At 33.7% G+C, this 70,440-nt stretch overlaps 3 protein-coding genes and 2 long non-coding RNA genes across 5 annotated transcripts; 2 read left to right on the forward strand and 3 right to left on the reverse strand.

Moving 5' to 3' along the window:
• Positions 1 to 5,413: 5,413 nt before the first annotated feature.
• LOC132306983 (uncharacterized) lies at positions 5,414 to 10,100 on the reverse strand. Its single transcript, XM_059804613.1, has 6 exons — positions 9,524 to 10,100; positions 9,410 to 9,437; positions 7,012 to 7,242; positions 6,323 to 6,386; positions 6,181 to 6,240; positions 5,414 to 5,701 (listed from the first exon to the last, which is right to left on the reverse strand). The coding sequence occupies exons 1-6, from the start codon at positions 9,646 to 9,648 to the stop codon at positions 5,646 to 5,648; spliced, it is 564 nt and encodes a 187-aa protein (XP_059660596.1). The 5' UTR covers positions 9,649 to 10,100; the 3' UTR covers positions 5,414 to 5,645.
• Positions 10,101 to 13,305: 3,205 nt separating this feature from the next.
• Positions 13,306 to 14,063, reverse strand: LOC132306984 (protein transport protein Sec61 subunit beta-like). The gene has a single exon (XM_059804614.1). The coding sequence runs from the start codon at positions 13,895 to 13,897 to the stop codon at positions 13,571 to 13,573; it is 327 nt and encodes a 108-aa protein (XP_059660597.1). The 5' UTR covers positions 13,898 to 14,063; the 3' UTR covers positions 13,306 to 13,570.
• A 19,352-nt stretch (positions 14,064 to 33,415) lies between these two features.
• On the forward strand, positions 33,416 to 33,833 carry LOC132310239 (uncharacterized). The gene is made up of 2 exons (XR_009482580.1): positions 33,416 to 33,648; positions 33,752 to 33,833. It is a non-coding gene; the product is annotated as an uncharacterized LOC132310239 (long non-coding RNA).
• A 788-nt stretch (positions 33,834 to 34,621) lies between these two features.
• Positions 34,622 to 36,224, forward strand: LOC132310240 (uncharacterized). The gene is made up of 3 exons (XR_009482581.1): positions 34,622 to 35,183; positions 35,506 to 35,573; positions 36,023 to 36,224. It is a non-coding gene; the product is annotated as an uncharacterized LOC132310240 (long non-coding RNA).
• Positions 36,225 to 47,007: 10,783 nt separating this feature from the next.
• Positions 47,008 to 53,266, reverse strand: LOC132306985 (MLO-like protein 6). The gene is made up of 15 exons (XM_059804615.1): positions 52,806 to 53,266; positions 52,641 to 52,698; positions 52,233 to 52,492; positions 51,725 to 51,841; positions 51,530 to 51,590; positions 51,195 to 51,283; positions 49,807 to 49,881; positions 49,443 to 49,537; positions 49,289 to 49,338; positions 49,084 to 49,124; positions 48,808 to 48,981; positions 48,636 to 48,671; positions 48,390 to 48,457; positions 48,188 to 48,248; positions 47,008 to 47,658 (listed from the first exon to the last, which is right to left on the reverse strand). The coding sequence occupies exons 1-15, from the start codon at positions 52,926 to 52,928 to the stop codon at positions 47,125 to 47,127; spliced, it is 1,842 nt and encodes a 613-aa protein (XP_059660598.1). The 5' UTR covers positions 52,929 to 53,266; the 3' UTR covers positions 47,008 to 47,124.
• Between the last annotated feature and the right edge of the window lie 17,174 nt (positions 53,267 to 70,440).

Raw genomic sequence — 70,440 nt, forward strand, 5'->3', positions numbered from 1 at the left:
AGTTGCAAAATTGAAAATGGGTGTTGACAGAGAAAACAATTGACCAGGTCTCTGAAAACACGTCGATTTGGTTCGGGTTTTTATTAATTATCAACATTGAAGATGAATGAATTGTTGAAAATTATTGAACTTGTCTATGGCCTTTGCCTGGAGGAGGTTGTATTTTGGAGATAAACCACCACCATCTTCACATCAAAATCACGCAATTTTGAATGCACAACCACCATAATCGGTGGTGGCAACACCACTATAATTATATATATTAGAGAATAAACCACCACCACCACCACCTTCGCACCCCATCCATAGCCCACCCAAACCTAAACTGAAGACCCACAAATTCTACCAACCGATTGTAGAAACCAGTCATAGAACCTAAGACCCGGCATTGTTCACCTTGTCAAAGCACCGTGCCTTCACCTTCTCCGGAATCGGGTCGCAATCATCAATCCATTCATCTTTAAACACATGATAAATTGCTACTGGAATGAATGGACACCATGGTCACCAGAATCTATGGAGCCTGTATAGTCGCCATGGTAAATCACCGGAATCAATGAATACCATGGTCACCGATTTGGTTTGTAAAGAGGTTAAGAATTGAGCATATCAACTATTGGCATAGGACATTATTGAGACTATAAACCCATGGACGGAATGACAGATCAACTTGGGTTTGGTATACCAATCTCGTCTAAGCCTTCTCTTTTTCCCTAACCAGTTTTGCCAATAATGGAATCAAAACCAACATCATCAATAACGTAGGAAGGTCACGTGCAATACTTGTTGTGTGGGAAAGGGTAGTTTGGTCATTACATCATTACAAGGGTAATTTAGTCAATTAAAATTACTGTGATTTGCTCCCGTTAGTTTTAGACGGGAACTAACGAGAAGGGGGTGATTTGGTAAACTTTTAAACATTAAAAGATAATATAATAATTTATTTAATCGAGGAGGTTAGTTGATAATTTTTATAAACAAAAAATGGATTTTATGATTTTAGCCTTTATATTCAATCAAATTTTTGTGTGTGAGGCCCAACTTTGCCTGCAATGAACCTGATTTGGGGTTTCATATTAGGTACAGGCCGTGTACGACATTAAGAATAATACATCCTTTAAATTAGAAATTAAAAAATTAAGATATTATTCAACTAATTGGAGAGTATAATGGACTAAACATGTTAATGACTAAATGAAGTGTGAATGATACATATCTAAACTAAAACATGTCTATATATATATATATTTATTTATTTTTAGGGTGAAAAAAATTATGCTTAAAGACACCCAACACAAGAAGAATGAGAAAATGAGACCAAACCAAAAGTAAAGTGAAAGTATAATGAGAAAATGAGACCAAACCAAAAGTAAAGTGAAAGTATAATATAAAGTAGAATCAAAAATTTTCAGTGAAATAAAATTTATTCATTAAGAATTCGAAACAACATTATAATCATTATTAATCTTCAGCAAACAGAAGGGAAATTTCCAAAGGAGAAAACAAACAGGTTTTCAATCATTAGTCTACTAATAGGTACCATCATTTATATTATTTTATATTAAAACATACCGGACATTGCTAATTAGGTGATAATAACTTTAAAAATGGAAGAATCAAGCACTAGATTTCCTCTATTCTAACCACACCAGATACACATTTGTGAGACTATTCACTTTCACTCTCAAAATTTAATAACAAATTTAATAACTATGAATAAGATTCATTATCCCTTTTATAGACATCATATTTTTAATGCATTACAACAATTAATGGCTAAGATCTACTTCTAAAATTTTTCACCAAAATATTCAAAATATTTATAAGCTATGCATAACTCCCAAATCTTCTATTATCACTACAAAATTTATAGTATTTTAGAATCCTCCAACTCTCTCAACACTTCACAATCCACTGCAAAAATATAGAAGAGTTCATGGGCAAAGACTAGACCCCCAAAAAATTGAATTTTATTTGGTTTATAGCTCCCAAAACAATTATTTTGTAAATAAACTTATACTTTAATCCCAAAGCTCAAATAAAATTTGTAGGCCCAAAAATGGTGAGTTTTGAAATAAATATTATTTGTGTCCCCTTGAAACTAAAAAAAACACTCAAAAAAACTATCAACTTGAACATTTTTACCTTACTTTTTGAAGTCACTCAGTAGTTCATTATTATAGTAACCCTTATTGTAATAGATAATTATTCCATTTACATAACCACATGTATAATATGATTAATATCCATTAAATCAATTTAAAAGAGAATCTTTGTGATTGGCGGAAAAAAAATTAAGAGAGAAAAAGAAAAAATTACACTAATGTCTCCTCATTTTAAAGAAAAATACATTATTTGTGAGAAATTTTGTTAGATTGTGTTTACAAGAAAAATATTTTAAATCATATTTTAATTTCCTTCTGAGCGCATTAAGATTTAGGAACAATGAAAAACTAAAAGTGTTATGGAATAAAGATGACAAACATGCCAACAACATTTTTAGTTGGCGTCGTATATGCAAATATTTGTTGTAGCTACTCCTTATACAAGTTACAAAAACGCGTCTTTATTTTGTTATTGGTAATCATGTTTTGTAAAAACTTGCAATATTTTCTTATACTTTTTTTTGTTTTTCCTTAATCTTTCATCAAGATTGGAATTGAAGTTCTCAACTTTCTTTTAAAAAATTGATTTTTAAAAAAATCGAACAATTGCTAAAAGAAAATTAATTTTTTTAACAATGTTAATGTTATTATTATTATTATTATTATTTTTTGGTATCCAGTTCTCTTTTTACATATAGTTTCATCATCTCTATATGTGGAGTAGAAATGTCCACTAATAAGAGTTAGCTAACCACAGCATGCCACGTGTCAAGGACGACATATCACACTTGCTATGGGCCAAATTCTCTCCAAACCCAAGATGGATTGGGTAATCCGGAAGGAGAACCAATTGGGCAAATCAACCAGACAAAGAGGGTCCAAGCCCATGATGGCTCAACTTCTACTCCAAGCAACGAGGATTTAGGGCAGAGGACAAATAGGAAGTTAGAGTCAAAAAGAGTTGGAGAGTGTTGTATAAACAAATTTCTTTTTTTTTTTGGGATGTTGAGGAGAATTCTTGTACCTACACTATTTTTTCTTTCTCATAGCAAATTTTCATCTTTATTTATTTAGGTTTTATTTTTCTCAATATATACTAAAAAAATAAAATATTATAAAAATATAAATTATAATTGATTTATAAAGTAATTCGCCCTCCCTTCTCCTCCAAATCGAAATTTTCTAGTTCCACCCTAGCGTCACTTAGCGTAACCTTGGCGAGGCATGACAATCACCTAGTGAAATTTCTTTTGAATGGTGAGATAGAGAAGCAAACTTCAAGAGGGCACATAATTAACTCAGCAAGTATACAACAGAGGAATTCAATTGTAAACAAATCGTAAACGAAGTCTAGTGAAAATTTGGTAATAACGAATTAGATGTTCAGACCATCCATTGGAGATCAAGTGATCCATGTAGTGTTTGCCTACCATTTTTCTGTAATCTGAAACAAGAAGTCCAACAATTTTTCATAACAATATTTCAGTGAAGGTTCTTTTCATAATCGGAAACTTTAAATGAGGGTCTTGAAAGGATAATGAAGGGGCCGTTTAATTTACCATTATCCTTTCCATAGTTAAAGGTCGTGTACAACAATCTTTCTAAAGTATTTTCTTGTAATCTAGTGATATTTTCTTATTTTTTTAAAATAGACTGTCCAAATTTAACTCCCCCGTAAAAGAAAAAGTATAAAATATCTCAAAAGTATGGTGAGTCATCCCAACCCTTAAGTATATTTCTTGCCATGAAAACCCTCTTTAATTTAAAAACCTCATAAGTCTCATAATTTCAAGAATTTGACCGCCTCTTTTAACCATTTTGTTTGATCTTTAGACCAACATATCTCAAATGCCAATAGAAGTCCCAATTGTGTTTACAAGCTCCATATTTATAAGGTTTACCAAGTCAGTTGAAATTGAAATGTATGGGAAAGAACTAAGAAGAATAGATAAGAAGACAAAATGATTTAATATATATATATATGAAAGCATCATGTTTTGAGACATGAGCCTCATCTAAACTTCCCGATATTACATATAGTAGCATTGTTGCAGAGAGTACATTATTTGTAAACCTGGATATAGAGTTTTTTTGGGACTAACATTGCGGCAAAACTGGAATACATCAGAGTTCTGATGGAGGTTTTATAGACGAGTTACCAAGTCCTTTTTTTTATCCGTTGAAAGACAAATAAATCCCAAAATTTATTATTAAAATTTTGTAATTATTAATTTATTGAATAATTAATATATAATTTTAAGGGTTAGTTAGTTGATAATATTACATTCTGAATTTAAATAATATAAATAATCTAATTTAAATTCAATTAAAAAACTCTTGCGTACAATACACAATTTTAGTAAGAAAAATCATTATTGTATTAAAAATTAATAAAATATATATTTTTCTTTAGTTTCAATCAGTCAGCCGCACAACTCTTCGCGGTTTGGTTCTTGTGTCTTTCGCAACAAAAGAGATCAAACATTCTTTTATATCCGCTGAAATTAATATTTTAAATTTTGGTATTGCGCTCCAGAAATTGACCTGCCCTTCTAATTTAGGACAAAATATTCGTTGATCTGATACTCATTTCAAAAATTTGGAAAAACCAATAATAAAATATAGATTCTTGTTAACAAAATTTGGGAGAAAGGACTCAAAGTTCTTGGCTCTTTAAGAATATACGATATTATCATATCATCCCTAATTTTGTTGGAACTGAAGAAGCGAGTCCATTAATTACTGGATTGGCAGCTTTGATGTTGGAGTCCGATGGTAGTTTTGTGAAGGGCCAATAACACCATTTTTTTCAAAATTTTAAAATAAATGCTAAATATTTTTAATATTCTCAAATAGGGTCTATTAAATTCTGATTTGTTTCTTCTTGTTCTAACCTACATTGAAAGCACTGGTGGCTTAGGCACTCTCACGCTCGCTTAGCGGCTACAAAAAGACAAACTCCTCATCTTATATATGCATCCTCTCCTCTAATGCAAGGCTAGGATGCATTACAATCAATTACTAAGATCTACTCTTATACAAACCTTGCTCAACTCCCTAATTTTCTGAAATCCTCCATTCTACAAATGTCTACAAATTTTAAAATATTTTAAATCCTCCACCTCTCTCAACATCCACAATTCCTTGAGTGTGGAAGACTCTAAAATCCAACTGTCCACACATGCCACGCAGACGCCATGTAGAGTCATTCTCAGTGCCTATGTGGCGTAACCTCCTTGCAAATTGGCGGGGCATGACAATTAACTGGTAAAATTCCTTTTGAATGATCAGAAAGAGAAGCAAACTCCTAGAGAAAACAATTCATATGAAGATTAACATGTAGATTTATTCAGCAACTATCCAGTGGAGAAATTCAATTGTAAACAAATCGCACACCGAAATGAAGTCCAGGAAATTTTTTGGTAATTACAAATTAGAAGCTCAGACTATCAATGGGAGATCTCCACTTTTCCCCAATAGACATATTCTGCATTGATAATTTATGGAGGAAGTGCATACATGGGCCTCCAATTTGGCAGATCAGCTCTCAAACTCTTCTCCAGCCATATAGTATTTTTGTACCATTTTTCTGTAATCTGAAACAAGAAGTCCAACAATAGTTCAGTGAAAATTCTTTCCAAGATCATCTGTGATCTTCTCAAGACCTTCAAAAAAAAATATCACTCAAAATCTGCTAATAAGTTAAAAGATTAAATATAAGTACAAATAATACAAACTATATAAAATGGCAGCACAGATACATGTTACTTTTTCTTATGTTCATATGATTGTATAGCATTTAGTAATGGAAAGGCGTCATATGATTCGAACACAAGATGTTTTGCCTTTGATACCATGCTAATTACTAGCTGCTTCAAAAGTTTAAGCTAATGAGAGAATTGTAACTTATTTATCTCAAAATCCCTTTCTGAAATTTTTTGTTTTGAAAAAAGAAAAATGAAATGCCATCATGGGATCTCGAATAATCCAAATAAGATTAGAGAATAAAATAAAGTAAAAAGAAGAGGAAGGCAAAGTCTTGGCAGTATATTGAAGGAAGAAGATAAATTCACACCTTCCTGGTTTTTCCATAGTACAGCAGCAGAGCTGTTGAGAGGACTTTCGATATTGGGTTCTGCATGTGAGAACTAGAGAATAAGACATGTGAAATCGCAAAAAGAAAAATAAATATTATCCATTAAAAGATTTAGAAAAACCTCCTAATAAACTTTGTATGGATAAAAGAATTGTTCTGCAATCAAAAGCTGAAGACCACTTATCCTGCAAAGAATGACGAAGATGTTAGCATCAGTTTTAAAATAAAGGGTACATCCCATACCTAGGATACAGAACCCCCAAGGCACAAATACAATTGTGAATGACTTGATCACTCCTGTCACCACTCGGTTTAAGCAAATCTTCTAGCAAGCTTTACGAGGAATATAACAGGAACAAAAAATAAAAATAAAAAAATCATACAAAATAACAAATCAAAGTATCATTTTTTAATCATACTTCTAATACCACTATGGGACTCTGCTCAGATGCACAGGGGATAAGGTTATTGTAGAGGCCTGAGTACTTTATTCAAATATTTTTTTCCCCAAACTAAAAGCTGAGGCAGACACTGGGATAGATCCAGAATCTATGACTACTGACAATATATATATAGAGTTGTCGATCAAATGACCTTCTCTCCCATCTGAATAACTCAGAAACCAACATAAATGATTACAGCATATCCAAATCCTTCAAGTGTGTGTCGTATGTGTTAAAAAATAGGCAGAGAGGTTGTCTTCCTCCTCATCAACACGCAATTGGGAAATCTTCTTTATAATAGTTTTTTTTTTTGGGATGGTTTTATAATAGTTTTTTGCTGAAAAAGGATAACCAAGATTATCGATACCTGAAGAATGTCTAAACAAATGTTTCCGTACTGGTCAACATTTGGATGGAAGCACATTGTCTCAAACTTAACTTGAGGGGGCTTGAAAGGATAATCAAGGGGAAAGCGCAAAGAAACTTTGTAAGATAAACCCTCATACATAGTTCCTTTGCCCCCCTCAATAGTACCAATCCAAGTAAAGATGCTCTCCCCTTCAGGAAAGGCAGATACACCAAGATCTCCTCCGCTCATCTGTCCGTAACAACAATGAAAACTATCACTTACCAAATAAACCACTTGCAATAAGACAATAAAGAATATAATAAATAATAAAGATTGAGAGATGAAAAAAGAGTGACGGGAATATAGCATTATTGTTATTGAGACTGATAAAGGCAATGTTGGTCTACAGTGTTGTAAAAGATATGTCCAGTGAGGGAGTTAATTGGCAACAAGATTCCCCAAGTAGAATGGATTAGGCTTTGTCCGGATATAAATTTATGTGCTTACTAAGAAGTGTTGTTTGTGAATTGTGGTTGGTGGGATATAATTTTTTATGCTTACTAAGAAGTGTGATTTGGGGGAGGGGGCGTGCACCAGCTTAATTTACCATTATACTTTTTCCATTATTAAAGGACCAACAAATCTTGCTAAGGTGATATTCAGAACCTGTACATCACAAACCCTCATTAATTAAAAAAACCTCAAAAATCATCACAATTATAAGAATTTGACTGAATAGACCTCTTTTAACCATCTTATTTTATCTTTAAACCAACAACGAACCCATAAATTGGGTTTATAACCTCCATATTTGTAAGGTTTGCTAAGTCAGTTCTTTTTTCTTTTTTTTTTTAACCTCTTCTCTACATGAAATTGAAATGTATGGGAAAGAAGAATAGATAAGACGACATAATGATTTAATATATGTAAGCAGCATGTTATGACTTATGAGACACCATCAAGAAGCCTGAACTAAACTTCCCTAAGATGGATATTACACATACAATTGTTGTAGAGAATACATTATTTGTAAATCTGGATATAGAAATTTGTACATGGTTGACATGTATAATCTGCATTTTGAGAGAGAGAGGTAAAATAAAAGACTAAATATAATCTACCTTTTTTTTCCCCCCTGAATAAAGAATAAATATAGTCCCTACTTCCTTTCTTCTTATTTTGTATGCCGTAAACATTACGAAATGTTTTTAATTTATAAATAATCTCTTACATTATCTTTATATAAAGAATATATACTAAAACTTTTGTTGTAAGAAATTAATTACAAATTATATTCTATTACATTTTTAGACTACTAATTTGATTTTTATTCTAATTATTTCCCCCACCCCCACACAAAAAAAAAAAAAAAATGCAAAAATTCCTGGCTCTGCCTATTGTATTTCCTGTTTGGAATTTCCAGCCAAGTGTACTCCGATTTAATCTTGGAAAACCATCCAAACTTTTGATGAATTGGTAGAAGTGGGTTCTCTCTATTGTGGTGTAACACATATTACCTTTTGTACCATTATTTTCTACTTAGCATATTTTTCAAATGTACCTCATGGTTCTTCCCATTTAGAAAGGTTTTTTACATAAATTTGGTGGCTCGATTATAACATGTTGCTTGGTTGGAACTTTTATTTTGTGTTCATGGTGTTCGATCATACTTGTTTCCTTCATAACTAGCTTAATTGGCGAGGGAAAGGGTTGCTTCCCTACCTTTCCAGCAAGAAGGATGTAAAAAACAGAGCACGTAAACGAATAAATGACTCCGCAAAGGCATACATAGGCATTTGATCATATACCTCATCATCTGTAAAAGGCCATAAAAAAAGGAAATGACATACATCTAGAAATGGTGATCAAAATTTAACATCAAGTATAGTAATGGCCAAGAAAAAAATTGTATGGGTTGTCTACCTAACTCCCAAATAAATAAATAAAAATTATTTAGTTTCCCTATGTAATTTTTTTTTTTTACCAATGGGCCAGTGCCATAGTGGTTTCGGCCACGCGTTCAAGTCTCAGATATGTGTGTGTGTGAGTACCAAAGAAGAAATTTTTTTTTTTTTTTTTTTTTTTTCTATGTAACCTGGATTTGTAACAAAGTATTGGAATCAATTCAATCATGACCAGCAGGTCCACCACTATAGACGGAAGCATCGAAACACATAAAACCTAGCAAATATTTGACGTATATAATAGCATTTCCAAAAATTGAACATCCTAAAATCAAGTAAAATTACCAAAACAAAACATAAATAATAAATATTTAATCATAAGAGAAGTTCAAATTTCAGATATAAGAAACAATATGCAACTTAATTAATTAATAATATATATATATATATATAGTATAATGTATGTATATGCGAAAATATAAATTTATATACTATGAAGTGAAGATAGATACCATGAGAGACATGAGCTCCCTCTGAAGCCTGCAAGAAACAGATCAATTTATTGAAATTAGAAAAATCAAAATCAACGAATAATGAAAATACGAGAGTCCGTCAATAAATTGCACCTCTGCTTAACAGAATTGGTGTCGACGTGATTCGGAGAAGCCTTGGCTTGCTTGGACGGCGTCGCCGACGGAGGCCGATGATCGGCAGACAAGTTATCAATCGTCGCGTCGTTTCGAACCTCCATGTCCGCCTGCCTCTCTGCACTCACTCGCTCTCTCTCTCTAGATTCTGTTTCTCTCTCTATATAACAGTTGGTGGATCCGATGGGAATCAGTGGTAGGGACTACATTCGATTACTTTAATTGCTCAACTGAAAATTGACAGCACAGATGAGATAGCGAAGCGAGTTTCTGTTCTGATTGGACTTTGTTGGGCCAGTGATTGGTGCGCCACTGAATGAGTGGATAATATAGTTTTACTTTTACTTAAAATGGGCTCCACATTGGGCTATTATAAGTGACATGCCTGCCAATGGGTTGACCCTTTTGTTTCCCAGTGGTTCATCTCCTTGATGGTCCCAAACATTTATCATGTGAAAATTTTCTTTTTGATTTTTTTATACTTATTTTCTATTTTGAAAATTACATAATTTTGTTTTTGTAGGATGCAATATCCGGACATTTTTTTTTTTTTTTTTAACTCTGTACTTTAATTAATCTTTGGTAAAAAAAAAAAATCACAATTGTGTCATTTAAAAACAAAATGAAGAAATGAAGAGTATAAGGGTACAAACATTTTGAGTCTTAATATTATTTATTTTGCCATTCTTAATTTTTTAAAGACATATTTTTTTTTTTATAAAAAAACATAGAAATTTAAAATACTTCTGTTGATCTAAAATATCTTTATACTTGACACTAGAATTGCTGAAATATTAAGGCTTAGTCTTAAGGTGAGGCAGGGGAACAATTGTTTACCCATAAAGTAATTTACTTAATTTACGGCTTAGTTCACTTTAAGTTTAACACTAGAATTGTTGAAATATTAAGTGAAGAGTTCAATATATTTTACATATTTTTTTTTATTTTTAACAAGAAGAGTTCAAATTACTGCTTTCTATACTTACATACACACACACACACACACACACACACATATATATATATATATATATATAAATGAAACAAATTCGAGTTCCTACTGGCAGTGGTTTACCATTGCTAGATGCATTTCAAAAACTCACACTTGAAATTGCATTCACAGGAATCATTAATGTCAACAACAAACTGGAAACACTCTGAATTTGATCCGTGTTCGCCTCCAAATATCGCCCACTTCTACAACAAGATCGAAGTTTTAACCCGGACACTAAAAAGTTTTCAACCATAACAATTACCATCATATATCAGCAAGCATGTAGTTTAAGGTCCTGTTCATAGCTCGAACTCATTTAAAGGAATATATATCAAAGTAATATTGGTAATGCAAATACAAAACCAATCATCAATCGATCCACCATGGCATCAAGGCAACTATGTATTCAGGGATCGACCTAGTTTTCGAATAATGCAGCAACAAGGCTTCAAGCTTTTACTCTAGGCAAAACTATGTAACAATACAACTCAATAATTGGACATGTTCAGGCGACCATCAATCAACATATGATAACGAGGCAACTACCTTTCTAGGGAACAAGGAATTTTTTTTTTTGTCTCCGCTAGATAAACATATCACGGAGGTAAGGTGCTGTCAGACCATAACGATATGCTTAGACAACTATCTATCAAGCCTTAAGAACATGTACCAAGGAAAGATGTTATCAAAGCAAGAATCAGTTAAGCAAAAATGCGTTGTGGCAACTCCCTATCCAGCAACGCTATCTCCCATATATTGAGGCAATTATGTATGAAGGCAACATGGCAACCATTTGTTGAGGTTACGACGTATCGAGCCATAGTGACTACATGTGTTATGGGGCAGCTATCAAATAAGATCGAATTTTAGGAGACAGTATATTGAAGTATAAAGACCTACTAGACCGTAACATTGCGGCGACAAGGTTACTTCCACATACTTTGGCAACCATCAGATACTGTGGTAGGGCTAAAGGGCAACTAAATACCCAACACAACTTGTTAATTAGGGGAACATAGAAGTTTAAGTTCCTACTGGCTCATATGACAAAACGATGGGGATACAATAGTTTCCACATTTTAACACGGTCATAAGATAATGAAAGAAGCTTCAAACACAACTATCTATTAGGCAACATTGTGGTTTGCAGTAGTACCACTGGACTCTGTTTATCAAGGGAACATGTTAGCTTGAGGTGGAACAATATGTTGAATCAACAAAATAGTTCCCATGTATTTAAGAAATCATCATTCTAGGCAATATGGTACTATGCACACAATGAAGTAACAATCAGTTAAGGAAACACCATCATAACTAACAAAGTAACCATCCATCTATAGGTGACATGGTGTTTCAATCTATTAGTACTCATACTGAGGCAACATGGTAGTTGAGGTCTCACAAAACAATAAATCGTGGAGAGAAGACAACCATGCGAGGCTTGCTAAAAGTTATATATTTGATACCAGCTTGAGGCAACACGACATATCCACATACTACATATTGAAGCAGAGGCAACATGATCATATCCAAATATATTGAGGCAACACGACATATCCACATACTACATATTGAAGCAGAGGCAACATGATCATATCCAAATATATTGAGGCAACTAAGATACATTAGATTTTTCATAAATTGGAGCAACAGAGTACCCAGACCACTGTGTAACAAAGCCACGTGGTAGCTTAGTGATCGAAGTCACCATATTTATGCTTCATGGTAAGTTAGGCAGGCACATTGATGTAACCATCCATTACGGCAACGAATCATAGAAACAACTATCTATTTAAGTATCATGGAAGCCAAAAAAGTTCCACTCGGGCAAGTAGTGAGACTATAAAGTAATTTAAGGCCCCACATTTTTCCTAACCAAACACTACACATTATGTCAATAATATAGAGAGAGAGCACAGTAGTTTTAAGGTCTCAAAAAAAAATGTCTGGGACATCTTTGTTTTTCCTGAACAAAAGCCACCAAGGCATTGATGCAACTATCTGTCCAGAAAACATGGTAGAACAAAGTAACCATGTAGTGAGGCGGCATGAAAATTTCCACATGTTCAGGAAACCATCAGTAAAGCACCAAGGCCACAAAGCAACCATCAACAATATAACAGGGAAACCATCCATTAAGTACCATAGCAGTTTAAAATAGCACAAAACATATACCAAAGCAACATGTAATAACAATCCAAACAGTCAGAAACCGAAGCCACCGTGAAGTATTCGGAGACCAACCCATGAAATTATTTCCAGTTTAACCAGTTATTTCAATGAAATTTTAAACAATTTGTTATATATGAGTAGTTATTTTACTAAACATGAAGGACAAAAAAATTTGGAAGTATTTATGAAATAAAATCTAAAAGCAAAACAAAATTTAAGAACAAAAGTCACAGTCCATCAAAGTACAGCATAGAATAAAGGAATCATGAATTCAAGATAAGGAGATTCCACAACAATGTACACATCATCTAGTTCCCTTTTTCTTTTGACCCTAAACATCCACCTTTTTTTTCAATACGATCCGTCTCATTTTTCATCAGAACTTAGGTATACACCAAAATTCCCAAGCTTTATGCTGAATAAATCAACTCCTAAACACACAACTTTCTACAACTAAAAATCTTACGAAGAACAAGAAACAGTAAAACACGAAACAAGCTTCATTCAAGAAGGACTCAAATCCAAAATCAGTTAGCTACATCGAGAATTTGAAGAAACTAGTGATAATCATTCTTTAATCATAGAGCATGCCAACTAAAATAAAAAAAAAATCATATTGATCACATAAATCATTTAGAGAACATTATCATGCATTACTTCATCATTCGAACTTCAACTTACGGAAACCAAAATCCACTTTTATCTCTACTTTCAAATGATACCCAATTTAAGCTCAGTAACGACAGGGAAACGAAAACTAAAAAAAAAAATTTACAGAGTGAAAATTTTGTGGCATTTCAATTACCGATCATGAAGAATCCGACAGATGATCTTGATTCGGTTGATCAGAATCCGGAAAACTAAGCTCCGTCACCAGATCGGTAGCGGTATAGCTTGCCGAAGACATGGAGGGCGGTGACGAAGCCGATGAAGCAGAGGCTCATGACGAGGACGACGGTGGGCGAGATCTTGAGTCCGGGGGCGTCGTCAGTGTAGAACCTGAGCACGTTGCTTCCCGAGCCACTTCCTCCTCCGCCGAAACCGGCGGAGCCGCTGGAGGAGCTGGCGAGTCGCCGACGTCGCATCCCGGCAGTGGCGGCGGCGGAGCCGCGCGGTGCCATGCCGACGGGACCGGGTCTGGTGGTCGACGAAGATGATGATTGGGATTGAGATGCGCCTCTCACCATTGTTGCAGTGCGAAGAATTCGAGAAGCGAAGAGGAAGAGTGAGAAGTGGAGTAGAAGTGTAATAATTTGAAAGTTGAGGTGCTATTTAGTGAACTCGGATGATTGCTGGTCTAAACGATGACCGGTTGAGAAAGTTGCCAATTTAATGAGTCCTTTTAAGAGGCTGCTCAAGAGAAACTGTTGGCGGAAACCGAGTTACTTTGTAATAAAACGTACCCAGTAGCTGTTTTCATTTTTTCATTTTTAAATGCCATTTTCATGTGAAAGAATTACCAGAAGGTGTTGCCCAAAGACTTTCCATCTACTAAATCCTTGTGCATCAATTATATCTTGTTTAATTATTATGTATTAATTTTTATCTAGTGATACAAGTTGAATTAAAAATTTTCAATTAAATAATTAAAATTTTGTTTAGATCACCCTAAATCGTCAAATGAGAGTTGAGCGTAATAACATACTGTCAAAAATTTAAAAATTAGTTTTGACCGGCCTCAACTACCAAATAAGAGTTGAGTGCACTCTAATAATTTATCTTACATGTAACGATCTATCTATACAATTTAGCTACACATTAAACCAACATTAAAAACTATTAATTAAGAACTATTATAGTTACCTTAACTATTAATTATCATATCAAGGCAATTATATAATTGAATAAAACAAGTTGAGTCGTGAAGTAAGTTTTGAAAAAAATATTCTTGTAGTTACTTCATAAATAGAGTCCAATAAGAACTCTTAATTATCACATCTAGTTAACCATATAATCGAATAAAAGAAGTCGTCGGGTGTATTTCAAAGTGGGAAGTAGGGTTTTTCACCTTAGGGCCATTGGAAAGAACTTTCCGTGAGCAATATATAGTTGCCCGTGCTTTTTTGGTTTTCTCCAAGCTATAATATTACTTATTTTATCCGGGTATATTTCAAAGTGGGAAGTATTTCAAAGTGGGAAGTAGGATTTTTTTTAACCTTAGGGCCATTAGAAAGAATTTTCCATTAGCAATTAGGGCTGCAAACGAGCCGAGCCGTTCGTAAACTACTCGGGCTCGGCTCGATTCATAAACAAGCCGAGCCTGAACATCAGTAGGCTCGGTTCTTTTGTTCATGAACCGTTCACAAACTGAGCTCAATAAGGCGTTTGCGAATATACTCGATTATAATATATATATATATATATATATATATATATATATATATATATATCCAATTATAATATATAATTTTATGTTATGAGGGCTTAGTCCACAGGCCTATTAAATTTTTTAGTTATGTTTTAGACCTAATTTTATCATTTATTCATTTTAAAACAAAAACCAAGCGCATCTGTACAATCAAACACAAACCCATTAAATTTTTTAGTTATGTTTTAGGCCCAATTTTATCATTTATTCATTTTAAAACAAAAACCAAGCCCATCTGTACATTCAAACACAAGCCCATCTGTACAATCAAACCTAAGCCCATGTCTATGTCTAACCCTAATCATCTTTCATTTTTCTAAATTTATCAGTAGCCCAAGCAGCAGTGGTAACACATTCAACAATTTGCTTTCTGTCATGGAATTTTACTTCTCTCTCTTTCTCTTCTTACATTTGATTTTTATGTATTAATTGTCTTTCATCCAAAATGATTTTTAGTATAGATTTTGGGGTTTACTATTGATCTATGCATCTCTTGACTTCTTCCATCAAAATCAACTCTGGTAAGTTTAATTTTCGATCAAATTTATCACTTTCTTTCTCTTTTTCTCTCAAACTTCTCTCTTTTTATTGCTGCAAATCTATTTCTCTCAATTTTTTTTTTATTTTTTTTTATTTTTTTCTAGATCTGTTAGATGCGAAATTAAAAATAAAAAATAAATAGCTCAAGCTCGGCTCGAGGCTCGTCAAACAGAGTCGAGCCAAGCTTGAACCAAAATTTCTCAGCTCGGCTCGAGCTCGAGACGAGCTTGAGCATTTTATCACTTGAGCCGAGCCGAGCTCGAGCACACCATGGCTCGACTCGATTGCAGCCCTATTAGCAATATATAGATGCACGTGCTTTTTTGGTTTTCTCCATGTTATAATATTACTTATTTTATCCATTTTATTTTCTCCTTATTCACAATAAGCCCACCAATATTTCACTTTTTTTTTTTTTTTTTAATTAATTCCAGTGACACCCTCTGAGATTTGGACAAATATCACACTGAAAATCTTTCGAAAATAACTATCACTCAGGCCTCAAATGTCTTTTTTGTCAATGGCACCGTTAAAAATGGTGCAAAATGACTATTTTATCCCCAAATTTTTAATGTTTTTTATTCCAAAATATCAGTAATCTGAAAAGACAGAATTGCCCTCATTCATTTTTTTTTTCCTTAGTTAATTGCACTCATTCATTACATCTTCTCTCTCTAAAGCGTAAATCTTGCAAGATAAAGAGGCTAAAGTTATGGAGGATTTTGGTGGCGAGTTGAACTGAGTAGGTTAGGAAATTGACGTAGTGTGGGCAGAAGATGAGATTAGAGTGATGGGTGTTGTTGAGGGATATAGAGTTGGATATATGCATTATGGGTTGTTCGATTCAATGCAATTAGAGGCTCGGATAAGATCATCAAACCTAAAATTCCTTTTGTTTCATGTGAATTGGTACAGAGTTGATGGTGAGGTTCAGAGAGTTGTGTGGATGCCGTCTGATAAGGATAATTTAAATAAGATAGTTCAAACCGATTAGATATGGTAGTAAAACCGTAGTTGACTAGTTTGAAATTAAACGGAGACAGTTGAGCTAATAACAAGTAGATCATAATAGTTCAAATTCAAAAGGAAGAGTCTCTTCGAATATCTCCTCAAATCCCAACAGTTGTACCATAGCATCGTTATAAATATGACATCTCACTAACCAAAGAGATATGAGACAATTAATACATTAAATTCCTGCTTTTACTTCAGAGTTCTAGTAACTGACTTGATCGTTGGAGAGCTCTTGGCAGGCTGGTGGTATCGATCAAGGTTCACTTCTTGTTGCAGGGAAACGGTGTCATTTCGGAATCATGCAGAAACTTATTTCAACAGTTGGCACCGTCTATGGGAACGTATAGTGATTTCCCAAAGAAATTAGGGTTCTGTCGCGATCCGATCTGAATATCGGGGAAAATCTTAAGTATCGAGCCTCTGATAAGGGCTCACTCAAATCGAGCCTCACACTAGCAAGGATCACCTACATCAGTAAGGGTTTACAAAGCCTCGCACTGGCAAGGCTCACCCACATCAAATTCTTGATAAAGCTCACCCACATCGAGCCTCTGATAAGGGCTCACTCAAATCGAGCCTCGTACTAGCAAAGCTCACTTGCATCAGCAACAAGCCTCGCACTGGAAAAACTCACCCAAACCTCATAAAGGCAAGGCCAAACAGCTATATAAGGGCCAGGTCTCCCACCAGGGTAGGCTCAGGAAGGTCTTCCACCAAGGTTAGGCCAGACAGGTCTCTAACCAAAGTAAGACCGTATAATTCTCTCACAAAAGCTATGTAGGTCTCCCATCAGGGCAAGGCTAGGAGGTCTCGTACGAATGACAAGCAGATCTTGTACCTACGTCATGCAAGTCTCCCACCAGGGCAAGGCCAAGTCTCACGCCAGGAGGTCTCATACGAATGACAAACAGATATTGCACTTACGTCGTGCAAGTTTTCTAACAAGGCAGGGCCAGGTAGATCTTGCAAAAATTCTATGCAAGTCTCTTAATAAGGCAGGGCAAACTAGGTCTCCAACCAAGGCAGGGCAGAAAGGTTTCCTACCACGGCTAGGCTAGAGAGGTCTCCAACTAAAGTAAGACTAAACAATTCTCTCACCAAGGTCAGGTAAATCTCTTACCAGGGCAAAGCCAGGAGGTCTCATACGAATGATAGACAGATCTTGCACCTATGTCATACAAGTCTTCCACTAAGGTAAGGCTAACTAGGTCTTTCACCAAGGTAGGCCAGGTCTCCCATTCCCACCAAGGCCAGGCTAGGCAGGTCTCCAACCAAGGCAATGCCAGGTAAATGTTGTACCAATGCTATGCAAGTTTCTCAACAAGGCATGACTAAATAGGTCTCCCACTAACGCTAGACATGCAGGTCTCCCACTATTGCCAGAGATATGTCGCTAGCATACAAAGCTATCCAGTAAGGATGTTTTTGAAGAACGAACATAATTGGTCATCTAATCCAAGGAAGATGATAGAGACTATCATTCAATAATTTACAGGTCGCATCACCAGGGCATCCTCAAACACTACTACTCCCTTTCTAAAGGGAGAGATAGGTTAAACTCCTATAATTTCCTCAATTATTGAGGGGATGAACTCATGAAGTTCGGGGAAACCTAATCCCTTACTAATGACAAATTCATGAAGCTCGGCTTAACGAGTGAACTCACGAAACTTAGAAAATTCACTCTCTTATTAAAAAGTGAACTCACGAAGCTTGGGAAAGCCTACTCTATTGTTAAAGCGAGCTCATGAAGCTTGGTGAAATACACTTCCCTTTTAAAAGGGCGAGCTGATTGAAGCTCTGATAAGCGCACAAAACTTGTTATTTTATACTTAATAATAAATGATTAATTAATATTTTTTATTAGAGAAATGTTCTTATCCCTACTTTTCATATTTTATAGTGGCTGATTTTGGAATAAGAAGAAAAGAGACAAAAATAGCAAAAATATAATATTACAAAATCAATGAAAGTCCAATTCAAATTTGACTTTTCCATCAAATCAGCAAAGATCAAGCCAAATTAGAAAAAATATCATTTGAAATTGGAAAGCACATTAAGTTAAAGATATCAAGCCAGATTGGAAAGCAGTAAGATTTTAGGAAGAGTTTATTTTATTTTATTTTCACTTCTGTAATTAGAATTTTTCCCTCCCGTTCCATTCTAAACTCTATAAATAGAGACATATGTAGAGGAGGTTAAATGGACATTGTTAGTGAGATAAAATAATAAAAGTTAGAGAATTTTTATCTTCAATTTATTTCTTATAATTTTTGTTATAAAGATTGTTTTTATTTCTTTATTTTGTTTTCTTATTATGCTATCTTAAAAACCCCTTCTCAAGGGAGTGATGAAGCCACCATGGCTGAAATATAATTAAATTTAGTTTAATTCCTTTATGAAATTTTCTTTTGAGAACATTACTATACTCTTCTATTCTGTATTCTTAATTTTGATAAAAATAAATAAATAAATAAGAAAGAAGATTCTTCGTGTTTGTCAATTAATGGTAATTCGGAGAATGCCTATTTTCTATTTACTAAAGATATATCAGATTAAGTAAAATATGTTCTTAAGCAATTGTTATTTCACGCTATTATTTTCCTTCATCTCTCCAAGTTGTAATTAGACTGGTGAAGTGATCTGCTTACAATAGGAAAATTTACATAAAGAGAAATGCAAAATTTTATTTATAGTAAGCTATGGTGGTGGATTCTTTCCTTGAGATTTTTCTTATTATTTGATCAAAATTTATTTCGTCTTATTTATTTATTTTATTTTTAGTTCATTAGTAAAAAACCATTAAATTGTTTAAAAGTGTTCTTCCGTCAATTTTGGTTTTAATTTTGAGTTCAAATCTTGGATGTGTGTTCGACCCTCTTATCACTATTTAATTGTTAATTTAGTCTTTACAGATATTTATTTTATTTTTGTACAAAGTGTAGAAGAGTAACGACAGAATCCATAAATCTACATTCATCAAACTCGTAAAATGTACTTCCCTTATTAAAGAGCGAGCTGAGTAAAGCTCTTAAAATATACTTCTCTTATTAAAGGGCGAACTGAGTGAAGTTCGTAAAATAAATAAATAAATAAATAAATAATACTTTTATTATTTAAAAGTGAGTTAGGTGAAGATCGACAAATTCTACTTCCTTTATTAAAAGGATGAGTGCGCAAAGCTTGGAATACTTACTCCCTATTAAAGGATTGGCTAAGTACAACAACTTCATTGTTAAAGGGACAAGATGAAAGTAACAATACATGTTTAGCTCGGATTGAAAATAGCTCCACCCGATAAAAAGAAGAAAAATAGTGTTTGGCATTCCCGGTGCTTGATGAGAAAGCTCAAGAATGGGGAACAACTGATAAGGATAATTTAAATAAGATAGTTCAAACAGATTGGATACGGTAGTTCAACCGTAGTTGACTAGTTTAAAATTAAACAGAGATAGTTAAACTGATAACAAGTAGATCACAATAGTTCAAATTCAAAAGGAAGAGTCTCCTCGGATATTTCCTCAAATCCCAACAAATCACAACAGTTGTACAAGAGCATTGTTATAAATATGACATCTCACCAACCAAAGAGGTACGGGACAATTAATCCATTAAATTCCTACTTTTAGTTCAGAACTCCAGTAACTGACTTGATCGTCGGAGAACAACCTCTTGGTAGGCACCTGTCATATCCTGAATTTTATTAGCTCCTTAATTATTATTATGAGCTTGTTAATATTTGTTTGAGCTTCAATAATTATATTTAATTGTGTTGGAAAACAAAATAAGAAATTTCAATTTTTTATAAACAATTAATATCAAGTATTAAAATTGTTCATAAATGCATGGTACATGGTACCCTGTTTTTGTTATATATTCATGTGTATGGTAGCAAGTACAAATTATTGAAGTGGTGGCAGCTAATGGGAAGAAAAGAAATATATATATATATATATATATATATATATATATATATATATATATATATATATATATATATTGTGTTATGTCAGTTGCTTACGGGACCCATTTATATTTGGGCAAATTTTTGTAAACCCCCAATACTTTCAAAAAGTGATTATAAAAACTAAACCAGTTTTAAAAATTCCTAACAATATAATAACGTTATCATTTTACCCCAACTCTGTCAATTGAGCATTAATGTAATACCCCTAATTTTAAAAGGATAGTCTCGGCATTTATTTATTATTTTTATGGTCTTTTTGCATGATTATTTGGATTAATTATTTTTATTTATTGTTTTGATGTAATTGTTTACCTATGTGTCATGTGTTTTAAATTGAATTAAGTGTTTTTAATTATTTAATTGGGTTTTTAATTGGAATTAATTAGTTAAGTGGATTTAATTATGTAATTGTTTTTTTCATTTAATTCTGCTTTAAGTTACAGTTAACTTTGGGGTTGGAAATTTCACGTTTAGGTAAGCCATAACAAAAGTAGTTTCATGGGCCGACTAGGTTTAGAATTAGGGCTCTATCTCTGATTAAACACGGATTAGGGTTTATGTTTTTACGCCTATATATATATGGTTACTCTGTATCAAGGGTTGGAACAAAAACCCTATTCACGTACCAAAGATACAGAGAGAGAAAAGAGAGGAGTTGAGAGAACAGAGCATCGTAACGGTCTGTCAAGGAGAATAACAAAGAGGACCAAGGGAGGTGTTTGGTGGATTAGATCAGAACCAGAGGAGGCTAGAAGGTAGTCAGTGGTTACCGGAAAGCTTAGAACAACGGCGACAAGGTTCTGTTTATAAAACTGTACAGGCAAGTTCTTCTCTTTCTCCTTCCATTTGGCTCGTGTTCTGTGCACCTAGATAGTCTCTAGGGATTAACTAATTAGTAAATGAAACTTATGTGTTCAATGTATGCTTGTTGATGATTTGTTTGCATTGAATCCAAATCTGTTTATAGTTCGTGTATTGTTGCTTCCTGTTCTGTTCATTAAAGCATATTAAAAATCTGTTGAGTTTTGGTTATGATTCTTGCCTCTATCTTCTGTAAACAAACCCTAGGGATGTTAATGGGATGTTATAAGACTCCTAAGATCAGTTTGTGAAGAGAAACAGAGAGGTTGGAATAGAATTATAATTTCAGTTTTGTTCCTAACGCAGGTTAGTTCGGTAGCAAATTTAGTCTCTGTAATTGTTTTAATTGTTGTTATCAAGCCATTGGGATGCTACTGGGTATAAATATGACACCTAAGTTTGGTTTTAAAAACTAACAGAGGGTTAGGAATAAGCCGGAGAAGGAGCACAAGAGCTGAAACACGCACCGGGGACGAAGGCTCTCAAAGGAGATGAGAGCCGGCTCCATAAGAGTGGGAGCCGGCTCCCACAATAAAGTAGAACCGGCTCTAGGGAGTCCTAGAGCCGGCTCTAGGCTGGAAAAGAGCCTGCTCCAAATTCTGGAGCAGGCTCCCTTGTTATTTTTGATTTATTTTACGTTTTTTTTTTTTAATTTTCTACATACTATGTTCACTGTTGGAGCATGGAGACTGTTTGAATGAATTTGGAACTTTATAGAGGGATCAAGCAATGAATTTTGAGTATTATTAAGACCCTAAATTGAGTAAAGTTTAATTCTAAGTTGTCGGGACAAACAGTGTAAAAATTAAGGCACTTAACAAATGGAAGTTGAATTAATTGTTGAATTAAAATTCAGCAATTTGATGGAACATAATGTGTTTATAAAACTTGTTTTAGAATGCATTCAAGTGCATGATAAGGTCATTTAATTATTAATTTTGATCTATGCATGCTTAGGAGGCTAGTTGCTGAATTATTAAATTGTTTACTGTAACTATATGGTTAATGCTTGGATTTAAACTGCTGAAATATTTAAACAATCTTCTGAATTGTTTTAGCAATTTATTGGTTAATAATAGGATTATTTAACCTATTCACATTCATGATGGAGTCCCTGACATATTAAATTTGGTCTATGCATGCTCTGGATGTTAGTTGTTGATTTGTTAAATCGTCTCCTGCAACTATATGGTTAAATGCTTGGATTTAAATTGCTGAAGCTTTAAATATTTTTCTGCAATTGTTTGGATGGTAGTTTTTGGTCTGTAAATTATTGAACTGTTATATATGTGGTAATTTACATGGATATGGATGATGGTATGTACCGGTATGGGACGGTGACATACTAGGGACGGTTTAGCTCAAAACGCATAGACCTAACCTAATGGATTAATGGAATGGATTGAAAGATATCGAATCCTAATTGTGACTAAGTCAGATCAGCTGTAAACAAGTTGGATGACTTCCTGGATTAACGGATGATAGTTAAGTCATATCAACTGAATAAGTTGAATGACTAACTAGTTGCTTTATTGTATGACAGTTTAATAAATAGTTGAACTGCATACCCTGGATTTGGACGGACTTTATATATATGGTTATGGTACCACGAGTTGAGCTTGAGTCTCAGACTCGTTGGTTAGGGTGCGTATATGCAGTGGATGCGTAGCTGGTTATAATAAGGTTGAGGTGTCCCCTGTTAGGTCTAGGTACTCATGCCCACCTTTGGGTGCATATTCGCATGTTGCCTTCTATTCAGGTTGAGACCCCTATTATAGACTAGTGAATGTCCCTTAGTGTGGATATATTTATACGTATGGACTAGATAGATATTGGGAGGTGTCTACGGTGTATCTGTGTATCGGGTCACTGTATGGATTGTAGTTAGATTAGAACTTGCTCGTGGGTCTGACCCACTCATTTATTATTCTTTTCAGGTACAGGACGGTTCCAGCCTTAGAGCTTGATCGTGCTTGTCGAGGACAGTCTCACCTTCATCTGATTACGTAGGACTTCTCTCGATATTTCTAGCATTATCTATTTTCAGTTTTCAGTTTCAGTTGAACTTTTGGTTAGGGGTCCATCAGTGGATTCCCAAGTTGTAACCTTGAAGTTTTGGAGGATTGGATTTTCAAATTTTCAGTTATACATGGAGGATTTTATAATTAATGTTACTTTCAGTTTCATTCCATCACTTTTGTTTCATTTTGTCATCTGTGTTCGCTTTAAAATACTTTAATTGTTTGATATTCCCTCGAGTTTGGGCCTGGGCCTGATCAACCCGTGTCTCGGATCCGAGGGGTATCACAGTTGGTATCAGAGCACTCCAGGTTCAAGTGTCTCTAGGACGTTTCGTATTAAGACTTCCGCGTAGCGTTTTATTTTATTTTATATATAGAGCTTATGTTTAGGATTCGTTGAATTCTTTTACGGTTCGTTTAAACTCGTACTGATGTCTGTCTTTCTATGTTAACAGCATGGTTAACACTGGAAGAGGATAGAACATGAACAATCGATAGTGGAGAGCGGCACGTAGACAGCAGGAACGTTTACAACGTCGACAAATGGAAGAAGAGCAGCAAATGCCAGGGTTTCAGGAGGAGCAGGAGGAAGTTCAACAGACTCAGGGTCGGGACAGAGATTCAGAGATTCCTCCACACCTCAATGACCTTGTTGCTCGGGCTATAGAGGCTGGGGTAACAGCTGCACTCCGGAACCAGCCACAGGTTCAGCAGGCACCTGTACCAGCACCAGTGGTTCAGACGGATTCTTGGGGAAAGGAAAGGAGCTCTTTCACAAAGGGGAGTCCACCTGTGTTCTCAAGCTCCACCGATGCGAGAGCAGCTCACCAGTGGAAACAAGACATTGAGCGTCATCTTTGTTTGGTTCAGTGCACGGAGGTTCAAAAGCAGATGCTTGCTACTTTCAAGCTAGTTGGGGATGCACTACAGTGGTGGGAGTCAGTTACCACCCCAGAGGAGAGGATGCCATTGTCTTATGATGAGTTCAGTGTTCGCTTTGACGAGAAATATTTTCCCTATGCAGTCAGGGCAGCTATGAAGACCGAGTTTCTAAGTCTGCAGCAGGGAAACATGACAGTGGCAGAGTATGAGCAGCAGTTTACACGCTTGTCTCTCTTTGCACCGGAGGAGGTGGATATAGAGGAGAAGAAGCGTAACAGTTTTGTCAAGGGACTGATGTGGTCTATCAAGAGAGCTATTACAGGTAGTCCAGCCTATACTACCTATGCTCAGGTGGTAGACGCCGCCCTACAACAGTATCAGTTGACTGTGGACATCAGACAGGCTCGTGGTGAGAAGCGGGGTGATAAAGACTCTGCTAATCAATCAGCTGAAAAGGGGAATGGCAATGGTCATCGGCAGAATCACAAAGGCAAGTTCCAAGGGCAACAGCCTTGGAAGAAGCACAAGGGTGGTTCAGATGCTCACCGGAATGGGGCACCTATTCAGAGGCAACAGAATGGAGGACCACAGGCAGGACAGGGTCAGCCACATGCTAACCGACAGAGGAGGCCATTTGGTACTTTCCAGTATAGTTGTTACACTTGTGGAGAGTATGGTCATACCACCAGGCAGTGTCCTAAAGCAGGACAGGGACAGGGACAGTATGTGCAGCAGGGACAGAGGGCGCCAGTGCCTCTACCAGCTCCACAGGTTCCACGGATTCAGGGACAGACACATCTGGCTTTACCGGCACCGCCGCAGACTCAGGGACAGACACCACAGCAGTTGCATTATGGCAGGGTGTATAACCCCAAGCCACAGGATGTTCAGGCACCTCAGACTATTGAGGGTAAGTTTCCTATTCATGGTTTACATGGACGTGTTTTATTTGATACGGGTGCTACACACTCATTTGTAGCTAGGACTTTTGTTGCTTTATCTGGGATGAGGACGAGGGTATGCACTAGACCTCAGGGTATTTCTACACCATTGGGTGATACAGTTATTATACATGAGAGTGATGGGCCTGTGACACTAGATATTGGCAGACTCAGGTTTCTAGCCAATCTACTGATCCTGGACATGCACACTTATGATGTGATACTTGGGATGGATTGGTTGTCTCACTACTATGCCCAAGTTGATTGTTTTGATAGATCTATTATTTTTACCATACCTGGTCAGGATATGTATGTAGTAGATATGCCACGTTCTAAGGGAGGCGGTAGCACCTATTTGTTCCATGTGGAGGAGGAAAAGGATGAGGGGATTACTGTATCATTGGATAACATACCAATTGTACAGGATTTCCCGGATGTATTTCAGGAGATTCCAGGGTTGCCACCTCGTCGCGAGATTGATTTTGTGATAGACTTAGCCCCAGGCACTGCGCCTATTGCTAGGGCACCCTATAGGATGGCACCGGTAGAGATGAGAGAGCTGAGGGATCAGATTCAGCAGTTACTCAGCCAGGGTTTTATTCGTAGGAGTACATCACCTTGGGGAGCACCGGTTCTGTTTGTGAAGAAGAAGGATGGTTCGCTTAGTCTGTGTATAGATTACAGGGAGTTGAACAAGGTTACGATTCGTAACAAGTATCCTTTGCCCAGGATTGATGACTTGTTTGATCAGTTAAGGGGAGCCACATACTTCTCCAAGATTGATCTGCGTTCTGGGTATCATCAGCTGAGGGTTAGGGAGCAGGATGTTCCTAAGACAGCGTTTCTCATGAGATATGGTTCTTATGAGTTTCGTGTTATGCCGTTTGGGACGACTAATGCACCTGTAGTGTTCATGGACTTAATGAATAGAGTTTTTCGGGCCTATTTGGATCAGTTTGTTATTGTCTTTATTGATGACATCTTGATCTATTATCGGTCGGAGGACGATCATGCTAGACATCTTTGCATAGTCTTGCAGACGCTTCGTGAACACCAGTTATATGCCAAGTTCGAGAAGTGTGAATTTTGGCAGCGGGAGGTGAAATTTCTGGGTCACGTGGTGTCAGAGAAGGGGATAGCAGTGGATCCGGCCAAGGTTTCAGCGGTGGTTGAGTGGGGACAGCCTACATCACCTACTGAGATTCGGAGTTTTCTCGGTCTGGTCGGATATTACAGAAGATTCATCCAGGGGTTCTCCAAGATAGCAGGACCACTCACTCATCTGACCAAGAAGGGTGTACAGTTCGTGTGGGATGAACACTGTCAGCGAGCTTTTGATGAGCTGAAAAGGAAGCTGACTTCTGCACCGGTTCTGGCTACTCTGCAGAGCGGGATAAAGTATCTTGTTTACACGGATGCTTCATTGCAGGGTCTTGGATGTGTATTGATGCAGGAGGAGCAACCGATTTCTTATGGATCTCGGAAACTTAAGCCTCATGAGCTTAATTATCCAACACATGATTTGGAGTTGGCAGCAGTGGTTTTTGCCTTGCGTATTTGGAGGCATTATCTGTTGGGTGAGTCCTTCAGATTATTCAGTGATCACAAGAGTCTGCAGTACCTGTTCACTCAGCGGGAGCTGAATATGAGACAGCGCAGATGGTTGGAGTTTGTAAAAGACTATCATTTTTCTATACAGTACCATCCAGGGAAAGCGAATGTGGTGGCGGATACACTCAGTCGCCGACCTGTTGGTAGTCTTTCTGCTCTATTCACTATTGAGTGGAATGCTTTGAAGAATGTAGATGAGTTGTCAGACGCTTTTATGGCTTGCATGGTGGTTACACCTTCCATCATTCGCAAGGTTTTACACGCACAACTCACCGATCAGCAGTGTGTCGACAAGGTAGCAGAGATAGCTTCCGGAGAGGTTCCATTATACTATGTTGGGGCTGATGGAGGTTTAAGGTACAAGAGACGGTTAGTGGTACCTTCTGCTGATAATTTGAGGAAGGATGTGATGACTGAGACTCACCACTCTGAGTTCTCTGTTCATCCAGGAGGCGATAAGATGTATCAGGATATGAAACGGCAGTTTTGGTGGGCAGGTATGAAGAGGGACATTGCTCTTTTTGTTTCTCAGTGTAGTACTTGTCAGATGGTTAAAATTGATCATCAGAGGCCGCCAGGAGCTCTACAGTCACTACCAATTCCGGAGTGGAAATGGGAGAGCATATCTATGGATTTTGTGGAAGGGTTGCCAAATTCTTTCAAGGGGCATAATTCCATATGGGTCATTGTGGATAGGTTGACCAAGTCAGCTCATTTCTTGCCCATTTGCACTGACTACACTTCGGAGCAGTTGGCGAGGCTTTACATTTCAGAGATTGTGAAGCTACATGGCATTCCATTGTTTATTATATCGGACAGGGATTCGAGCTTTGTATCGGGATTTTGGAAGAGTTTTCAGCAGGCTTTAGGTACGGAGTTACACCTTAGTACTGCTTATCATCCTCAGACTGATGGACAGACTGAGAGGGTGAATCAGATTATGGAAGATATGCTTCGGTCGTGTGTTCTGGATTTCAAGGGCCACTGGGAGGAATATTTGCCACTTGTGGAGTTTGCTTATAACAATAGTTTCTAGAAGACTATTGGGATGGCACCTTTTGAGGCATTATACGGTCGACCGTGTCGATCACCTGTTTGTTGGATGGAGGTTGGAGAGAATCGATTCTTAGGTCCTGAGTTCATCAAGGATACCTCTAAAAAGATTGCTCTTATTCGAGATCGCATGCGTACTGCCCAAAGTAGGCAGAAGAGCTATGCTGATCGTTGCACTCGTGCTTTGGAGTTTCGGGTTGGGGATCAGGTTCTTCTCAAAGTATCTCCTATGAAGGGTGTTATGCGCTTTGGGAAGAAAGGGAAGTTGTCTCCGCGGTTTGTCGGTCCATTCATGATTACGGATCGAGTTGGAGCTGTCGCTTATCGGTTGGCACTTCCAGATAATTTGGATCGCGTCTATAATGTGTTTCATGTTTCCATGTTGCAGAAATTTCTGCGAGATGAAGATCGGTATCAGCATATCGATGTTGGGGCGATTGAGTTGCAGCCGGATGCAACTTATTTGGAGCCACCATGTCGTATTGTTGACCGTCGGGATCAAATCCTTCGCAATAAGGTTATCCCTTTGGTTCGTGTGCAGTGGAGTCATCACAATGCGGCCGAGTCCACTTGGGAACGGGAGGATGTCATTCGCTCGCAGTTTCCTGAAATATTGGAAGAAGGTAAGGGCGAATTCCGAGGACGGAATTCCTTTTGTTAGGGGGGAAGAATGTAATACTCCTAATTTTAAAAGGATAGTCTCAGCATTTATTTATTATTTTTATGGTCTTTTTGCATGATTATTTGGATTAATTATTTTTATTTATTATTTTGATGTAATTGTTTACCTATGTGTCATGTGTTTTAAATTGAATTAAGTGTTTTTAATTATTTAATTGAGTTTTTAATTGGAATTAATTAGTTAAGTGGATTTAATTATGTAATTGTTTTTTTCATTTAATTCTGCTTTAAGTTACAGTTAACTTTGGGGTTGGAAATTTCACGTTTAGGTAAGCCATAACAAAAGTAGTTTCATGGGCCGACTAGGTTTAGAATTAGGGCTCTGTCTCTGATTAAACACAGATTAGGGTATATGTTTTTACGCCTATATATATATGGTTACTCTGTATCAAGGGTTGGAACAAAAACCCTATTCACGTACCAAAGATACAGAGAGAGAAAAGAGAGGAGTTGAGAGAACAGAGCATCGTAACGGTCTGTCAAGGAGAATAACAGAGAGGACCAAGGGAGGTGTTTGGTGGATTAGATCAGAACCAGAGGAGGCTAGAAGGTAGTCAGTGGTTACCGGAAAGCTTAGAACAACAGCGACAAGGTTCTGTTTATAAAACTGTACATGCAAGTTCTTCTCTTTCTCCTTCCCTTTGGCTCGTGTTCTGTGCACCTAGATAGTCTCTAGGGATTAACTAATTAGTAAATGAAACTCATGTGTTCAATGTATGCTTGTTGATGATTTGTTTGCATTGAATCCAAATCTGTTTATAGTTCGTGTATTGTTGCTTCCTGTTCTGTTCATTAAAGCATATTAAAAATCTGTTGAGTTTTGGTTATGATTATTGCCTCTATCTTCTGTAAACAAACCCTAGGGATGTTAATGGGATGTTATAAGACTCCTAAGATCAGTTTGTGAAGAGAAACAGAGAGGTTGGAATAGAATTATAATTTCAGTTTTGTTCCTAACGCAGGTTAGTTCGGTAGCAAATTTAGTCTCTGTAATTGTTTTAATTGTTGTTATCAAGCCATTGGGATGCTACTGGGTATTAATATGACACCTAAGTTTGGTTTTAAAAACTAACAGAGGGTTAGGAATAAGCCGGAGAAGGAGCACAAGAGCTGAAACACGCACCGGGGACGAAGGCTCTCAAAGGAGATGAGAGCCGGCTCCATAGAAGTGGGAGCCGGCTCCCACAATAAAGTAGAGCCGGCTCTAGGGAGTCCTAGAGCCGGCTCTAGGCTGGAAAAGAGCCTGCTCCAAATTCTGGAGCAGGCTCCCTTGTTATTTTTGATTTATTTTACGTTTTTTTTTTTTAATTTTCTACATACTATGTTCACTGTTGGAGCATGGAGACTGTTTGAATGAATTTGGAACTTTATAGAGGGATCAAGGAATGAATTTTGAGTGTTATTAAGACCCTAAATTGAGTAAAGTTTAATTCTAAGTTGTCGGGACAAACAGTGTAAAAATTAAGGCACTTAACAAATGGAAGTTGAATTAATTGTTGAATTAAAATTCAGCAATTTGATGGAACATAATGTGTTTATAAAACTTGTTTTAGAATGCATTCAAGTGCATGATAAGGTCATTTAATTATTAATTTTGATCTATGCATGCTTAGGAGGCTAGTTGCTGAATTATTAAATTGTTTACTGTAACTATATGGTTAATGCTTGGATTTAAACTGCTGAAATATTTAAATAATCTTCTGAATTGTTTTAGCAATTTATTGGTTAATAATAGGATTATTTAACCTATTCACATGCATGATGGAGTCCCTGACATATTAAATTTGGTCTATGCATGCTCTGGATGTTAGTTGTTGATTTGTTAAATCGTCTCCTTCAACTATATGGTTAAATGCTTGGATTTAAATTGCTGAAGCTTTAAATATTTTTCTGCAATTGTTTGGATGGTAGTTTTTGGTCTGTAAATTATTGAACTGTTATATATGTGGTAATTTACATGGATATGGATGATGGTATGTACCGGTATGGGACGGTGACATACTAGGGACGGTTTAGATCAAAACGCATAAACCTAACCTAATGGATTAATGGAATGGATTGAAAGATATCGAATCCTAATTGTGACTAAGTCAGATCAGCTGTAAACAAGTTGGATGACTTCCTGGATTAACGGATGATAGTTAAGTCATATCAACTGAATAAGTTGAATGACTAACTAGTTGCTTTATTGTATGACAGTTTAATAAATAGTTGAACTGCATACCCTGAATTTGGACGGACTTTATATATATGGTTATGGTACCACGAGTTGAGCTTGAGTCTCAGACTCGTTGGTTAGGGTGCGTATATGCAGTGGATGCGTAGCTGGTTATAATAGGTTGAGGTGTACCCTGTTAGGTCTAGGTACTCATGCCCACCTTTGGGTGCGTATTCGCATGTTGCCTTCTATTCAGGTTGAGACCCCTATTATAGACTAGTGAATGTCCCTTAGTGTGGATATATTTATACGTATGGACTAGATAGATATTGGGAGGTGTCTACGGTGTATCTGTGTATCGGGTCACTGTATGGATTGCAGTTAGATTAGAACTTGCTCGTGGGTCTGACCCACTCCTTTATTATTCTTTTCAGGTACAGGACGGTTCCAGCCTTAGAGCTTGATCGTGCTTGTCGAGGACAGTCTCACCTTCATCTGATTACGTAGGACTTTTCTCGATATTTCTAGCATTATCTATTTTTAGTTTTCAGTTTCAGTTGAACTTTTGGTTAGGGGTCCATCAGTGGATTCCCAAGTTGTAACCTTGAAGTTTTGGAGGATTGGATTTTCAAATTTTCAGTTATACATGGAGGATTTTATAATTAATGTTACTTTCAGTTTCATTCCATCACTTTTGTTTCATTTTGTCATCTGTGTTCGCTTTAAAATACTTTAATTGTTTGATATTCCCTCGGGTTTGGGCCTGGGCCTGATCAACCCGTGTCTCGGATCCGAGGGGTATCATAGTTAAAGGTATGTGAAATGACTAAATTACCCTTATTATATTTCCTTTTATTTAAAAAACCAAAAAAATTATACTTTTGAAATTACAATATTATCCTTTAGATAGATAGATAGCTACACAAGGAGAGAGAAAACCCAAAACATATATAGAGAGAGAGGAGAGAGAGAGAAGGGGTTAGAATTGAAAATTGAGAAGATTAGAGCAAAAACACCGACCGAATGAGATTGACTATATCTAGAACCACGACCACGCCAAAAATCAAAATAAAATCACAAACCCAGTTGAGATTAGAAAGAGATAGCTACAGAAGGAGAGAGAAACCTAATATATATATACATATAGAGAGAGAAAGTGAGAGAAAAGGGATTACAGGTGAAAATTAAGAACATCAGAATAAAGAAGACATACCCAATAAGATTGACTTTGAGATTAGCCTTGAGCTGAAGGAAGAGGTTGTAGAGCTGACCCAGATCAGCAGCATTGCCATAGGAGTAGAGTAGAGTGAGGCGAGCATATTGGTTTCTCCGATAGAACGCAACGATCTTGTTGTCTCTCTTGGTGTTGAGCAACAGGACATTAAGGGAATTGTCGTCGGCGCTCGACAGCGGCACTGAGAGCGCCGTGGAGACAGCCGCGAGCTTGCCGTCGCCACGCTTCTTCACCTCGTACGTTGGTGGCGACGGCGGGAAGAAGGCGAACTTCGCCGCCAGTTAAGAGACGAGACACCCTATTCACCACCCTGAGAAGGCCTCCGGAGACCCAACTCATAAATGCATGTGTATATCTATATATATATCTACAGACAGAGACAGAGTGCTTTTCACTGTGTGTGTTTTAGAGAGAGAAACTTAGGTAACAGAGTAGGTGTTGAAATGGGGAATGAGCTTTTAACTTTAAGGGTTGAAAGAGAGAGAGAGTTGTAGAAGTTGGGAAGAGGTAAGCGTTTTTCTTTAGGGGTTTGGTCTCTGGTTGTCTAGCTTAATTTGTGAAAGGTCATCTTAGTCATGTGCATGTGTGTGTTTTTCTGTGTGTGCAGGTGGTGGTGTGGTGGTGAGTAGTGTAAGGGTGGCAAGTTAGAGAGAGAGAGATGAGAGATAGTACAGCGGGGAGAGGTGTGTGGACTATGGAGTTTGGTCAGTGCCTAAACTTCAAATACTCATAATGGAATAGTTTCATTGACGCCATTTGAAAAATGATGTGAAGTTTTTTCATTTATTTATTTTTTATTTTGGAAGGCGATATTGACAATTCAATTTGCACTTCCTAGTCTAACATTTATGCATCATATCCTTAATTAAATATATATATATATATATATACACACGAACGAGTATATCTTGAATGGAAGGATTCAAGATATAAGCTTACTATTACAAGCTTGGGGGTCTGGTTAGAGACGGAGAGGAGGACAAGGTTACTATTACAAGCTTAGGGGTATTTTTGGTATAACATATTTAAATTCATATCACTTGTTTGGCACATGTGACAGCAAGGATATTTTCGTCACAAAAGTCAATTTGTCAAAGCAATTGTTAACCACGCGCTGAGTTAATGGACCCAATTGACGCTGAGTTAATGGACCCAATTGACAGAGTTTGAGTAAAATGATAATGTTATTATATTGTTGGGGTTTTTAAAATTGGTTGGGGTTTTATGATCATTTTTTAAAAGTATTGGGGGTTTACATAAATTTGCCCTTTATATTATTCATTAGTGTGTATGTGCAATAGAGGTGGAAGTAAATAAGGCCCTGCTTGGATTGAACTTAGGGAAATTGTTTTCTATTTTTATAGTGACAAAAATTTGAAAACTGCAGAGTAGATTTGCTTGGATCTGTTTTATAAAAATAGTTTTTTTGAAAACTGAGTTAGTAGATAGTTAAGGTTTTCAGAGAACAACAATTTGTTGTTTTCAGAGTTTTGGGAACACTGAGATGCAAAATTGGAAAACACGGAGAACTGAACGCTACTTAAAAGTACAGACAACAATTACGTAAACTCTTGCTCGTTTATAACGTTGTCCACATATTTCTCTGTGTAATCGCTCTAGCTCTCTCTTTCTTTAACAGTAACAGTTTTCTCATATCAGATTTCCAACCCTCATACATTTATCTCACTGTCTTATTGTCTAATGTTGTAGGGCTCCGGATCCACTAGATTTTTCATTCACGATTGACTAGGTTTCTCTCTCTATTCACATAAAGCTATCAATCTCTTTTTCTGTGAGTATGTTCAGATAAAGCTATCCATCTCTTTCACAATTTCATTAATCGATTTGTTGGGAATCTTTCATTGTCTCATACTTCCAATTTGGGTTGAGGTTTAATATCTTTGATTTGGTGGGATGGATTTGGTTTTGGAGGAGAGTTGTTATGGATTTGGTTATGCTATAAATTTGCTTGAATATTAGGGTTTCCTTCAGTTGAGATTTGGTTGATTTTCTTGGATTTGTCCCCTTTTTTTCTTTTTCTTTTTTAATTCCTTGTTTCTCTTTATATTTTGGCTTGCAATCTGATAAAAATTTTATTAATAGTAACAACCATTATTCCCAATTTGTTAGTAGAGGAAAGAATGGTATAAAGGATCATATTCGTGTAGTTTTTTTAAAAAATTATTTAATTGTTTCATTGAAAGGAACAATCTGTATGTAGACATTGAATTCATGTAATGCTATGAATGAAAGAAACCCAGAATACAAGAGTAGTTCTTTGCTACACAATTCCTATGATGAGATGGTTTATGTATGTAGACATTGAATTCATGTAATGTTATGAATGAAAGAACCCCATAATACAAGTCTTTTTTCATTTTTAGTGTATTTTTTGTTAATTTGAAAATATTTAAAAGTAATCCACATTTTTTATAATAAATCTAAGAAATTAATAAAAAATAAATAAGTGATATGCAATATTCTTTATTTTCATAAAACTCTTTTCAATCAATCAGTTTTATGAATTTTTGTTCTCCGAAAACTGTTTCATAATTTTCCTAACCAAGGAAATTGAAAAACTGAAAAAACTAAAAACTGTTTTCCATTTTGATTATCTGAAAACTGTTTTTATAAATGCAATCCAAACAAGACCTAAATTTTTCCTGGGAGCTTATTCTAAGGAGATGGTGAATATACATAGCACACAAGTATGATACACGTGCACATATTAGCATAGCCTAGGAGGATAAGTGAGAAAAAGGTTTCTTTTGGAAGCTGTTACCAACAACGGCACATAAGTCATAGTAAAATGAATTAAATTGATCACTGAAGTGACACGTGGTGTAGAGAAATTAATAAGGGTATTGAAGCTTACCTTTGAAACCTCTCGGATCTGCTGATATAGTAATTTTTTTTAATAGAAAAACAGAGAGGAGAGAAGGGGAGTTCGTGTGAGAAAGAGAGAAAACAGAAAGGGAAAGAAAAACAAAAGAAGAGAAGAATATTTCGTACGGGTAAAGAGAGGAAAGAAAGAGGAAGAAAAGAATCGGAAGATTTGGTCAAGAATTCGTGTCACTGCGCTTGTTGGATACATCAAGTCCTGAAGGGAACAATCCCCTTTGCTGAATTGCAGATACTAAAGGTAGAAAGTTTCTCAATTGAGAGTTTAATTATTAAATTGTATTAATTAATACAATTGTTTACTCTTTAAAATGTTAGGTTGAGATTTTATATAAATGATTGTGATGAAAATTTTATTTATATTTGTGTATTGGGAATTTATTTTAGAAGTGAAGACTATTATTAAATTCTCTTAGAAATAAGTATAACTGGTTATGAGTGTTGTATGAATTGCAATTATTTACTTATTTGACCTAAATCAAGTATGAAATTAGTAATGGATAGTTAGATGGAATTATGAACTTGAAAGTTGTATAAAGGGTGGTGATTACAATTTTGTTCAGGTAAAGAGAATGAGCAAAAAACTTCGACTGTACCAAAGGATAAGTAAAGAAATTGGGAAGTATTCGAGGTGAGTGTACTCACTGGAAGTTTTATACTTGAATGTGGTAATTGAAGTATTGGATATGTTGATATGATATGAAAATGGTTATGAATCATGAATATATTATATAAGATCCATACTCTGGCTTGGAAAGAGAGTAATATATTATATAAGGTCCATATTCTGGCCTGGAAGAAGAGTAATATATTATATAAGGTTCATATTCTGGCCTGGAAGAAGAGTGTTATATTATATAAGGTCCATACTTTGCCTAAGAAAGAGAGTACTATATTATATAATGTTCATACTCTAGCCTAGAAGGAGAGTACTATATTTTAATGCCTGTAAAGATGAAAGTTATATATTAATATAGTTTAATTGAAATTGTCAGATAATATTTGTTTATATTATGCTAATATAATAGTATTGCATTTACTGGGTTTTAAGCTTACTCCTTCTATATATACGTTTTTCAGGTACAACATTGGGTCGCCACTGCCAGGTTTAAAATCTTGGGTGTGAATGGGGAGCAGAACAATGAAAAGTCTTTTGTATAAGATGTAAATATTGTAGTATAGTCAAAAGTATCACTTGTAATTAACAATTTAGTTTTGTCGGAACTTGTTAAAATGGGTTCATAGTTTGTTTTAAATTTTAAGGCCCTATTTGGCTGGGCTTCCTGAACCCCAAAACGGGCTTCTAAACACAAAAAGCCCGTTTCACAGTAAGTCTTTTATTTGGCAAAAATTTGAAACTGACTTCCATAAAAATCTGACTCCTTAAAAGCCCGTTCAGCAAAAACAACTCATAGTTGCTTTTCAAACTCACTTAGTTGCTTTTCAAACTCACTTCCCCAACGTGAATAATCGTGATTGTAAAATACAATCTTATCCTTATCTTTTTACAAGTTCTCTCTCAATTATCTCTATGGCTTTACCATTAACGACTGATGACAAAACAAATTGGCCGCCACCAAACCAACACCGCCCAATTAGGTGGCTGCCGCCACCGAACCAACACCACCAGATCAGGTGGCCACCACCACTCCTTCCTCTGCCGCCTTGTCGCTGGCAATGTAACTGCACAACCCTTGATATCACTTATGTACAATGTTATGCTTCTAATTTGTTCTTCAAATATGCAACAAATCTGAAAAATTAGAACATAAGAGAAGAGGGTAATGAGAGAGTGGGAAGGGGCTTCAAATGGTGGTAAATTTTCGTAGACTTTTTATATAGACATGTTGGATCTATTTGCACATGTGTTAAAAGATGAAATTTATATATTGAGGGTTCTTTTAGGGTGTGTTTGGTAGGGTTGATTTGGAGGGATAGGGAGAGAAAAGAAAAGAGAGGATAGTGTAGTGTGTGTTTGGGTAAGTTAAGTGGAGGGATAGGGAGGGATAGCTATCCCTCCCTATCTTTCATTTGCTTTCTCCTCAATTTTGAGAAGATAGGGAGAGATAGGGAGAGAAATGATAGTGATTTTAGTGGTATTTTGATAATACCAAAATTAGCCTCCACAAATCAATACACAGATTTATTATTCCATTCAAGTCCCGTGATTATGAAAGGATAAAAAAGTAATTTGTTTATTATCCTTTCTTTTCTTTTCTCCCCTCTATTTTATCTAAACAAGAATAACTATCATTTCTTTTCTTTTCTCCCCGTTCTATCCAAACACAAATAGAAATTATTACTATCCTTTCTTTTCTTTTCTCATCAAACTATCTTTTCTTTTCTTTTCTTTTCTCTCATAACTAATACTATCCAAACACACCCTTAGAGATTGAAATAGGGATGAAAATTACGCACGTGAAGGATGAAGACAACGAATTTTGCGTTTGAATAATTTCAACGCCGAAATTGTGTATTATCAAACCATTCTAGCAGTGGATTGTTCTGGAGCTTCCAATTGATAAAAAAAATAAACACCCGTCTATATGTGTATATATCTATATGTGTGTGTGTGTGTGATATATATATATATATGCATCGATTGGTCTTTCTTGCCATTGTTGGCCAGTAGGGCCATGGCACCCCCAAAATTTTTGAAATTTTTTTTTACTACCTCTTAATTGTTAAATAATTTATAAATTTTGTCTCTAAATCTATTAAAATTTTTAATTGTCCCCTCCAATATTTTTAACACATATATTGACCAACTAATTTTTTTGAAAATTCTATTAATAGCCCTTAAATATTAATTAATTTGTAGATTTTGTCCCTAAAATTAATTAAAATTTTCAGTTGGCCCACTAATTTTTGACCCAAAATAAAGAGTTTGAATATAAATTTAATTTGTGTCTTCTTGAAATTTAAATATTTTTGAACTTAAATTTAAGCTCATTATTATTATAGTCATTTTTTTTGGTAAATAATTATTATAAGCATTTTTTTTTTGGTAAATAATTATTATAGTCGTTATCTCAACACATTGTTATTTTATTTATCTATACACGTACAATATCTATAATATTAATTCAAGAGAGAAAAAAAAGGAATAAAATAACTAATGTTCTCTCATGTTTGGTAAAAATGCATGAAGCATTTTTTGTCAAACATTTTTGTAAAATGATATTTACAAGAAAAATATTTAAAATTATAAAACAATCAAATGGCAAGTCCTAGGAATATATAGAAAGAAGATAAACTAAAGCATTGTGAGACTCTCAATAACAATAATAATATCATCTATATACTTTTAGTTATTACTTTCTAAATAACAAATTTTATAATTATTTGTATCTTATTTAATAACTCAATAATAATCTTATTGAATTTTTTATTTATTTTTGGTTAAAAATTGAGTTAAAATTCATTATGTTGTTGAATTGTGGAATCTATTTAATTTTCTTCTTCTAAAAATTAGATTTTTAAAAATTTAAAACAATTGATAAATGAAATTTGATTTTCTAACAATGCTTATTTCTTTACATTTCTTCTCCATAATTTTCTTCTAACATCAATTTATTTATTTATTAATTTGATTTTTTTTTGTCCAAGTTATATTTTTTTCATTTTTGAATTTTCTTAAGATATATATACTATGACCAGTATTTAAAAATAAATTATATTACAATTGATTTATAAGTTTTTAAAATTTTTGTTACATAGTTCAAATCTGGACTCCCCAATCTTAAATTTCTGGCTCCGCCTTTGATTGTTGGCTTAGTGAGATAGAATGAGAAGGTTAATGGGTTTAAAGGAAGATGGAGGAGTACGATTTTCTTTCTTATTGTGTTTACTGCATTATCATTTTGTTGGTTATAATATAATTTTTTTTTTTTTTTAAAAAAAAAAAATTATTTTGTATTCTCTCAACATCGTATTTCATGTTAAAACAGTGGTGATGTGAAAGATTATGGCCTTTCAACAAACAATGGGGAGATGGTTTGAATGGAAATGAGTAAAAAGGAGATGGGTATTCTTGTCAAATAAAAAATTAATTAATTGTTAAATGACTTGTAAACAGTGGACTCACCAAACAACTTTTGTGCTAAATTCCTTTGGGCAAAATTTCTTGTAGGAAGGAATTATCAGCAAAAGGACTTTGGGTGTTGAGAAGCTCCTCCAAACACGCCCTAAATTGTTAGGTAGGCACTCTGATGTATGATGACGTCATGTATGTATGAGGTTAATGTAGATGGCTAAATCTTCAATAATTCAATTTATTAAACAGTATAAATTGGGTTGGGGTATGACAGTACCACACAGATGTTGATCAATGTTTACTTCTTTGTTGCAAGAAATCGTCATCGTACTTTTTGTGGCGTTCAGAAACACCGGTATTATCCTTGTTATGAGCAACTTATTTTGTGATTAGGGTTTGATGAGGGTTGCAATGGTTTGCATAGTTTTTTATTTTTTTTTATTTTTTTTAAGGAAAGTCAAAATATGAGGGATAAGAGAATAATTTGCACAGATTTTCTTTAGTACAAAATCTGCAACTTTCCTAATTGAATTCTTGATTATGTGAAAATTTAAATCATGAATGCAAAAACTGCAATTTTTTTGGGAGTGAAATGATATGGTTTTTAATTTAGGAAATGGAGCTGCCATTTACTCTGATAATTTGGTTTTCAATTTAGGAAATGGAGCTTTCATTTTCTTTTCAATTGAATTATTAAAATTATTACTACTATTATTATTTCGTATCTATTCTTAGCCATTTGAAGTGATGATATGGCCTCCACATCAAGAAGCCATACACTGGAAAAAGAGGCCCAGAGAAGTTGTGGAGTAAATGGAGTTCAAAGAAACATGGAAAAGAGCAAGGAAGATGAGAGCACCAATATAGTTCCATTTTTCAAGCTATTCTCATTTGCAGAATCCGCCAATGTTATGTTGATGATTATTGCTGGTACCATTGGTGCAATTGCGAATGGGTTATCTAGTTTCCCCTCATGTTGGTTATAATATCTTTGCATACTTTTCAATATAATTTGTAGTTGGTCTTCTAAATTTGTAAATTTTGGGGGTTTTGGGTTTTATTGGATTTGTTGGTGGAGGTTGCTGTGATCCTAGTGACAAAAGAGACAATCCGTTTGCTATTCATAAATGTATTAAATGAAAAGTTTTTCATTGTATTTTAATATGTGGGTATTTAACAGGATCAGTTTGGTTGGAGGGAAATGAAAGGAAAAATAGAGATGAAGGGGTGAGTTTTGTAACCCTTCCAAAAGTTGGAGGAAATAAAAAGAAAAAGGCCATAAGGTTTAAAAAAAAAAAATTTCTAATACTAATTTTATCTCTATTCTTGATATTTTTATAAAAGACCCAACTTGTGAAAAGTGGTAGGATAGTAATTTCATTATATAATATCATTTTCTGTCTTTCTCCATTATTTTCTTTTCACACATTAATCAACCAAACATAATTAACACTGTACTCTGTTTTTTTTTTCCTAATTAATGTTATTATTATTATTATTATTATTTTTCTATTGTATCAAACATAGTTTACAAGTCTATTTGAAATATTTTATTACGCGGTAAATGTTTTAAGATTATTTATTTTTAATTTTTAATTTTTTTAACAAATCGTATTTTAGTAAACAAAAGGCTAATTTACCTATAAAAGGCAATACTGTTCTTAGAATATGAATTATTATAGAAATATTTTTCAAAAGTAGAACTCATTTGTCTTTAGCAAGATTTCATAGGATTTGTCTGTCTTTGAAGCTTAGAAGTAGGACTGATGAGTAATTGTCCATTGGTTAGTTGTATGGCTTCCACCGACAAGGATGAGCCGGACGGTTGGATGAATTGATCCCACCAGAATGCCATCCAACGGCGGATTCAAAAGCATTGGAAAGGCTGGGACAACTGAGAAGGAAGTTACGGAGAAACCATATAATTTTCCACAAAAAAAAAAAGTCGGTACATATTCTCTATGTCCCGATATACGTGTTTGGCATGGAAAATTTAATTTTTTATGATATTGAGTTTTAATAATTTTTTATTATATTAATAAGAGTGAAGTTTTAAATATGCCTTTATTAAAAGACAAAATAGTATTCCCTAATTAGTACAGTTGTTTAGTTAAAAGAATAATTTAGGAATGTTATAAAAAATAGTACATTTAATTTTGGAATGGAACATATTTTTTTAAGACATTTCAAAATGAAAAAATGAACAATTATTTTAAACGAAGGGAGTATAAGGGTTCATATCTCTCAACTGACGTGGTTTATGATTTCTTTTCTAGTTTAATTTTTCGGGAAAAAAGGTCGGTGCATACAATCATTATAAAAGGGCAGCCTCAGGCTCATTGTGGGAAACAAACAAATTATTGCATCTCTCCTCAAGGAGAGAGAGAATGGAATCTGCTGCAGAACTATCTGTTGGTAAATATATGTTTCATATAACATTTAAGATATAACAAATCTTATACTAATATGTCATGAGATAATTAACAATATGTTAAGAAATTATTAATTAAATATGCAACTCTATATTAAATTAAATATGCAAAATAAAACAATAAAATAATAATAATAAATAAAGAACCTGAACCGAGGTTAGTATTGGATATTATGTCCTTAAGATAGATTCGCCTCGCTATGGTGCTAACAGACTTAGCGGCTTCTATCTCCCAAGATACAACGGTTTACATCCACCAGTAACAGCACTACAAATTCGTTGATATGGCAAACCTCCTCAATGTAATACTCTCTCTGACTCAAAAATGCATCTATATTATATAAATGCTGAATTAGGTGCAATCCGAACCAAATGGTTTGGACCAATCTTAATATGGCTCAATAAAATTGGATTAGAGTCTAAGTGGTTCGGGCCACTTAACCTATAGTTTGAACCCACTTGGGTTAGGTTCAAGTCTAGAGAGGGAGATAGAAGAAAATAAAAATGAAAATGAATAATTTGCAAATGATCCAAAGGGAGGTATTTATAGGCAACAAGGTGCCTTTTCGGGTGGGTGCAAACCTTTTGGAAAAATCTAAAAAGTAGTTTTTAAGCAATGTGTCTTTTCGGATTGGTGCATCCCTTTGAAAAAAACTAAAAAATAGTTTTTACGCAATATGCCTTTTCGGATTAGGTGTGTCTCTTTATCATTGAACACAACCATTTATACGTGTCTCTTTATTATTGGACACAACCATTTATATGTGTCTCTTCATCATTAGATACAACTATTTATGTGTGTTTCTTATTAAGGTCGCATCCCTAAACTTTTCAATCCATTCTCAACCACGTTGAATCACCTGAATTCATTAAATTTCCAGTTGCCACCAACAATCACAACAAAAGTGTTGTGACTATCTTCATAGGTTTAGCCTACAACTGCCATGTTTTAACGTAGATAATTCTGGTATAATCACGTTGAAACAACATATACACAACGTTGTATTCTATATATACATAACGTTGTATTTTATACACAGACCATAAACATGGACAAGTTTCATTCACGTGTTAAAACACTAGTTTTCACAACTAGTTTCCAACACTGCCTACCATCCTCCCTCCACCACAACACCACCGTCATGAGCGAGCAGCAGATCCTAATAACGATGGTGGTGTCGGTGTCGCAGCATTATATAATAATAATGCTGCTCACCACGACGTTCACTTGGATTGCCCAATGATTGTAATCGGTTTTTGCTTCTCGTGGGCAGTTGCAATTGCTCTTCAATCCTTTCAAACTTATGCCCCACTCTCACTTTCTGTGAGCTTCCACTTCCTATGTCTTGAATTGGTAGTCGCGGTCGCTGCTCTTTGTGTCCAAGTACATCTCTCCCAAGTTCCCAAATTGAGCCCAAGTCCTAGAGCATGTGGGGGTCCTCTTTGGTGTCACCGCCTTCTTCTTCGCTATCACTGTACCTTTCTCGCTCCGCCTTAAGCTCATTTACTGGACCATTTATGCTCTTTCTCTGCTTGTCATTTTCCTCTGTATTCGACGTTAAGGACTACATGTTGTTCGATTAATTGCCAAAATCTTTGTTTATTAGTAGTATTACTTGTGTGGATAGAGTCATCAGTACAGTTCCTGTTTATGATTGTTGATTTGTAGCTTGAGTGAGCATGCCTTCTCAGGTCCCTTCAATGGGTAAGTGCTTGCGTTGCTTGTCTAAATTAGTTGAAATAAATTATTCGCGTATCTTTAATTTACATGTTGGTAGTTATACCGAGTAACACTTGATGTGAACCACTTGGTCCAATATTTTTTGAGTTTGAAACATGATTTCCAATCTTCTAGCCCCACCATTTGGATTACCACAAAAACCCAAACGAAAATGTCAATTCATTAATTAAAAAAATTCTTTTTCTTTTAAAGCATTTTCGATGCATGTCAAATCTATATTTTGAGAGGAGGTACAGTGTCAAAATACTATATTTTAGCAATTATACTTCTGTTTCATTCAAAATGCTATTTTTTGACACAACAATCATTTTTTTTTTTCTAACTACCATTTTCAACCACCATTTTTTTTCAATAGCATTTCTAATGCAAACTTTTTTTTCAATAGCATTCACAACAATCATTATTTTTCAACTACCATTCCCAGCTTGTTTACCTTGTTAAAAATAAATAAAAGGATAAATTGCCCCTCAATTCTTTGTTTGGATCACTTCACAACTATTACACCCAAACCCACAACCAAATAATTATATACTATATATATCTTCCGGAAAAAAAAAAATTTATATATATGCCTTCCTTCCATATATATATGTGTGAAAAAAAATAATTATTATTATATATATTATATCTTCCAGAAAAAAAAAAATTTATATATTCTCTCTCATTCATATATATAAATTTTTAAGTTATTTTTATCATTAAACACATCCCTTACTCTATTTATCGGATTTATTAAATAATTATAAAGAGTAATGTAATAATTTAAAACGTTTATAATAGGCTCATTTGTTTCTCTCCTAATATGGGCGGACATCCTTCCTATTATCCTTTTATTTCCTTATATCATCTCTATCGAATGAAGGAAATTGTTCATTCCTTCCTATTTTTCTTCCATCCCTCTTCTTTCCTTCCTACCAAACATAACATTAATGTCAAATAATTCTTAATTTTGACAAAGTTAAAGGGTAGTCAAGTAATTTTATATGGTGTCAGAATTATGAGGAAACGGTTGGGGCATGAGTGAAAGAACAAACGTTCAGAGTGTGAATGATAGTAATTTTCAAAAGGTATTTTAATGTGATATTTTACCAAATTTAAAGGAATATTAGTGTAATTGACCCTTTTTTTTATTTTTTTATTTTTAATTTTTTAGCGCCGTGTGCAAAGACCGTTCTGATGTATTTGGATTTTGGTGCACTGGATATACTTACTCCACCAATAGGGTAATTTCAATTTTTATATACTTTTTTAATTTTATTTATTTATTTTTTCTAAATTAACCCAATGAGGATTGGGTGAAATCAACTTAAATTTAGATAAACACTCTTTCTGTGTGTCTCCCTCACACACAAGCACATCTATATCTCATAGATATAAAAGAAAGGGCTAGCTGATGGAAGGTTGATTTTGGTGAACCCATTCCAAGGTCAAACAATTTTTAATCCTTTATTTCTGATCATTAATTCTCAATCCCCTTTAATTCGCAATCCCCTTGAAAGCAACCCAAAAAATGTAGAGGAAAAAATAAATATAATAAGATAGCAATCCATCAAAGAGATTCATAGTTAAACCATGTCATCTTATTCCACAAAAGAACCATAATTTACACAAAAATTGTTTGATGAAAAAAAAAGAACAAAAAAGTCTTTTAGATTTGTTGAGCAAACCAAACTAAAGCATTGAACTTGAGGTTTGGTGATCCAGTTAGCTAGTATAGCTTTTGGTTGAGACGAAGAGGGCGGTTGGGTGACCATGCAAAGCACTAAGACGGCGTTTGGCTCGATCATTTGGGTTGTTTTGCTCCGAAGCACAAACGTAGTGAGATATGGTGACAGATATGAGAACCACCCCCAAACAGAACACTGCATAGCAATTACGAACCAACCTTCCCATCACTCCCTGCATCATCTCCATCACTAATTTCTCTCTCTAAAAATCTCTCTCTCTAGTACTGTCTCTTGTAGTGTGACATTTAAAAGGATAGAGAGTACATACATATATATATATATACACACATGTAACATGTACACAGAGAGAGAGTAAACAGGGGGCGTTTTGGGGAAGGATGGCAACAGCTGCAGCTGGAAACAAACACAACCTGTGGATTATAATTGAAATGCAATTTTCAAGATTTGTCGTTTTGGATGATGGACTTGCAGAAAGTGCTTGTCGTTTTTTGTCTACAAACTTGTAGAAGCTGGGCTTCGAGTTTCAATACTGGTGATGGCCCGGTCCAAATTCTGCTCCAACCCAACAAAAATATAGAATTTTGGAATGGGCTTCGGTATAAGTTTTTCCTCAGTTTGCATTTCATAAATCAGGAAATGAAAGGGTGCACGCGCACGCTTTTTTTGTTCACACGAACTCAAATCCATCCCCTCCTCTTTGAATTTGGAGGGAGAATTCACCCAATTTTTATTTTTTATCTAACCCTAACTAAATGGAGTGCTAATTTTACATCCGGACGATCTGTTACCCCTTTGAAGCCCATCATCTGATTTGACAGGTTAATATGTGTGTGTGTGTATATATATATATATATCTTTGTAGTTTACATAATTAACCTAGCAGCACCTCTCTTTCATGATAAGCTCATGAATTCCAGCAACCCCTGGTAGAGGAGCACGAATGAAGAAGAGGATACATTACAGAGAGAAGAATTCGGAATGAATTCAGAAATAGAAATAGGTTAAATAATGAATAATATTGGAATTTATTATTAATTACTTAAAAAAAAGGTGTGTAGTTTGTAGAAAGTGGGAAGCATGTTTTATTGCTTTCATTAATCAGACTTCTAAACCACTTAACTTTCTAAAAGTCCATTTTCAGAAACTTCATCAAACACTCTTTATTATTAGGGAATGACTTTTTGAGTTTGGGATTACAAAAAGACCAACCAAACAGGTCTGAGTATTTACTGAATGAATACACAATATTTTCTTTAATAATAGAAAATAATCACTCTTACATTTTCAGTACTTGGAATACCCAATGTTCTCTCCAAAACTACATTTCCTGTGCCAATAATTGACTCTCTCTCTCTCTGATAATAATTGAGGCCCAGTCTTTAATTTGACAGGTCCCATGCAACCTCTCTTTTCTGGTAGCCCATCAAATCAGCAACCCCAAAACTGCATTCAATTTGTCGGATTAGTATGTTTTTTATGGAAGAGATAAATAGGAGGAAATTAAAGCAAGAATAATATTTTGAAGATTAAAAGTTTGACTATTCCACTTTATGTAAGGTTGATAATATCATTAATATCAGACTCCATTTCATTGTCAGGCTTCTTATAATCACTCGAGGGTTAAAGGGCTGGCACTGCATCGAACTAGAACAAGTCAATTTCTACGGGTATCAAAACCTCTAAGTCATACAGCCACCCTCATCCATCAATCTGCAAAGTCTAGAACCTTGGAAAAAATGTCATAAATGGGTCTCCAAAATCAGTTGCCTTTACAGACTGCCCATGATTAGAGTTGTGATCACGTACTGGTGGACCTTTGGAAATTAACTCCGTTACTTTGACAAGAACAACATCACACCATGAAAATATTGTACATTATCGCAGCATGATTTAGACTTTGAAAGTCGGCAACGGGCTGATGTTAGTCAATCTTTAAATTGATCAATGTAGGGTTACATTTAGCCATTGGAAGACACAGCACATGCAAATAATTAATACAATTAGCATATTGTGGTCATTGTCACATTATTATTTTAGTTGTCACCATCTGTATATTTATTTCAATCTCTTCAATTAATAATTAACCATATCTGTATAGCTCAAGTTGCAGTAATTACAACTATCAAATTATATACAGTATGTAAACAAGGTACATATGCATGCACTAAATAAAACAATCGGAAGCTAATTATATTTATAAATTTAAAAAAAAAAAAAACAAAAAATTGTTTTTCTTTACAAAACAATGCCCATATATAATAGGCACTAATTAATTAATTAATTTATTTATTTACTTGTTATTCTATCAAATGAAAAGGCCTTTGGTGCACCTATTCTGATCTCGTGTTGTTCTGGTTGTGGAAGTGGAGCCACTTGTGACGAGCTTGGCTCCATATTTTGGACATCCCTACCATGTTCTAGGTAACGAGCAAGTTCTATATGGTGGTGGTGGTGGTGGTGGTGAGACGACGACGAGCCATCACCGCCACGCTGGTGGTGGTGGTGGTGGTGAGACGACGACGAGCCATCACCGCCACCCTGGTGGAGGTGGTTGGGTGAAGGCGACTCCTCGGTCTCCCAATGCTCCATGTCCACATTTGATGGAGATGTTTGGAAACTGTCCGCCAAGTCGTTTCTGTAGCCGCGGAGGAGATGGACCGGAGACATGCCATGGAGGGGTGTCCCCGGCCTACTTGACATGGGTGTCACAGTGCCGGATTGCTTGTTGTGCTTGATGTGCTTCTTTGCAGTGTGGTGCCAGTTTCTTATGGCTGCAGCCACTCTATCATTGAATATAGTTGGTTTCATGGTTGAGCCCATCTGTTCATACCAGACATAGAGAAAAAATTTACATGAATTTTGAGTCAACATTTAAGAAATCACTATTTATTTATTATTATAATTATTTTTTACCTCAACTTAATTGTTTACATATGGTTGGTTTTATAGTTGAATATATATATATATATATATATGATAAACTTGGTAGCTCAACTTAATTGTATATAGACCTCACCTAGCTATAGCATAAATGGCAATAAGGTACTTTGGTATCAAATTCCTAACAATGATGAGATTGTTGCTTATATTGACTTTAGAGCTAAATAGAAACTGTTTATTCAAATTAAATATAACTTAGGTTAACTTAATTATATAAGAAAATCATATGTAGTTGGAGGATTAAATTAATTGGGTTTTTTTATATGAGTTAAAGTTGAAGTCTCGATGACATCAATATTGAGGTTAATGTCATTAATGACATCAGCTTCACTCATATTAAAATAATCAAAATTATTAAATTGTCAGTTTCCGTATCATGAGTCATGTATATATATGGTATTAGTATTACCTGTGTAACGAGGGCATAGAGAGGGAGAGTTACGTAGCTGCACAAAATCTGGATGAGAACCCTGAGAAAATCACCACGGTTAATGGAATTAAGTTAGTATAATTGATGTGGTCAAAAATCAAAGGGCGTGTGATGTTGGAAATATTTGAATATTTTGATATGGTCAACAAATGACAACAATATTTAAATGATTAAGACTAACCCCATGGAGATTCTGATTATTATATCTTCCGTATGAGCATGGAAACAAGACTTCAACCCGAATTCATACTGGAGAAAACAATAATAAATAGGTAGGAGTTAATTAATTGATCTTATATATATATATATATATATATATATATATATATATATATATATAATAATTTCCAAATGAGAAAACTTATAAACATTATTATAATAACTAATTGCATTGTAAATTTGTAATATATATAGTTTGGTGACTTACCCAAGTCCACGCAAAGAAAGCAAGCTGAAATGCATTCTGCAATAGTTAACCAAAACAGAAAAAAAGTTCACAAGTGAGTAGAAGCCAAAAAACAAAAAACCAAAAATAGTTCACAAGTGGTTGAAATCTAATATATATATATATATATAGATGATTGTATAAGAGAAAGTACCTGAAAGAGTACAAAGTTGATGAGGTATAGAATGAGGCGTGGGCGGTTGAACCAAAATAGGTCGTCACCAGGCTGAACAACTGGTACTCCCTTCACAACCTCACCTCTCTCTATGATTCTCAGCCCCATCTTGGTTATGATCACCTGTAGCTTTGTTCCCACCAACAGGATGATCTGTAAATGAATGCATGCCACGTCAGCAATTTGATCCAACTCATGGGCCCACCGAAAAACATTTAATGTATTTAAAATATAAATTAGGAGTTTTGTGCTTACAATTAAGGGGATAAATGGTAGCCAATAATATGAATACCAGCCTGTTCACAAAGATTAGAAAAACTTAGTCTAAAAAACACAAAATAGAAAAAAAGTTGTTGACAAGTAATTCCATAAATGGTACATACATTTCAAAGGCTATTTATTAATTATATATAAATATCATATAATTTTAGTATTGTTTAAATGCGTATGATGAACTTACCATGGGTATTAAAGAGAAGAAATATCACAGCAAATAACCAGATCGGTGGGCTGAGAAAATTCACAGATTAACACATAGTTAGTTCAAACTTCAAAGGAACATAATACACATATATATAAGAAAATGAAAACATGGGACTGAGTTCAGCACCGACCTAATTCCAACAACCACCTTGAAATCCTCTTCCAGTGACCGATTGATATACTTTTGGAAATTAAATTGTGTGTGGCTTTGAGGTGCCAAATGTGCCTGTAATGTATACGTTGTAATACAAACTCAACGAACTAGCCAATTGGAATGTGGAATCAAAAAATAATAATTAATAAATATAAAATATAAAACTTGAACGACATCCAAGTGTCTCACAATGTTGTAAACCTAGTCTATAGTGGTCTCACCACTATTGTTTTGAGACAATCAATAAATCAGGTGTCTCACAATATTGTGAACCCATCCTACAATTGTCTCACCACATTGTTTTATATACTGTATTATTACTATTTAAAAAGTGTACGTACCGTGATAAATCCATGTCGCAATGTTAAATAATCAACTTTTGGAACCGACCTAAAAAACTGTCGGAAGAAACTCACCTGAAAAAAAAGACGAACAAAAAGACGTGAAAAATTTAGTCCAACGAGTCAGTCATGTAAACGTGTCAGATTTTACTTTGAAAGAGATGGTAGTGACCGTTAGTGGGAATAGAAAAGTCAAAACGAGTTGTGGTACTGAAAAGTCAAATGAATTGTGCGTCGAATCAGGACAACAACAAAGAAATAAATAAAAACAAGGTGAAATGTCCGGTAATGTAGCCACCATTCAATATTATATTCACGTTATCTTCTAATTATAGTAATCAAGTTGTATACTGTATAATGAACAAAAAGACTTGTATTAAATTTGACTAATCGGATTATGAATTAAAAAAATTATGTTGGAATTTAATTATGAAAGTTATTACTCTATATAAGAAGATCGAATTGATCTGGTAATAAGGACAACATTCCATTCCGTAAGAAATGACTTTTTATATCAATTCAATCAAAATACAAGTAAAATATGTAAAACGTCCTTATTTTTTATGGTGTACATTTTTGTTTACTTTGTTGTGATAAGGATGCATCAATAAAACATATGACCTACCCATGCGCATTTTTCATTACGATTCAATAAAGTGCATTTTTTTTTTTTTTACTTTGTTGTGATAAGGATGCATCAATAAAACATACGACCCACCCATGTGCATTTTTCATTACGATTCAATAAAGTGCAATTTTTTTTTTTTTTCGGCCACGACACAAAAACCTTTACAATTTTTTTTTTTTTTTTAACCGAGGTTTGAACACTGTATTTAAATCATATAAAGCGAGAGCGACAGTGAATTCGAAAGCAGTAGCACGAAAACAAAATTAAATAGCAAATAGTGAGAATTTGAGTGAGAGCGCGCAGAGACTGAAAGCAGAAGCGCCCTCGAAGCGTAAGAAGAACACCGGTTATTTTGAGAGTACATTCGGATAAATATATTAAAAATCATCCCTCGTTTGGAAATGAGAGATGATTACTATTGGGTTGGGATAGAGATCCTTTGATTATTTGATTGAAATATTAATTAATTAAAAACTTAAAAATAAATCAAAATATTAAGGTTCTTGACAGTCAATATAATTTTCTTTCATTTGAAAATATATGGGACAGTCATACTCATGCATTTTCAGAGTTATTGTCAAAGAAGTACGGTTTGTGCAAATTATTGAAAAGGAACTACTAGAGAAAACATAGTGGAAAGTCATTAATTAGTTCTAGAATGCTGTTGTGTATACTGTAATATTCAATAATGAAGCCGTTTATATAAACCTATATATAATGTTTGTATAAATGAGAAATATATTAAGATAGAGATGCTTACAATCCAGAGGAGCACAGGCGTTTTGCTCCAAAAACTCAAGTGCCTTCTCCCAAATGAAGTCTCCCTTGCAAATCTGAATCTCTCTGGATCTGTAACACAAAGTATTATATTTCACTTATCAATCCCCAAAATATATATAAGTGTGTGTGTGTGTGTGTGTATATATATTGCATATTGTGAGTAGTTATATGCCTATCTGTACATGCATGCACATATCTATATGTGCTATATGCTTTTATATATATGTGTGTATAAATACTTCTGTATTTTCCAAAGAAAGAAAAAGAAAAATTGTATGCACGGTATAAGATCGAGAAATAATTTGGAGTACTAACCATGAGAGAACTGGTACTCAACCGTCCTTGTTTCTTTTTCCCAGTGCTTCCATCTTCTCATCTGGACCAAATAAACAATCAATACACACACAAACACACACACACACACACATATATATATATGAGAAAAGAGAGAACAACGTACATATATACTAATTAAATAAATATGTCATTAATTTGGAAGTGAGATGATACCTTGAGTCTGCCCAAAGCCATTGTTAAAATACAGTAAAGGACATGAGATACAGCCAACACAAAGATGAAGATATGGAGTTGATGAATTCCATCCGAAGACACAAATGGGACCTTACCCTGCCAAAAAAAAATACGTAATATTTAGTCAATATACACGCGCCCTAACTTTTGAAACATGACAATATACATATACACATATATGCATATATATTTGTTGTGCTGAAAAAACGTTCGCACGACTTAATTGTATTAACTATGAGAAAATTTATGTTCTTTGTCACATATAATATGCAACAGTAAGAATTTAACTCTTATGATAAATTCTTTCAAGATAATATCTAGAAGAGTCATCATACGTATATACAAATACAATATTTATACAATACGTATGATGGATCTTTTAGATATTATGATCTTTTTCATTGACCTTTCATAATTGTGTTATGACAATGACTAACTAAACTATTCAAAGTAACAAAGAAATCAAAAAAATTAGAACAGGTCTTACCTTGGCTGCGCATTTATCAGTTCCGGCGGCCGCCAAAACACGTCGAAAACTAGGGTTTGAATCCGGCATCCCGAGAAGCCTCCGGCGATGTTCTTCTTCTTCTTCAGAAGTAGGTGGAGTATCGTATCCACTTAGTGTGCTCTCTTCAGACTTACTGCATGGATGCCAAGTATCTCCTACACTTTTCGGTATACAAAAATTCGAAATCGTAGTTTGTCCCACCGTTAATAGTAACGATATAAATCCCAGTAGCATAAGCTCTTCACCCACCAAAAAAAAAAAAAAAAATTACAAATAAGTTTTTTGTGAGCTTGAATTAATCATATTAACTCCAAGACATATTATATATATATGCATATATGTAGTGAGAGAGATATTGAGATGAATATTTGATGGGTGACCGTGTACCTGATTTAATCTTTTCAACTGATTCAAAAAGAGCTCTCTTGTTTTTCTTCTTCAACCACTGTAAATGGTGCATCAATTCCAATTAAACTCTAAACACAAGTGGATCAGTACTATTGAATTCAGTTACTTATATATATATATATATAGATATGTTGTACTACATACCTTTCCTATGAGATGGAGGATGTGTTCAATGAATATAGAAATCGCAACCAAAACAAAACAAACTACAGCAACAGCCCATGTCGGAGTTTGCTCCAAAGATCTTCCTCCAGTAGCTGCCGCCATGCTTAATCAATGCTTTCCTCTGCCGAGAAATTCCCAGATTTTGCCGGAATTTTTTCACCGCCGATCAATATTACTGACCAAAAGTCTAAGAATAGAAGTTCCAGAATTCACTTGAGAAATTAAGAAGTGTGTTTAAATCACATACCTATACATATAATATATATATATATATATATATGTTGAGAGAGAAGGAGAGTGAGAGAGAGAGAGAATAGTATCCAGAAATAATGGTGTTGATGTTTGGTGTGTCTATATATATATATATAAGAGGGTGTATATATTGGTTTGAGTTGAGGAAAGAAGGTTGCAAGGGAAAAGCGAGACTATTGACTTTTAAACGCGTAAGAGAGATGTATTTATGAGACCTTGACTTTTAAGTGGTACATGTAATAGCTTTTTTTATTATTTTTTTTTATTTTTGGGTAAACGAAAGAGTCTTTTGATTTGATCAAACTATTGATATAAATAGTTATGGTAAATGTTTTTATTTTGTTACGTATGCTTGGGACCTTGACTTTTAAGTGGTACATGTAACAGGGCGACATGAAATTATTGTTCGCCCCGTTAATCAGTCCTACCAAGTCAACCATTAGATGGGGTAATGATGTGGTCCATATACCTCCGGTGGCCAGTTTCTCATACAAAAGGACATTACTGTAGTAAAATGATGACCTTTTTATTTATTATTATTATTATTTTCTGAAGAGCTAGTGATAACCCTTTGATCATCCAATTAATTATCATATTACAAGGTGATAAAATAAAAAATGAATAAATAAATTATCATATTACAATGACATACACACATACGTATATTGATCAATTTAGATCTAAATTGTCTTTAGATTGTATATTATTGTGTATTTATATCAAAAATAGAATACTAGCACAAATATTTTGATTCACTGAAATAAATTCTATATGAGTGTTGAATCTTACTATTATATATTTTCAATTCTCAATGTAAATGCACAGTAAAGTACAACATGTCACGGATCTAGTTTAGGACCAATGGGGGTGGAATTTTTTTTAATTTACATTTTTACCTATAATTTTAATTAAAATTTAAAAAATGCCCCCCTCAATTTTTTAAAATGCTCCCCTTCACATTTTAACCTCACTGATTTCTCCATTGAATTTTTTCTAATTTATATTATTACCTAAAGTTTAGTTAAAATTTCAAAAATGCCCCCACATAATTTTTAAAATGTACCTCCGGTGGCCAGTTTCTCACAAAAAAGGACATTACTCTAGTAAAATGATAACCTTTTTATTTTTTATTATTATTGTTATTTTTTTCCTGAATACTAATGATAACCCTTTGATCATCCAATTAATTATCATATTACAAGGTGATAAAATAAATAAATAAAATTTATCATATTACAAAGACATACACACGTACATTTATTGATCAATTTAGATCTAAACTGTCTTTATTTGTGTTTTATTGTGTATTTATATCAAAAATAGAATACTAGCACAAATATTTTGATTCACTGAAATAAATTCTATATGAGTGATGAATCTTACTATTATATATTTTCAGTTTTCAATGTAAATGCACATTAAAGTACAACGTGTTACGGATCTAGTTTAGAACCAATGGGGTGGAATTTTTTTTAATTTACATTTTTACCTATAATTTTAATTAAAATTTAAAAAATGCCCCCCTCAATTTTTTAAAATGCCCTTCACATTTTAACCTCACTGATTTCTCCATTGAATTTTTTTTAATTTATATTATTACCTAAAGTTTAGTTAAAATTTCAAAAATACCCCCACACAATTTTTAAAATGGCCCAATTCACAAATTTTTTCTTTCAAATTTGTCTACAATTTTTTTTTTTATTCTTCGATGATGCCCCCAAAAAAATTCTTGGGTCCGTCATTGACGTGACATTAAAACACTTTATGTGATTTAAAGGAAACTCGATTAAGTTTAACTTAAAACTTTCATTTTCTTTCAAATATTCAATATATATACATTAAAACGGTCTAGTGACTTAAAGAATACCTTAATTGAAGTATTTTTATTCATTTTACATGCTTCAACATGTGATTCGATCTAACTTGGGTAAGATTTTGATGATGCCGTAGAAGAAAAGTTTAACGAGCACGACGAGAGCTACAACCCTATGGTTTCGGATTTTGATTTGGGCCGTTTTGAAGATTAAATAAAATTGATCTTTAGTGACCATTAAATTAATAAAAAAACAAATAATTACCTATTCTAAAAGTTAAATGTTACTCAATGACCATTATTTTTTTCATATATATAATTAATTTAGTGATATTTTCTTATCTTCTAAAGTTACAATCCTTTAGAGACCGATGGGTGTATGTTATTTGTCAAGTTTTGTAAAGTGCACAAAAGAAATAAAAATGCTATATAAAAAATTTGCAAGTTACCTCCCCTTGACCTTCGAAAATACTCTTAATATACCCTTAAAAATTAAAATTAATTTTTTTTTATTTTTATTTTCAATGATATTCAAATTGTGGTATTAAACGCAACTTAATTTGGATATGTGCTCAATTTGTTCAAAATTAAATGTTGAATTGAATTATCACCTTGGGTGATTTATTATTATTATTATTTTTTTTCACTTTTCCTGTCAAATTTAGATAAAACTGTCACTGTGTAAACAAGGTAAGTTAAAGATTTTTTTTTTTCTTTTCCCCCTCAAGTAATAGGTGACAAGATTGGAATCATTTCATCTTCTTATTTCCACTGATATAGACTTGCGAAGAGATATAAAGAGGTGACAAAGTGACAACTAATGAAAAAATATCTCTTGCTATTGAAATTTCTCCAAGTAGCACTGCAATTTTCCCCCCCTTAGCAGCCATGCTAGAAACTTTTACAAAAATGGACCTTGTCCTCGTCGAAGCTGCACAATTGTATTAGGGCAATCCCCATCGAGAATATATAAGAATGGATATATACATTAATTTAGGATTAGACATACATATGTATATATGTCGTCTGTAGAGATATATATATAACATTTACAAAAATGGATCTTGTCCTCGTCGAAGCTGCACAATTGTATTAGGACATTCCCCATCGAGATTATATAAGAATGGATGTATAGCTAATCCTAAATTAATGTATATATGAATGGACTTTTTGTATTCAGATCACATGCAAGAACAAATAATTTGACCATAGCCAAAGGGTTGGAACATTGACCCACAATGCACTCTTCAATATAATTTTTCTTTTCCAATTTTTTTCCTCTCTTTGTTAATTGGTAAGAACTCTTTAAACTGATATAAAGAAACTTTTCATATACAAAATTACAAATATGAAAGTATATGAAATTTCGTGCACATTCACTCTAAATTTGTTACTTATACGTGACTTAAAAGTTGTTTTTGTTATTATTATATAAGCATTGACCAAATCTATTTGTATCGATTACAGTATCAGAATGATTGATTTTGTTGTGACTAATCATTACTTGTTTTTGGTTATGTGAATACGCTTTCCTTCAAAGTCATCCAATGAATTAAAAAACTAGCAAAGTTTTGTATAATTTAAGAAGGATTTGTGCTCTCATAATTTATAAAGAACCATACCTTCCAAAAAAAAAAATTATAAAGAACCAAAATATATTAAGTCTACTAGCCTGTATTTTTAAATTTTGGGACTGCAACAAGCTAGATCTAGGATTTTAAATTTTATTAAAATAAATTCGATTTACCATAAAATAAAATAAAATAAAGAAGGATACATCAAGGATCTTCTACGGTTTTTCATGGACCAAATGACATAATTGCACGCATAAGTCACGATAAAAGTCAAGACGAGACAGTTTAAAGACTTATTTGAAGTTAGTGGTTATTTAAAGTTTTAAACTCTAGCGTAATTAGAATTAACTTATACATTCTCCCGTACAATTAGTATAGCTACAAATGAACTCGGTTTAGTCGGTCTTTAATTTTTTCGGACTCAACTCATTTGTTTGTGAATTCTAACTCAAAATTGTGACTAATTAGAAAATCTGAATTTGTGCTCAGCTTGGTTTGAATAGTGTTCAATAGTATTATGACACATTTATGAATTTATACGTAGTTAAACAAGACAAAGCTAATGATCATATATATTTATGAATTTACGTTCATGAATGTATAGAGTCAACACAAATATATGTTTGTGATCACGTGTTCATGGTACAAGTTTACACGAATTTAATGTTTAAGCAGCCCAGACTAAATAAGTTCAAAAATTAAACTCGAAATAGTTTCGGTAACACTTAATAAACAAGTTCTGGTCAAGTCTTAAATGAGCTAATAACAAACTATTCATGCAAAGACTTACAAAGCAATTTATGGTGGGCCAAGTTTGAGAAAGTCTTACACTTACTGTTCAAATTTTAGTTCATCTCTTGAAAGAGTTGTACCCATTTGAAATTGGGGATACTTTTAACAATGAACATAAAAGTGAAAAAAAGCAAAAAAGGAACTTGATTTTTTTTTTTTTGTGAATATTGTTATGGATTGGACATCAAAATTCACATCCTATTACAAAATGGTTAAATAATAAAGTATGACAAAACGATAATTCATTCTGGATCCCATATGAGATAAGAATTTATAGATATATTTATCCGTTCATTTTAACAGTCAAAATACCTCAACGCAACGTGACACATTATAAAGAATTAGACCTACTCTTTCACTTGTCACGAACCACGTGCTATAAGTTTAACATGCCCAAAATCTTTCCATTTTGATCTAAAGTGAGACAAAAATTCATGACATAGAACTTTGACATGATGTATCCGGTATTTTCTATACTTTCCAGTCGTGGCAGTTGGTTTTCACTTTTTCTTAATTGGTGCCAACACAAAACCAAAAACTTCAAACTAGACACGGTTTCATACAAATAATGATTATATATACTTCCAATTGATGATTACTCCAATATTTATATATCTCGACATTTGATAGTTGCCCCACAGACACGGTTTTAGACACCTTACAGACATTCCATCAATATCAGACACCGTTTTAGACACTGTTACTAGGTTGTATGACACAAAAGTAACCTACCAATATACTAATCCTAAATCTAATTTTCATTAGCACCATGATTGATCCTATAATGCAAATAATGATTGTATGAGAAGTTAATAAGGACTAGTTGAAGTGTGTACATGTATTAGATTAAACATAAATAAAAATCAACATTTCTCATTATTATAAATTATTTTTTGGTGTATTTTTCATATAATAAAAAGGAATAACAACATAACAATAGACATACGTAATCTAAGATAGAATTCTGAATAGCTTAACAAGCCGTTTGACAAATTCGTTTTTCATTAGAATTGAGTGATTTTTGAGTAACTCGCTAGTTTTAACTTGCGAGCCATGTTGGTTTTACGCTGAAAATCTTCGTTTAGATCACATTTTATTATGTTATAGGAGGTCTGCTAATTATTTCAGAATTTTTGTTCGATGCCTTAATGAAGCCGAAGTGCTCTCAAATTTTATATTTAGTAGTTTTATTTGATTAAGTTTCTTTCTCTCTTTTTTTAAAATTTTTAGAGAAAATTTATTTTAAAACTTATTTCTACCATTAGTTTCTTTGTGTTTTTAGTTTCATTTTAGTGTTAGTTTTCTCTATTATAAACATTCATGTACAGCAAGAGCAAAATTCAACCTTTTTACAATAATATTTCAGAATTCTGTATGAATTTATCTCTTATTTTGTGAATTCAAAACATCTTACTTTATAGATTCAAGGTAACCCGTTCCTTATAAACAAATTTATTACTTTAGTCACATACTTCTCATTTTATGTATCGTTAAATTCTTCTTTTGGTTCTTTGTGGTCAATGCATGAATTGTATCAAAATGTAGCAAGAACTCAAAGAATTTAAAAAGCTTTTTAAGCTCTCAGGAAACTTGTCATAGGGTTTTTGGCAATTAATTATATGTGAGTCTGATTCCTTGATTAACTGGTGGATTTCAAATCAGGAGTGTCCATAACTTTAAATGGCACTTTCAATCACTGCAATTAATATAAGATCAATCATATAGGGGACCAAAAGAAAAAGAGGACGGTCTAAGAATTGTGACCAAGCATAATCTGGTGCCACCCTAATTAATCGTATTCTTTTTCAAAGACATTTCCCAAATTGAACCTTCCTGCTGCCATAACAAGATTGTGACATTGCTAGATTGAGTGGCTTAAATAGTCTTGTTTAGTAATAAAATGCGGTTGAAATTGTTTTGATAGATCCTTTGATTGAGTCCGAGATCGTGAAATTATTTTCTTTTCTAATTGTACACTCCAATAAGAAGACACTAAAATTTGGACCGACCTTTATCATTTCCGGATAACAAATTGATTTTTGTTATAGATATAACGACTAATGGTAATCGTTGTAGTCGTTGGTTGGAGGTACTACATTCTCGGTCCCTACTTAAACCTATTCAATGGTTACATAAAGGCCCTAACTTGCGGCTGAGAAAATTTCATGAAGCTCTAGGTGGAATAGAATGGGAACGCAATGGAACTTTCTGATTGTCCACATTCACCATGAGAATAATAGGCATTTATTATAGGGTTTGAAATACTTGGTGTTGTAGTTATAAATCAAGTGTTATTCACTATTTAGTCTTTTTTGGTTCATCAAAGGCTGTGTAACTTAATGATGGAAGATTTAAGTCCTTGCACACGGACATTGTGGGCGTGTGAGAACTTCTTTGGTTCATAAACAAGCCCATGCAATTGAAGCTTTTTTTTATGGAGATTTTGGACATGACCAATCAGGCAATCATGATGATATGTCCTTTGATGAGAGAAAAATTTTCAGTCTCAAAAATATAAACAAAACCATGCTAATGTGTTAAACTAGGAAGCAATATACACGGAACCACAAGGGTAAAAAAATTCGAGTATGAAAGGGGTATGCATTTGTCCATGTTGTGGAAATGTGAAGTTGATTTTTGAAGTCCCTGTCTGAAAGCCTGAATTTCAATGGGCTGTTGAATCTGGCATTGAAAAATAAACCATTGGTATTGGGCAGACCACTTGGAAGGCTTTGCCCGATATATCTTGTTGAAATATACGTTTATATGTCGTGTCTCACATTCTTTGGATGAGGGGAGAAGTTAGGACTTATAAGAGGTATACGTGTAGAAGCGTCTTATAAAACCGTAAATATTAACAGGTGTGGCGGTGTTGTCCGAGTGATAAAAAATCAGTCTTTAAATGTCCTCACCCTATGCTCCTAGGTTCGAATTTTTCTTACCCTAACTCCTACTAACTCCTATCTCTCTATCCATTGCAAATCATAACTGTTAATGTATATATTACCTAATCCTTTTACTTGATATTGGACTTGACAATATATATTTGTCAAGTCCAATATAAAGTAAAAGGATTAGGTAAATTCTAACGACAAATCTCCATTTTAATTAACAAAATATTAGAATAAAACTCTAATTAGAAGCTAGATATTGATGCATAATGCAAATACTAATAGCAAGTAAAACATGACATTTTGACAAGTCAATGTGTTCACACCATGGTTCGCCATAATGGAGACGTTGATCCAAATTGTTAGACATAGAGTCTAGTGTTTTTGAATTAACTATACTCCAAATTGTTAAGTCATGATGGTATTGTGATAAAGAAACAAGCTATTATAGAACCACCAAGTATGAAGTTTCTGAGTAACTAACTACCAATGATGTTGTGTTGAGAAAGGCACTCCCAACTGTTATTTGGTCCAAACCAACCTATTATTGGTCTGCTTTGTGGGGAACTTGGAAGTTTCAGTCACCGAATGAGACATATACAGAAGAACCACTAATGGAATGATGTATGTTAAGGGCTTGTTTGGCCATCCCTTGAATTGAATGCTCTTAGTTCTTTTTTTCATGGCATTTCTAAGTACAAATTCATCATTTTGTATGAATTTATTTCGAATAATCATTACCTATGTCAAAAACAATGTTTAAAAGAGGAGCAATGCTACACTTATGGACATTGTTACAAAGAGTACTGTTACAAAAATCGATCGATTCTTGTAGTTATCTCAATAAATAGAATTCAATAAGGATTCTTGTCAACTTTTCAAAAGAATAAAACCATTTTTCTAAATGTGTATGACAACCATTAATTGGCACATCAAGTCGGTTGTATAGTCCAATAAAAGTAGTAGCCATTAATTGGCACATCAAGTCGGTTGTATAGTCCAATAAAAGTAGTAGTCAAGTATTTCATTTTCCTTGTCACAATGGCAGAAGGAAAAAATTATGTGGAATCCACCATTTCACACCCCTTCTATCTTCTAATCAATGTCAAAATGTCATCAATTATAAACTTTTTCCAAAAAAAATATGAAACAGAGTCTCAGAGAGCACCTAGAAGATTCCTATTTTTGTAATGCTTTTATTTATTTTTTTCGGATATCATTGCAAGACAGGCGAGCATGTATACTATAGGGTATTATATAATGTCAAAATGTCATACACATTTTGAACAAATCTATGGTGTCCAAACAGGGTTTGAACAGGGAATTTGATATCAGTTAAAATAAAATAAAATATGTCCAATTTTTATACATTATGCATAGTATATAACAACTAGAACATACAATTACTTATGTAGAAATAATATGGCGTTGAGTTTTACTTGACCTAGTGGTCTCGAAAGTTCTTTCATTTAGAACACAATTCAAGCGCGTCATATATTTTTTTAATCACAATTCACAATATTATTCCATTACCATTAGATAATTTTAACAATTCAACTCGGAAATTGTCCATCCTAACTTTAGGTTTGATTTAGTCATTTTTATTTTTTTATTTTAATTCTGTAATCTCAGTCAATCAACAAGTAATAAACCATTTTCAAATCAGTTTTGTTCATAATAAAAGTTGTAATTTAATAGTATATTATTTAGTCTCTACCTCCAAATTAAAAAAACTGAGGATAAATATTGGTTGTTATTTGCTAGTACAAAAATAATAATAATTCACCTTTGTTCATTTTTATGCTTTTAGGTACAAATATTCATTTGTCCATGTTCTGAAAGTGTGAATTTCAGTGGGTTGTTGAGTATGGCTTTGAAAATAACAAATCACAAATCATTTCGAATTTGGTAGAGCACTTGAACTATTATACTGTGTTGAAATATAAGGGTTTTTTCTTTCTTTTTTTTTTTTTATGTGCTCTTGTAGGAAAAAATTGTTGACACTTATAAAAAAATATATTTACTAATATATAGACGTGTTTTAAAAATCGTACACAAAAAGAATCCTGTAAATCATATTACACATATTAATGTTTTTATAGGTCTCATACTGTTAAATATATACTTCCATGTATTTGTTACCCAACTCCAATATCAAGTAAAATCACATAGGTAAATTCTAACGGGAAATCTGTGTTTTAATTAACAAAATTAAAATTAGAAAACAGCCCTATTTTGCAGCCATTGATGAATAAAGCAAAAGTGCTAAAGAGTAAAACAGGACATTTAGTTAATTTTAAGTATACTCAACGTTGTCAATGGGTTTGACGAAAGTAAGCTAATATAGGGACGCATTTTGTTTTTAGTATCTTTGGTCTTTTATATATATATATATATATAACGTGTTTGATATAAAAATATTTTCTTTTGTATAGTGTCAAAATGTTTCATGGACACATAAAAAACCAAAACACTAATTTGATATTTTTACAAGTTTCAGCATTGTATCAATAAGTACTATGGTGATGAGTATTAAAATATATATATATTGAAAAACTTTTAAATGACATTTTTAAACTAATCGTTACAGTTTTCAAATTTGTAATATGTTTTTTATCAAACATGTTTTCATATTTTTATTTTAAAAAATTTTGTAATTATTAAATGTTATTTTATTTTAAATTAAAACAAAAACACAAAAACAAAATGAAACGCATACGAAAAAAGCTCATAGCATTCTAAATGGTCTCATTAATTATTAGCAACCCATTCCATATCATAAACACGGTTTGGGGGGATGATGAAGTTATATATATATATAGTGTTCAATTGCTCCCTGATCTTATGGTTAATATAATTCTTGCATTATTTTAGAAAACTGGTATTATTTGAATTAGTAATTAATTACAATTAAGGTAAAATGACAATAGTAATCAGTTTCATAGAAGGAGATAAATCAATTTTGTTTGATACAACTTTTAAAGATTTGGTTGATTAACTGTGAATGAAAGAAAATTATTTTCATCAAAATCATATACGAAAACTTTTTGTTTTTGAAAGACAAGAAGTTAAGGAAGAATATAACAAGAAAATTTTTATTTATTTATTTGCTAATCTTATTTTTCCTTATCAATTAAGGCAAAAAATAAATGAATTTCTTGTTATAAATTCTTCCTTAACTTGTTATCTTTAAAAAAAAAAAAAAAAAATACATGTGTTGTTAATTAGGTAGTAAATTCATTTAGGATTTGAAGACGTGTTTAATTGATAGAGAAAAATAAGATTAGCAAATGCAAAAAATAAAAATAAAAAAATTTTAAAAAAAAATTATATGATTTCAATGGAAGAGATATATTTACGGTTACTCAACCAAATCTTAAAAGGCTATATCAAACAAAATTGATTTTTTTTTTTTTTTTTAGTTCTTTTTATGAAGTTTATTATAATAATTTTACTATTGTAATTAATTACTAATTTAAATAATATTACTTCCTTAAAACAATGCAAGGATTATATTAGCCGTAGGATTAGATCCTACAACTATAATTGAAAGTGAGCATTACTTTTTCTTTCTCACGTTATATATATTTTGTATATATAATATAATATAAAAAAAATATAATATAATATATATTATAATATTTTAAAAAATATAATATAAAATACTATATTTTTTTATATTATATTTAATATTTTTATATTTTAAAAATATCTAATATATAATATATAATATATATATATGAATATTATATATTTTTTAAAAATATAATATAAAAAAAAATATTATATTATATTATATTATATTATATTATTATATAATAATATAATATATTATATTATATTATATTATATTCAAAAACACTTGACTACTTGGACCGCGGCCTCCAAAACATACATATAATCCTACATTATATATATATATATATATATATATTATAAAAAGGGTTAATTACAACGACACCCCTGGAAGTTTGATGTATTGATAATTATATATAATTTAGCTGTTTTTTGGACAAAGACACCCCCTACAATAATTTTGATCCAAACAAGGCCTTAAAACGTTAGAAAAGACAAAATTGCCCTTCAATATTTAATTCATTTTTATTATAAAATATCAGAACTCATGAAAAGTCAAATTTGCCCTTATATATATACATTATTACCCTTATATATATATATATATATAAGCCAAAGGTGTGATGTGTTTAGGTGGCCTAAAGAGACTACATAGTAGATCTTTTTTATATGTACAGGAAAGAGGAGGCTGGGTTAGGAGTACTTAAGAGCAAAAAGCAAGCTAAGAGAGAAGTTATAGCTCAGCTTTATCGAAATCCCAATTATGGCAATCACAACATCATCACAAATCCCTCCAGTCCACCAAAGCATTTCACCATTACAACTTCATCACCTAAGCACTGATGAAATCCAACTATAGCAGCATCCTCTTAAATCACCATCAGAGTTGCTAGCCGCCGCCACCTTCACTGACGCCGCCCCCACTACGCTGCCACACCTAATTCCCCAATCTCTCTCCACACACCACTGCAAAGCCACACAAAACCCAACAAACATGAGATGAAGTGGAGGAACGGTGGAAATCGATCTCCTTTCAGTCCGGTGATTATGCTCCACGGATCGTCTGATGGCAACACCGTAGACGGAGGCGGCAGCGGTGGGTTTTAGATGATGGTGCAAGTTTAGGCAGAGGCCGTTGCCAGAGAGTATGCTGGAGTTTTTGTTGGCCAGAGGTCGTTGCCGGGTAAATCAGAATTTGAGCGGGCAGTGAGGAATCAGTCGCAATTCTGGCAACGATTTTTGGTTCACGATTTGCGATTCGTGCAACGGCTCGATGGCATCCTCGTCAGTCCACATCAATTGAAAAGGCCAACGGCTTCTTGTGTTCGACATATATATATATATCGAAGAAATATATATATATATATATATATATATATATAAATCTGTGTGTTTGTGCAATTGGGATTTTTTTGTGGGTTTTTCATTAGTTCAATTGCTGGATTTTTGTAGGTTTTTCATGTGTTGAATTGATGGGTTTTGGTTGTGGTGGCAGAGGTAGCAGTGGCGGGTGGAGAGAGAGAAAGAAGGGGTGGAAAGTATTGGTGATGGCGACTGGTGGGTGGTGGTTGCGGTGGTGGCTATGGTAGGGTATTTTGGTCTATAAAAAAATAATTGTATTGGAAAAATTGGTAATTGAATGTGTCAAGGGCAATAATATCAATTCAGGACCATTGGGTTGTCTTTGTTAACTTTATCAAACTAAGGGGATGTCATCGTTAAAAAATAGCCCAACTTATATAACACTGTCATTACATCAAACCTCAGGGGTTGTTGTTGTAATTAACCCTTATAAAAAATATATTGAACCCACTGATGGTGCGGTGCCTTGAGGAAAGAACGCCCAAATGTTTTTTTTGAAAGACTAAACAACTAAAATATATAAAGAATAATTACATTTGGGCCTTACGCGATTAGAAGCCCAACAAATGTTATGTGATCCAAAAACAAGCTATTATTGTCTTGCTTTAGGAGAAAAAATTTGGTGTCATCGTTGCATCGTCAATGGGTACATTCGAATTATCTGTGTAATATATGCACCCATATTATATGTACGGCAATAAACGGTCATATCAGGGCCAACTCAACCGTTAAGTGACTTAGGCAATTGCCTAAGGCCTCAACCAATAAGAAGATTCCAAATTTTTTTAGGGTAAAGTGCATTAAACCCTCCTGAACTTTTTTCTCTTTCCCACAAAACCTCCCTGAACTATCACAAATACACTTAACCCCTGAACAATTCAGTTCGTTGCAAAACGTTTAACTCCGTTAGAAATCAAACCTAAATTGAGGCATGTGAGACACGTGATAAGGCAAAAAAAATTTAAAAGACAAATTTGACCTTATAGCATTCCGACCTTACAACGCCGGAAGCCACCACCATTCCCACCATACAACTGCCGTGGCACCACCACACCACACCACACCGACGTCGCCACCACTATCCCCAAACCCACAATCAGTAGTAAAAATCAACGGAAGAGATAAACACCGGGCCTTCACCGCACCACCATCTGTAACTGCCACCACCTCACTATCCCCAAACCCACAATCGGAAACAAAAATCGATTAAGAGAGAAAATGGAGGCACCACCACCGCCGCCTATTACTCCACCATCAAAACCCTCTTCCGCCATCGATCCCCTTTTCTCCAAGGGTCGCGGCGCCTCCAATTCACCAAACCACCACTTGATCGCCTCATCTGCCGCCGTTCAATCCGTTCCAAGCTCACAACCAACAGCCAAAGTTATCGGCTGTACATGACCCATTTCTAGCTGCGTACATCACCGCCGAACTCCTCCTTGGTCGCCAGATCCGTCATCACCATTCAGGCCCCACCTTAAATGCATCAACTCCGTTCAGTACAGACTTGCTTGCGTCATCACCAGTCAGCTAATTTTCTACCACCGTTCAAGTTCTCGTATCACCGATTCTTCTTTTTCACCACCTCTGTCGTCTGTCGTCTGTCGATGGTCTTGGCAGCCGACCATTCAAACATTCTGAGCTCATCGTCGCGACGAGCTCATTCCGACGACGTTAGTCTAAGCATATGGCGGCGCTGCCAAACCCATCGAATTTTTGCGTCAATGGCAAAAGCTTGCTCAAATCGTGGCGGCGTTGGTCTGGGCATATGGCGGCTGCGACGACGGCGACGTTTATTTAGGGTTTGGAAAAAACGTGAAAGGGGAAGAGAGGAGAGGAGAGATGCAGAGAGAAATTAGCATTTTTTTAAAATTACATAAGTGCCCTAGTTATTATGAAGTGGCAGATTCAAATGAGGGTATTTTTTTACTTTACACCCATTTTTGCCATAAAGTTGGATATAACACAAAACGGCGTCATTTAACTTAAGGGCTAAACGTTAATTTATATTTTCTGTCAACGGCTTACTAACTATTGCAACAAAGTGATAGTTTAGAGGATTTTACTTACTTCAGGGGGGTTTCTTGCAATTGGGGCATAGTTTAGGGGGGTTTAATGCACTTTACCTATTTTTTTATTTTTCATATATAATAATTATTTTCTAATATTATTAGACTTAACTAATAGAGAGAATTGATATTAAGCCCGGCTATTTATATCCTTAAATAATTTTTTTTTTTTTTCCCTTTCTCTCATCATTCATGTTTTTTATATATAAGTTAGACTAATAATGAAATATGTAAACTTTCCATTTTATTTTACTAACTTTTAAACTTTCCATTTTATTTTACTAACTTTTATTTATTTATTTTTTCTTATTTCTCACATACTTTCTCTCCCCTCTCAGCAACTCGTCTCGTCTCTCATCAGAAGTTATATAGCTCTTTCTCTTCTCCACTTAATACTCATTACAATTTACAATCTCAATCCATTGAATTGGTTTTTCTAAATCAATTTATATTGTTCTTGTACTTTTATTATTTTTTAGTTTTATTAATTTTTATTATTATAAAATTATATATTTTGGTTGCTAGTTGCGACTATTTTTATTCTTTATTTCATGTTTTTTTTTTCCCTCCTCATTGCAGCAGCCACCAACCTGATGTATTAATATTTAAACTTCAAAAGTTTTTATTCATTTTATATGTTAGGCCCTAGCTAATAACACGTATAGTAGGCCCTACAATTTAATTTCTATCCAACACATAATTAGTATTGAAAAGTGATAAAATTTTATATCTCCTCGATTTTTCTCTAATTATCTACTCTCTCTCTCTCTCTCTCTTCTTTTCCTTTTTTATTGAACTCCCTTTTTCTGTTTTTGTTTTTATTATTTTTAATGCTACTCTTAATTTTTCTTTAATTATCTATTGTTTTTATTGAAATTCTAATTTTTGTTTCTTTATTATTATTTTTATGCTTATCTCTTCTCATTAGATATTTGTTATTGTATAAAATGTATATTTTGTTGTAACGATTTTTATTCATATTAAGGATATGAAGAACTTTTAAAAAGGGAAAAAATTAATTAATTAATTCAATCTTTAAAAAGTATTATTGATAAATATGTTACAACTAATAATCAAAACGTAACAAACAATTTAAGTGAAAAACCATAAAATGAACAATCAAGTCAACTAATTAGTAACTTTGTATTTCAAAAAACAATAACAATGTTTTTTAAATAAAAATTATTAACTAATAAATTATATTAATATTTCAAATATTAAAAGGCGACTTTAATTATTTTTGCCTAAGACTCTCAGTTATATTGAAACGGTCTCTTTTAAATTAGATACGTCTGTTATACCGTGCAAATAACCAAGTTATTTTCTGCTTTAAAAAAAATTTAAAAATTTCAGTCTCAAAAGGAGGTTATATACAACTACTAATTAATTATATGTAGTTTCTTAGGAACTGTACCTCAAAGTCAACCCATTGATGTTATCTTTGAGAAAGGAACTTCCAACTTTTATTTTGTCCAAGACAAAAACTATTATGACAACGACTCGATCAGTATATTACAGACTGATGGTTATTTTTGGAACTCGCATTCAATAAATTTACTCTTGTTGGGTTGAATTTACAAAAAAACAAATAATAATAATAATAATAAAAAATATAAAGAAAATGGTAACTCTGGTCCAACTTTTATAGACTGTTATTTTTGGACTTTTCAGGTCGGAAAATTTGACCATAGGAGAAGCTCTAGAATTCCACGAGACACTGCACCTACCTTCCGGTCGTCGAATGTGATGGTAAAATAACAATAATACTTGGGTTTGATTCAAGTTTGCTGATGTGGCTTAATAGGTCTAAAATAAGTGTTTAAATGCAAAAGTTATGATTAAAATACATGTTCAAAAGTAAGAGTCACACAATGTTTAATTTAATTTTATATTTAATTTCAATTTTATTAAGGCCACATTAATAAATTGAATAAAATTCATCCAACCCAATAAGTATAAATAATTTGATTGCACACATTCAAACCCGTCATAAATTTGTTAATTACAATATTATTGGTTACAACCATTAGATAATTTTGACAATTCAACTCAGCAAATTTCCATCCTAACTCAATATTTTTTATTCTTTTCTTTTCCGGTTTAAATCTATAACTTCAGTCAATCACCAAGTAACATGTTTTTTATGACCAGGTCTTCGGTTTTTTTTTTTTTTGGGTGAAAAATTCTAATAAATTATTATTATTATTATTTTCCTGAATGAGTTAATGCTCATTTACAGGGATGATTATGGATCGGATCGGTTCGGTTTGGGGTAAAATTCAATCCGAACCGGTCCTCATGAATTAGAGAAATTTGAAACCGAACCGATCCGTGGAAACCTTCAATCCAAACCAAACCGATCCGTGAAATAATGGATCGGATCGGATCAGTTTGGGCAGATTGAGTTTTTCAAATAACCCAATATAATTAGACTTTATGGCCATTAAAATATCAAATTAGTAATTAAAAATTAGTAATTAAAACTAGAAAAATAAAATAGATTTGTAAATCATATACCAGGTAACATGCTAACAGTAATACCGATAAAATTTGTAAATCATATACCAAATAACAGCAATAGATTTGTAAATTATATACTTAATAATAGGCAATATAAATTATCCAAATAAAATAATGAATAAAAAAATATAGAAATACACTAAGTATATTTAATATTGTATATTGTATATATATAGTTATATATATATATATATATATATATATATATATATATATATAATATTAATATATTATATAGGCAACGGTTCGGATCAGTTCAGATTGGTTTTTTCAAGACTCAATCCGTTAACCGAACCGCGGATAGTAGATTGCTTATTTCTAAACCATCACCGAACCTTGAGATCTGAAAACCAAACCAAATCACACAGATCGGATTGGTTCGGATCAAATTGACGGATTATTTGCTCACCCCTTGTACTAGAGAACAAATTAATAGTGTAAGTTTAGGAATACAAGTAGTGAATTTATAGAGGCACTCATGCTGGGGCTGAATTAAAGTTGAACATTGGAACTAAAACTAAGGGTTAAATGCAAAAAAAAAACCATCTACTATCGATATAGTACAAAACAATCCCTGTGTGGTATAAAATCCTCCTATACTATCAATTTGGTGCAATTACCCCCATATTCGCATAAAAAGACATTGATACCCTTTCTAATATAAATTTCTGGATTAAGTGCAAAAAAAACCCTTTATATATAAGGTTTGTATAGAAATAGTCCATACTTTTTGAAAATGTGCATTTTAATCCATAAAATTATTAA

Source organism: Cornus florida, unplaced genomic scaffold (assembly GCF_030987335.1).
Source record: "Cornus florida cultivar Cherokee Brave unplaced genomic scaffold, ASM3098733v1 CherokeeBrave_3.0.0_Hap2_Chr05, whole genome shotgun sequence".
Classification (NCBI taxonomy): Eukaryota; Viridiplantae; Streptophyta; class Magnoliopsida; order Cornales; family Cornaceae; genus Cornus; species Cornus florida.

What these genes read in the sequence shown, in the direction of transcription:
- LOC132306983 (XM_059804613.1), bottom strand. Translation starts at nt 9,648, where the DNA reads ATGGAGGTTCGAAACGACGCGACGATTGATAACTTGTCTGCCGATCAT. An exon ending in TTTGTTTAGACATTCTTCAG is followed by an intron (nt 6,387 to 7,011) that starts GTATCGATAATC and finishes CATTCTTTGCAG; the next exon opens with GATAAGTGGTCTTCAGCTTT. An exon ending in CATACAAAGTTTATTAGGAG is followed by an intron (nt 6,241 to 6,322) that starts GTTTTTCTAAAT and finishes TCTCACATGCAG; the next exon opens with AACCCAATATCGAAAGTCCT.
- LOC132306984 (XM_059804614.1), bottom strand. Translation starts at nt 13,897, where the DNA reads ATGGTGAGAGGCGCATCTCAATCCCAATCATCATCTTCGTCGACCACC.
- LOC132306985 (XM_059804615.1), bottom strand. Translation starts at nt 52,928, where the DNA reads ATGGCGGCAGCTACTGGAGGAAGATCTTTGGAGCAAACTCCGACATGG. An exon ending in TCAACTTTGTACTCTTTCAG is followed by an intron (nt 48,672 to 48,807) that starts GTACTTTCTCTT and finishes TAACTATTGCAG; the next exon opens with AATGCATTTCAGCTTGCTTT. An exon ending in ATAATCAGAATCTCCATGGG is followed by an intron (nt 48,249 to 48,389) that starts GTTAGTCTTAAT and finishes TGATTTTCTCAG; the next exon opens with GGTTCTCATCCAGATTTTGT.